The sequence below is a fragment of the Columba livia genome, chromosome 2 (genome assembly GCF_036013475.1).
Source record: "Columba livia isolate bColLiv1 breed racing homer chromosome 2, bColLiv1.pat.W.v2, whole genome shotgun sequence".
Lineage (NCBI taxonomy): Eukaryota > Metazoa > Chordata > Aves > Columbiformes > Columbidae > Columba > Columba livia.
In genome coordinates this window covers 45,283,101-45,339,479 of record NC_088603.1, presented here as the reverse complement: position 1 = coordinate 45,339,479, position 56,379 = coordinate 45,283,101, and the positions used below count along the sequence as shown (strand labels likewise).

The following is a 56,379-nucleotide window of genomic DNA, read 5'->3' as shown; positions in this document are numbered from 1 at the left end:
ATGATCTTTTGAGGTCCCTTCCAATCCCAAACATACTGTGATACTGTGATAACTCACAAAATGAAAACAGATCTTAAAGCACAGTAAATTATTTTATCCACTCCATCCTTTCTATCTTCCATCTGCTACTCCAGCCTTTTGCTCTTGGGGTGCAGTAAAATCTGATTTTAAACATGAAGCTGATACTGTAGTCTCATTCTCGAGCCAAAATATGAAAAAATTAAAAGCTACCATATACACACTTTATAACAGTAACATATAAATCTATCACAATAACCATTTTGACAGATAATAAAAAACAATAAAAATACTGAGGAGGTTTACAGCAGTTTAATGAAGGCTCTTGTACCAAATCTTGAACTCAAAGTTACAGTCAGAGTTATTGAAAAAAACAACGTACAATGAAAAAGCTGATGAGAACTGCCCACCTAGCCATGGAATTAACTGCGCTTTAACGCTGTGCTTAAATACTCACCACACAATCGAAACGAATTTAAATCACGACTAAGGTACACACAATTCACTTCCATTTTGTTTTCAATTACATGTATTCAGCATGTAATTTAACCTCTGGAAGTCACTCTGAAGAACACAGAGGTTTCTTTTTTTTTCTATTTTTTTAAAAATCACTCACTGGAAATAAATACCATTTGAAGAATACACACAGAGTGCAATAAAATGGACACTTAGGCACTGGTACAGTCTAGTCCTCTTCAGCCCTCTACAAACTACAGGACAAGAAGTTTTAAACCACAGATGGAGTGGAGAGCAGGGCAGAGCTGTACAGGCAGCGCAACAGGTTATGTACTACACAAGAGCACATCTGCAAAAGGTCCCAGGAGATTTTTGTTGAAGATGCAGCGTATCCACACCAGGTATATTGTGAAGGGCTTTATGTTTTCTGAGAAGGTGTGATTCTGATGGGACAAGATATAAGGCATGTAAGTGTTTTCCCCTTGCTCTTGTATCCACACCTCATATTTCACTTCTCTGACCTTGAGATACTTCAGGTTCCAGGGGATCTGCCAGGACACTGCAAGTTTAGCTTCACTCGTGCCCTGGACAGAGGCTTGACACTTGGCATCCCTCACTTTGCCAGGGTAGATGCTACCAGACCACTTCTGTTTCTTGGGTCCTGGCTTAGACTTCACAGTCTGTCTGATGACATGGATGAGCGAAGGGATGTTCACCTTCGTGTCCTGGTAGGCACGGAACAGCCACTCGGGGTTGCGGCAGCAGAGGTGCCGTGGCACCTCCGTGCTCTTAATGATGCGCTCTTGCTCAGCTTTGTCCAGGTGAGCAATCCCACCCTGATCCCAAGGTCTGTCTGGGTAGGTAACGGTGTCTTCCCGGTCGGTGTTCTGCCAAGCAATGTACTGCAGGTCCATGCCAGGAAGGGTTGCCAGGGTTTTGTAAGGGGTATAGTGTTCAGGGTTGATAGCATAAGGAAAGAGCTCCACCACCGTAGCACCTCTTGGCAGGAAGAGAGACATGACTAACTGGGCCCCATGCATGCTGACCAGCATTGATGCATTGCTGAGCAACCGGACGATGTCAGAAAACGAATGCTCCTCTAAAGAGACGGTAATGGTTTTCATCTGAAACTCCTGAGCGAGAGCCAGGATTAGTTCTGCCTCATTTAGAATAAGTCTGTTGATTGTTCGACTGAACACTACGATGTACTCCTCACTGGAGCTTTCCTCCAAGCTGACGTTCAGCTTTTTCATCATGAATTTGGTGAACTGCCTGATCTCGTTACCAGAAACCAAGATGTTAGCCTTCGGCCCTTGTGGCTGGACAAATCCGTACTGGTACCAGGTGGTGATTTTGGACAGCCCCACATAAGATTTGGTAAAGCAGAGGAGCCTGCCCAGGGTTTTAAGCTGCTCCCTGAGGAGCGGCTGCTTGTTACTCAGTAACTTGTAGAGATCAAAGTGAACACCTTCACTCCACCCTTCCATGAAGAAGAGCCGTGCCTCCAGATCTAAATCGGAGAACTGCTGCATGGTGTAATAAATGGGGAGAAGGTCATCGTGAAACACATGCATCAGGTTGTCTGGGTTGAACCTGTTAGCGATCAGCGCCACATCAGGCACGAAGACCGGCTTTGGCATAAATTTCAGCGCAGTGGCTGGCAGCTCCACAAAGTTGAAGTACTGGGTGTTGTGATCTTCCACCGAGGAGAGGTCAAGCAGAGCCGGCTGGAACCTCCGGGAGCCCAGGTTGGGCAGCATGACCGAGGAGTTGCTGTGGAAGTAGACAAACTCCTCAGCCTCCGTAGAGTAGCAGAGGGATTCGAAGCGGCAGATGCGGTCGGTGTGCATCCTGCCAGTGCACACCATCCTGGTACCGTCCTCCACCAGCGCCTGGAGAGCTGCATGGTAGTCAATCTGAACCTGAGAGAGTTCCTGAGACTGACGCATGAGGACCAGCTCCTCTTCGACCGTGAAGGCATGCTCTCGCAGTTTGAAGTATTTCCACAGCACAGCAGCGAGGACAGACACGAGCAGGGCATTAAACACAGCTGCTATGTTCATTCTGTAGTTAGATCCTAGCAAGACGACAGGTGGGGAATGCAATGGAGAGGGAACACATCATTAACACTCCTTGACATGGTGAGGGCAAAGACCTGTGGAAAATAAAACAAGAAAGGAACCATTTAAACATCAGGTTTACAGCTCTGCCATGAATCACATTTTATGGACTACTCAAGACAGTTCAGGCTTTTTTTTCCAGCAATTTTTCCCCCTTCCAGGGCATGAGGGAAAAGAAGAAAAGTGTCAAAGCACTACCAAAAACTGTAAAAAAAATAAAGCAAACAGAACTGGGAGCTGCACTACAGGAAGGCTTCCTCTCTCATTTTTGCGTCTATCCTTCTGGAGAAGAAAAAGAAAAAAGAGTTTGAGGACCAGCCCTATGAAGCTTTCTCAGAAAAATGGTAGGTTTCCTGGGACATTGGATCACTCTGCTTTCTGCAGACCGCTCCAGCAGTGAGAGGAAAGACAACACTGCCAGCACCGGGGCACTGGCACAGGGCTTGGAAGATGTAGCACCTTCTCTTGATCTGCCATAGGCCTTTCACATGGCTGCGAGTACCCAGCTCTGCCTCTCGCTTTTACTGTGCGGATAATAATAGCACAAGGAGTATTGCCAAGTATTGATTTTGCTACACTCCATTCCAATATGAAATGTGAACTGGTGAATATAACATTCAATTTAATTTTTTGGGGGGCAGGGGGAGGACTTGCAGGTCTATGGACTGCTGTGGGGAGACTCCCATGTCACTCAGTCATTTCTTTGGCTGCAATTCGGGATTAAAGCGTAGGAGCCGACATTGCCTTCCATAAGAAATACTGGCATGGGAGAGAGGAGAGCTCTGTTCTTCATGCGAAGAACTGATGCTTCATTAAAGCAATCAAACCTACATTTAGTGAGAGTCTGACTTGCATCCTTATACAAATGGAAAGGTAATACATTTGAACTGTTTCCAGTGTTGGTGTTTTCCCATTCCAACCTGAGAATCTCTTCTGTGCTGCTCCAAGGCCCTGTGTTTCCTTTTGTGTTACAGCAGAGATGTCGCCACTGTTTTCTTTCTATGTAGAAACACTACTGGCTTCTGTCAGAGTATTGATTATATTTTCAGCTGTGAACTTCAATCGAGATATTGATTCACCTATAGTATTTATGGGCTCCAATATTCATTATGCATCAAGGTTTGCTGCTAGTCAGGCTGTAAATAATGATGTAGCCATGACTCACGTGGAACTTTAGGAAGGGAAATTTCTGATTGGTATGTGCCTGATCAGACTGTTTCTAACTGCAGTTTTTAAAGGCAGCAATTTAAAATCCCTTTGTTGCAAGTTTGCAGGTAGGGAAAAAAAAGCAATGTCTCAAGCATATGCTCTGTCATCCCAAGCAATAGTCCCTTAACATTTTAACCCAGAGATGCTTGTTCTTATTTGGCAGAGTGGAAGAAGGCAGCAAGGCATATTTAGGACCAGTGCAAACACCTTTTCTACCACCAAGGGAGTTCTTCTGAAAAGAGATATTGCAGCCTAAAAGCCTGATCCTGCAATATGATTCATGCAGCTTGGAAATGAATGGAGAATCAGTCATGGAATTCAATGAAGTTACAAGGGATCCCTACAGCTTGTGAGATACCAACAGGGATCCCTGTCTTAGGAAGAACTGAATGTGCGTGGGAGACTGAATAATGCCAAAGAAACGGCTGCTAGCTGCAAGCCACACAGATTCAAGAGATGGTCTCTGGGGATCTAAGCAACAAATTATTTTCAATTACAGAGCAGCTATAGCTACTAAAACGGAACAGAAACGAAGTCTACCTCCTTCAGCAAGTGGTCTGAAAAACTGCCTCATTTAGCGACTCCCTGAAAGCAGGCAGCAAATTAAAAAGGGGTTGTTTTGATTTCAACCATGTAAAAGGAAATGGGAAGGGACCCAGAGTGGTCATCTAATTACCAGGGCAGGATCAGCTCTCCCTAAACCACGCACCAAAAATCTCATTCTTAATACTTATTCCCATCTTAAGCCAGTCTCTAGCAATAAAGGCATAAAGGACTATGATAAGCTCTTTCTCAACACTTAGCCTTTGTTTCCATCGCAGCAATTTAAACCTGATCTTGTCCCAGGTGCCACAGATATCCTGTACAGATGAACGACGGCTGTCACATCACCTCTCAATCTTTCCTTCTCTGTAACAGTGGATGACTGCTGCTATTCAGAGCTTTGCGACTCTGAACTATGGCTGTTCCATGGACAACCTTGAACGGAAACCTACTGGGGACACTGGCATATCACTCAGTTAGGTTCTGCTAATGCCATCAAACTAGTTTTCAGGAAAATAAAACCACTAATAGAGATAGATCTTAAGCTATTTTGTTGGCACCATCTAACTCCCCACATAACCTCTCCACTACAGGCCTTTGATCCTGTGAGCACAGCTTTAGATGACTTCAGCAGCATCAGCAAGGAAAGGACAGAGCCCAAGCAGCCATATGCAAAGCCACTAGTAGTGAGTATGTGAAGGAGACCTTTAACAATCAAGTCCTCTACCACAGTACACATTTCAAACAAATGCCAGGCTGCAGGCATTGTGAAACTTCACTACTGCAGGTCAGAAGAACAAAGCAACTACAAGTTCAAAGGAGTCAATGCTGAGTTGCAAGAACTAGGCAGAGGGGGGAAAACCACATGGCCTCTTTATTATTCTGGTAGGGTGAGGAGAGTGCGCATGTGTGGGTGCTTCAAAGGAATCAGAAGCCAGCAGTCCATAAAAACACCACTGATACCACCTGCATTTCACGGGCATGTCAGTGGTGGAAGAGCTCCACCAACCATTACAAACCCCTTGAGCCTCACAGGCCTCTGTGAAAACAGCCAGCCTCTGCTAATGTTTCACCCGTGACTGATTTGTTCTTTCCCTTCCTGCCCCAAGGGAAGGGTGTAGGAGGCACTTCAGAGATGCAGCCTGATGGATATGGCCAATGTTTGGAGGTTAGCAGTTTTCAGCTCAGGCTCTGCTACAGCAATACCCACTAAATGGCTACAAATGAACAACTCAGCTTTTTAATAAAAATCACCTGCAAGGTCCTTCTCCATCTCTTCCCTCACTGCAGCTCTTTCACTTCCCTGCACTTAGCTGAAGTGAACATATGCACTTTAGCCAACAAGGTGTCAGGACTGAATGTTAAAAGCCAGCAGTGCTAAAGGAATCCATCCCATTCCTATTCCTCATTGCCAATTCATAATTCCCAGTCCATGCTGCTTGGCTGAAAGCTGCTTTTGATGGAAAGCAGGGAACGTGGACAGGAAAGAGTGTCACAGGCAGAACTGAAAGGAGAGTTTCTCAGGTAGGCAGGGAACAGTCTTGATTCTTTGCCTGTTTTCCCCACATTGTATCATCTGCCTTTTTTTTTTTTTTTTCTTTAATCCTATGCTTTCAGTGAACATAGACCCTAGAGAACTAAAATCTTTGGTCTTTCGGGCAGTGACAGAAGATAAATAGTAGCAAACCATCCCGCTGTTTGCTTTTACAAACCCAGGAGAGGCTGCACCAAGGGGTAATGGCAAGCAATCACTCTTCAGGTCCCCTGGTGCCTCAGTCCCCCAAGCTGAGGTCAGTCATTAAGTCCTGCCAGCAGCAGTAGTCCTGGGATGGGAAACTTTCCTAGGAGGTAGCAGCTAACTCTGAATTAGGTAAAAACATTAAGTCTTCTACCTGAAGAGAGATGCTTCACAAGAAAATAAACTTTCATTACTAAATCTCCCTCACAAAATGGAGGGACAATCCCATCCCACAGCACCATCAGAGAACACCTTATGAACTCAAAAGCACTTGCAGAAGTGGCAGGCCAGGCACACAGCTACTTGCCTCAGGAGCACAGTCTTCTGTGCTGTTTCTTTCAACATGTAGGTCAGCATCTAGGTCATTCACACCCCCAGTTACACAGAGGCTATTCACCCCCATTTGTACCACACTCATCCACCCTCTCACCTCCCAGTGACACTGGGATAACCACAGCGTTGCTCCATGTGAGCAATGTGCCCCAGTTACCACAGGAATCGCATGGACTGACATTTTTTTTTACTCTCTGCTTTGAAATGCTAAAGCACCATCCTTCAGCAAGAGAAGACGTGACAGCTGATACGCCAGAGACTAGCCAGAAGAGACGTGCACGTAAAATCAGCACAGAGCTTCTCGCTGCAAAGCTGGCAGAGGGCAATGATGACCCATGGGAGGGGACAAGATGTGACCTTGAGGACTCCAGACAGGGGTGGGCAGCAGGGCAGGAGCGACACGGGGAGATAGAAGTGGCAGATTTCCCTGGCATCAGCGCAGACAGGGCAGCTGACTTGCAGGGCCGCATGGTCAAAGATGGGGAGCTCAACAAACTCACCAGTACAGGGCCCGCTCAAGACTTTGCAAAGGAAATAAGAGCGTGTCCTGAAGCTTGCAGCTCAGCCACCATGGATGCCGCTCCGCAGGCTAAGAGGCTGTGGGAGGGACTCCATTTTTGGTCAGCTCATCTTTGCTATTTCCAAAAGAGATCACAGGCATGAAGAGCTTACCCCATTCTCTTCTTCCACCATGGCTCACTTGGCAAAGGGGTCACAGCTTCATCCTCTAAGCCCAGCTACCGCTACTCTGACTGGCACTGACTACTGGTGAGCAGGTCAAGCCTTCAGGAGCATGTCTGGTGTGTTCAGCAGGCACCTCTGGCAGAGACCTCGAGTATCCTGCAGGTCCATAGTACTCTATTGGAAGTTTGGACACAGTGGAACCTTCTCCCTGTCAGCTGCTGGTCATCTGATGGTATAAACACCCTCAGGAAGGGGGAAAGCAACAGGAAACATAGATGAGGAATCACAGAATCACAGAATGTTAGTGACTGGAAGGGACCTCAAAAGATCATCTTGTCCAATCCCCCTGCCAGAGCAGGAACACCTGGATGAGGTTACACAGGAAGGCATCCAGGCGGGTTTTGAATGTCTCCAGAGTAGGAGACTCCACAACCTCCCTGGGCAGCCTGTTCCAGTGCTCTGGCACCCTCACTGTGAAGAAGTTTCTTCTCATATTTGAGCGGAACATCTTGTGTTCCAGTTTGAACCCATTACCCCTTGTCATATCATTGGTTGTCACCAAGAAGAGGCTGGCTCCATCCTCGTGACACTCACCCCTCATATATTTGTAAACATTAATAAGGTCACCCCTCAGTCTCCTCCAAACTAAAGAGACCCAGCTCCCTCAGCCTTTCCTCATAAGGGAGATGCTCCACTCCCTTCATCATTTTTGTTGCTCTGTGCTGGACTCTTTCAAGCAGTTCCTTTAATGTGTAGAGGAGACCAGAGTGGGTGGGATGGGAGAGATGAATTTCTACTAATAGGCAGCTGGCATAAAGAGCTGTTTGGATTCATTTAAGAGACGAGTTCTGTTGTTCTTTTTTTAATTATGAAGCTAGGGTAGGATGAATCACTACTTTAAAGCTATTAATATGATGGACAATGTTTTAAACCTCTTCTCCATTTTAAAAATCACAATCTAGGTAAGAGATTGGGAGAAATGCTACAAAGCCCACACAATAAAAGACAACAACAACAAGACACAAACATACGCTACCAACACCCCCAGATGAACAAAACAAGAGCTTGATGAGAGAGAACAAGGGTCATTGGGACAAACAGCATGTCTGAAGGGGAATCATCTAGTTTTGCAGGTATTAAACAGAATGAGAATTGCTGGTTTTGCCTACTTAGGCCTTGCCAAGCTTTTGTTATCAACTGACCAAGCACTTTCCAAGCCAATGCTCAGTTTCCCAGAACCACAGCAGGTTAAAAAAACCCCACTAAATGGGAAAAAAAAGGCATGAAATATACACATTTCCAGAGAGCGTCACCACTCTGTGCACAGAGAGAAATGCCGCTATACAGAGGCCAACTTGGTTTTGGCCCAGCTGACCCACTCCCCGCAGGGCCTGCCAGCTGTGGCAGCAGTGTCCAAGCAGAACCGTCTCCACAGTTCCCAGAAATGTGGCACAACTGCAAGCGGACTGGGGCTTCTCCTGCCACAGAACGGGAAGGAACTGGTGCTGAGCGCCATGGGCAGGAAACAGGCAGGGGACCCTGACCCTTCTTCTTGTGATGGTAACTCGGTAGGATGGGTGGGAGCAGATATTCATTCCCTCCTTGAGGACATCTTCCCCATGAGCATTCCCTGCCCCCAGATCCACTTCTCCCTAGGCTGGCTTTCCAGGAGCAGTCCAGGAGAAGTGAAGCGTGCAAACATGGCATTTCACACTGCTCCAGCAAAATGTCTTCTGTTCTTTCTCCCATCCCTGATGCAAGAGGCTTAGCTAAGGATGCAGCATATGTAATACATGTAGTTTTAAATACCTACTTCATTCATTCTCAAAGCAGAAGTTGCTAGAAGGCAACTTTCCCCATTGGAAGGAGGGGGAGTTAGGATTTGGCAGCCAAGAACTGGCTTTTGTTCTCATCTCTGTCACAGATTCCCACAGAACTACAAGCAAGTCAATCCCCACAGCCCAAAAGGCTGTTATCATCTTATTCACTGTGTTTGTTTAATGGGATACACACATCTTTCACAGTACATACCACGTTAAAGAAAGCATGTGGCACACTGAATGATTGATATACTGGAACATTTTCTTTGTAAAAAGCAGCCAAGTGTAGAAGTGCTGACTTTTTAAACAGGAAAAGAGTAAATTCTCAAAGGGAGCAAAACCCAGCAGCCAAAAATACAAATATCATTAATGAAGCCTGATACAAAAGGGGGATATGAAAAATAAGAATACCTTAGCTCTGCAGTCTCAAGTGGAATTTTAAATATAGAACTTTATTCAGAAAAAAATAAAATAAAAATGTAACAGTATTTTTTTTAAAACCCAACTGTCTCACAAAAAGTTTGAGTATCTGTAGACAGTTGTAATCAAAATGAGGTTTCTCTTCAGTTTTTAGGATTTAGCATAAATCAGGAATAGAAAGCAAAACTTAAGTCCTTTTATACAAGACTGCAAACCAAGGAAACTGAGGTTCTGTGCAGTGGTCCCTACTGCAAACATACCTTCAAAATTAACAGGAGAATACTGGTGACTACTAGACACCTTCCAGTTGTGCTCATGGATGAAAAATGTAAGTTTTCTTCCATTTAATTTCAGAGGCTGTGAGGGCTGGGAAAGGACGAGATTCAACCTCACTTTCAGGCTGACTAGCAGCCATTGATTTAATATTTGTTGATACTGCTGTCTTGATCTACAAAAGAACAGGTAAAATGCAACACTAAGCAGTCAATGCATATGAGAAAACCACAAAACTGAGCTAAAAGTATGAAACTAAAGAGAATACTTCTTGAGCTTTTAAGGTCCACATTTCTAAGATCTCTATCCAGAATGACATGAAGTCTGAAATCCTTTTTTCCTAAGTATTTCTCTCAGCCCTCAAGTCTTCACCTTCTGACAATACCAACTCTAAAGATGAAAAAACTCAAGGTACTCAAAATGACCACAGCTATGCAGAGGGGAAAGCCTGACCAAAAGAGTCCACTCCAGCCACTTTGCTCACCCCAGTATCTCACTGAAACCTATCAGGCTATATAGGCATTAACAGCACTGCCATACGAGTAAAAAGCCTCTCCTTTTGCCTGGTACCTTGCTGTTAATCTGTAAGCAAGATACCTTTGTCAGAAATAAAAACGTGTCAGAGAGCAGCAGGTTTATCTTACTTCAGTGGTCTACCTAAAGCAAAGACAGCATGGGGGTGGCTGAAGGGAAAATTTACTAATGCTGCAAAAGTGAATTTAACAGAATATGATGTGGAATCCCAAAGCACTTGAGCAAGATGAGCTTCAGCTACTCCAACTATGCCTTTGGGCTTTAGCTGCCATTTGTTATTCTCTGTATTTTATCTATCCTTTCTTTCTCCTCCGATGGGAAGAGTACCTGTGTTATTTGGATACTGGGACTGCTGCTTAGCAGCATTTATAGCCTGAGCTCTCCCCGCTTCCCAGCAGCATGGTGTCTGAGACCGCTCCTATGTGCTGCAAATTCTAAGCAGGAGCTGAAATTGTTCGGAGCACAGCACAGCCAATAAGAACAGCAAAAATCCCTCCTTGGTTACCACAAGCTCTACATTAGTATGTTTTTAGGGGCGGGTAAAAAAAAAAAAAAAAAAAAGTAATCCCAAAGCAGCACCTTTCCAGTAAGAAATACGTTTCTGAAAACCTACAGAATTTAGTCTAGATAAAAGATGTTTTTCCCTGTGAGACTTTTCTTTAAAAATGATAAAACAAACCACCAGTCAAACAAAGAGGGACTACAAAGACCTGGGATCACAAATGAACTACTGACCTCCTTCCCACACATGCACAGCCATAGAGGAGAGGTTCAGTGCAAATTGCAGGGGGGAAGCAAATAGACAGCATCAAAAAACATGCTAACCAACCGTGTCCCCCCCCCAAGTACACTGCAGCCAGGAGTGCCAACAAAACTGAATTCAGAGCCGTATGTGATCAGCACAGCAAACAGAGCACAGTTACAATAACACCCAGCAAAGAAACACAGTAATTCAGAGCATCTGCAGCCTTTTTAATCTTGGAAGTACTGTCACTCGTAGATTAGTGTTTCAGCACATGCACGCATACCTGGTGTTGCTAAATAAAAGGAAATGCTATCCAGTGCCCCTCTTTCATAGAAGAAAAAAAAGAAGACACCTTAAAGCTATGCTTTGCAGGGGAACAAACACTCTCCGGTCCTCTTCTTTCCCCACCACCATAAAGAAAAAAATCGTATCCAAGAGCCCTGAGCACCGTAACCCGTGCACCATCTGCAGACTGAACTACCTTTCTCCCCCAGGTCTGAGCATGCTCTGTCTGTCAGTACTGTCCTGTCGCTCCAGCTGGCTCACCTCAATTTGTTAGCCTCCCAGAGGTCAGCCTTGCATGCAAGATGATTTGCTGCAGTGTTCCTGCAAATCCCCAAAGGGCGGCCACGCTGGAACAAACACCATCGCTCCCTTTCACAAAGGTGAGTATGTCTTGGGAGACAGAGGGCAAACCGGTTTGAGGAGGGGAATAACATTTAGAAATACTGGGTTTGAATACCATTAATACCACTACTACTCCAAACACTTCACACAAAAGAACAAAACAATAGGAGAGAAAGTCAAAAATGCCCCTTGTTAGAGGATGTGAAAGCCATTCAGCATGCTTTCTAGCAATTCCCTTGGCACCAGGGAAGTGATTTCCCAGCTGTGATGGTCAGCAAATGGCTTAGTGTTGAACAAAGCTGTGAGTGCCCTCCTTCAGAGATCCAGAGAACTGTATTTTCAAAATGAAGTTTTTTTTTACAGTGGAAGCAAGTAATTCCTAAATATAAAGGCACAAAAATGAGCCAGTACCTTATAAGAGAGTCTCTCATGACATACAAGCTGAAGGTCATGGAGGCAAAAGTGTTTTACATCAATCTTCCCAGCAGAGCTTGAACTTGTGGGGACTGAGCAGCTTCTTAAAGACAGCAAACTAAGCAGTGCTGGCTGGGAACACTTCACATTCTAATCCCACCTATCTACATGGAGGATCAGAAGAGCAGCCTGGTTCTGCCCACGGCACTCACCAAAAAGCTCATGGCAGGAAGCCATGGCACTGAACAGTTACTAGGAGCGAGACCCCAGCCCCGTAGGGACATACAGATCACAAGGAAACATATGAGGCTTGCTGCAAATGTGCTGTCTGTATATTTGCAGAATACATCTTGTTGATTATTTGAGAGGCTTTTTCCCTTTTAGTGAGACCTAACAGGTGAAATAAGAACGATGAAAAAGAGGAAAAGTTCTTTAACACCCATGTGTACACACATATCTATACAGACACTGTCAGATAAGAGGAACCATTTTACATACGGAAAAAGACAAAATCATCCCTAGGTTTTTGCTCATGACAGGAATTATCCTCACTGCCAAAATGAAGAAGCTCAAATGGCTCTGCATCTTCTGTTTCCACGCAAGAAGGCAAAGCAGCCCTGCCAAATTAACCTGCGGTATGTGACAGGCTGAAGTATTTGCGGGACAGCAAGGGGTGATACACTTCAAATCGCAGTAGCAATAGAGCATGATATTAAGTACTGCAAAACTCTGCAACTTGTGGGTTGAGGATCCAACAGTTGTTACAGGTAATAGGTCTCACTCACCATCAAGTACCCCGACATTACTGAAGCCAGGACTGTCCCCTGGGGAAGGCCAATGCATGGACAACTTGCAATCTAGCATGGCACTTGGGTATCTCCTCCTCCCTCCCAGGACACTGATCCTCCACCTCAAAACAAGCATGTCCCTCATCCAGTTTCTCCTGCCAGCTGCATCAAAGGCAGTGCTTTCTCCAATAGAAGATGAAAACAGAGTGGTCCTGAGGCAGAGATCTGGCAGAAATGGGACGCAAAAAGCAGCCCCAGGAAGACCACAGCTTGTCTTGGGCAGGACCCAAGGTCTTAGCCTGAATACAGCCACCATCAGAGCTGAGAAATGCAGGTGTCATTCAGCATCACACATGCTTAGAAACACAGTAATATCACAGAATTTATAACCTTAGGTTTCTGACTGCCAGTTGAAAGTCAAATATAGAAGAAAAATAAGCTGAAAGAATAAACCCAAATAACGTTCCACAAAATCAACAAACTGTTCTTGACAGAGCTAGACCTTCAAAAATAAGCCTACCAACATGACAAATAAATACAACTGCTGTACTTACTAAACTACAGAATCACAGAAGTAAAACACTGGAGTCCCACTTTTACACTTTTGCCTTCTTAGTACAGAACAAATAACTTGGTTCTGGCCCACCTGGAAACATTAAAAACCATCAGGACTGACAGGACAAAGTGCCAACTATCCCAGCACCCATTGTCCACAGGATGTCCTGTCAGGGCTAAGGACATCTACAGCCACCCTTCTCTTTTCAGCTCATCTCATTGCCCTCTGGTCCCTCTGAGTACAAAGGTGCTGCCTCATGTGGAACAAGTCAGATGGTTCTCCTCTGGATTTTGAAAGTTGAGAAGTGAAGTTGGATTTGTATCTGATTTCACTTGGGAAAACCCATCTTGACTTTGTGTTTTCTGCACTTTGAAAAGCTCCACTGCATGACCTAGTTGCCACTGATGCTAACAGCAGCCTTTCCACTGACTCCATAGACTTTCAGTTCCAGTTAGGGACCACTGGGACCCCTGATAACCCAGAGACACCATGCTGGGCTCCTTATCTTGGTCAAGCTTTGATTACAATGGAAAATAAAGCAGAGCATCTACAGACTGGTCTTCTCTTTATGAACAAGCTTCTTCTCTACCCCTGGAATGACATATAGACAGATTTCACAGGTACAACTTATCACATCACATGGAGGTGGCAGTTTAATCTCAGTCCTGAAGAGGGCCCTACTGTCAATCTGCCACATCACAAAGTCACTGAATAAAACTACATCATTAAAGAGGGGAAAAAAACATAATCAAATCCAACAACTCTGAAGAAATAACTGTCTATTCCTACTGCACCATAAAGCACCAAGTGTGGCAGCTCCAAGCTCTTCTCAAATAGTCAGCACCACCACCCTACTGCAAGTCAGTGAGGTGTGAATAAGTTGTCTTGGTGCAGAGTAAGAGTTTGAAAAATATTCAATACTCTCCATAAAGCTGCAGCCCCAAAAACAGTGCCACAAGAGAAAAACAGTTAATGTTTTTGGAACTCCTAAAAAGCAGTACAGCACAAAACTCATCAAGCTAGCAAAGAAGTCTGAATAGACCCCCTCTTGGTTTAGGACTGATGAAGAGCAGGTAAATCATGATGTACTGAATCTTTGCCTTGCACGTGTGTGTTGCAGGTGTGCCTGCATCACCCCGAGTAACAGCCTTTATTATTTATAGTCCCAGAAATAGACTCTATAAGAAATTGTTTTTCCTGAAGTGCTTTTCAACCAAAAGGCATCTCAGTTTGAGAGCACAAAAAAACTTCATGCTTGAACTGACCAAAAAAAAGAGTCCTTTTAATGACAAATACACAAGGAGACAAAGGAAGCGTTTGGTTTCTGGACACCAAGATTGGGACCACACACACAGAGGATGGCATTTTGATTCTGTGGAAGCTAAAATTAAAACTGATATCAAAAGGACCAGGACTTCAGCCAAATATTGAAAATTCCCAAGCAAGAATATACTTCATTTGGGAAAAAGGTATTTTTTGAAGAGGATTGCAATGGCCAAACCCCACTTTGCTCAACTGCTTCAAGCATCAAGGAGATGTAGGATGCAAGTTTTACATAAATATTAGGTTTACTAATGTGTAAGTATGATCAAACACATTTTACACACACATACACTTAGGTTAGATGTCTCTACATCAACCTGACAAATTCACAGGTATTTATTCTCCTCCACAGATATGTGCATATTTTATACATATAAAATATATATTTGTTATGGAAAAGGCAGATTAGCTATCTGAATTTGTCATATTCCAAACTATTCACTCTAACAATTCCTCCATCCCCATTAGGAACCACCCTAGCAGTACTGCATGGACATACTGGCCTGCTCCTACAGGTATACACAATGTGTGTTCAGATGAATGGCATGGGAGAGTTGCCTGCTAGCTCCTACGGCAGGAGATGGCTTCGGTAGCCGTTCTGATCCAAGCTAGATGTCACTTGTGCTCTTTCAGGTCCCCATTTTGTTATCAGTAATGACAGCTCAGCAGGGTGACACAGATAAACCAATACCCTCTCCTACAGCTATGCCACTGTGTACCTGCAAATGTCATTAGTACCAATATGTCTGTAAAGGAAGCAGCGATAATTCATGCCTGTAAGAGCAGCTTGGTAAGTAAATGATGCTCACCTAGACTGACATGAGAAACCAAGGGTAAAACATTTTCTGAGAGACCCTCTGGGTACTGATCATGGCCTCCCCACGGTGCTTCCCACAGCCCACTACTTGGTAAGTGTTTTTGCCGAGGCAGCAGCAGGATCATCTGCCCTCTCTCAGATGACACTTTAATATTAGGCCTTTATCACCACAACATCACCTGAAGAAATGTATCTTCCATTTTACAGGTGACAAGATTGAAACTGTCAAAGGGATCTGGCTAGGGCACACACCACCAGCCACACATTATGGTAGCAGCTTCCTGCGAAAAACACATCAGCAATCAAACCCTCTTGTGTACCCCAAGGTTATATTCATCTCCACAGGTTCCAGGGCTGAAGATAGGAAACAGGGCCTCCAAGATCGCAGGTGACAGTTTAAACATTATAAAGGACAGGGAGGGTAAAGTTATCAGCTCTGTCACTGTTCCTTTGAAAGAGCTGTTGTCAGAGCCACGATAAGCCTGACATGCTCTGCTCCCGGCATGTGTTCCTCCCATCTTCTATCCCCATCCACACTTGCTGTGCAGAGAGCTGTGGGGCCACCTGCATGGCTGGGAGACCCCCTGCAGCCACAATTTAGCCCAAAGTTGGAGGCCCTGTCAGCATGAAATTGACCTGAGAAGTGTGGAGGAAAAGGGAGGGAGTCCTTTTTTGCTGTCTGTTGAGACAAACAAGGTGGTCGTAACCAGCAAGTAACCACAACATCTTAGGAAATTAAGATGCTAATACCAAAATAAAATACAGCTGTTGAAAGGAAGAACATCCTTGAATGTGAAGATCATAGGGGCATCCAGGTATGTAAAAGAAGAGAAGTAACAGAAATACAAAACTTGCATTTTAGGCTAAACTACATATCAGGCACTGTGACAGATCTGTAGGGGTGAATGGCTAGCAAGTGTGCAGAAGTATCCTAAGGACAGGGCTGAAGATGTCCAGCCATTTGACTGCCTTCACTGGATTATGCACCCATTTGCAAGTGGGCTAAAATTTTTCCAGAACTGATGAGAACATCTCAGTTCACAAGCAGGATTACAGCAGAACTGTTCCTTACAGCTGCCTCGGCCCTTAGCTTTCACTTTGTGCTTTCCTAAAAGGCACAGAGAACCAAAATCTACAAACCAATGTCCTAGTATTTAATGGAAAGAACTCCACAAGGAGGCAGCATCATCATCTACAGTCTCGATCAAAACAGCCGTTTTGATCCAAGCTGGAGTGAGTGCTTCAATTAGCTGGTCTCTGACAAACGCCCAGAGGTGCTCAGCACAGCAGCATGACAGGAACTTAGTTCAGAGCCAAGGTAAAGGAGAATCTAAATCAAATCAGGGGAAATAAAAAGGTTTACTGCCATTTTGAGTCCCAAAATCACAAACAGATTGTTTTACCTCCAATGCCCCCTTCAGCCACACCTGTACACCACAGTCTGGCATCTTACAGGGATGCAGCCAGCATATAACCCAACCCTATTCACATGATAGTACTGTAATATTAACAACTGACAGGAGCACAGTATTACGCATATAATATATGTGTATGTAGTATAGATACATCCCAGCTTCCTGAGGGAACTGGCTGTTGTAGTTGCCAAGCCACTCTTCATGATATGGTGACTAGAAAAAGGGAAATACTGCACCCATTTTTAAAAAGGGTAGAAAGGAGGGCCTCAGGAACTACTGACCTGTCAGCCTCACCTCTGTTCCTGAGATCATGGAACAGACCCTCCTAGAAGCTATGCTAAGGCACATGGAGGACAGGGAGGTGACTCCACACAGCCAGCACCGCTTCACCAAGGGCAAGTCCTACCTGACCAACCTACTGGTATTCTACGATGGAGTAACTACATCAGTGGACAAGGGAAGAGCTATAATGTCATCTGTCTGGACTTCTGTAAGGCCTTTGACACGGTCCCTTACAAAATTCTTCACTGTAAATTGGAGAGATATGGATTTGATGGATAGACTGTTCAGTGGATGAGGAATTGGTTGGATGGTCACATCCAGAGGGCAATAGTCAGTGGCTCAACATCCAGACGGAGACCAGTGACAAGCAGTGTCCCTCAGGGGCCTGTACTGGGACTAGTACTGTTTAACATCTTCATCAGTGACATAGACAGTGGAATCAAGTGCACTCTCAGCAAATTTGCAGGCAACACCAAGCTGAGTGATGCAGCTGACACACCCAAAGGACACGGTGCCATTCAGAGGGACCTGGACAAGCTCAAGAGTGGGCCCATGTGAACCTCATGAGGTTCAACAAGGCCAAGTGCAAGGTCCTGCAGCTGGGCTGGGGCAACCCTCAATATCAATACAGGCTGGGGGCTGAAGGGATTGAGAGCAGCCCTGCTGAGAAGGACTTGGGGGTACTGGTGGATGAAAAGCAGAGCATGAGCCATCAATGTGTGCTTGCAGCCCAGAAGACCAATCGTATTTTGGGCTGCATCAAAAGAAGCAAGACAGGCCACTCTACTCTGCCCTGGTGAGACCCCACCTGGAATTCTGTGTCCAGCTCTGGGGTCCGGAGAGCACAGGAAAGACATGGACCTGTTGGAGAGGGTCCAGAGGAGGCCACAAAAATGATCAGAGAGACTTTAGAGCAGGGTCTGTTGCAACAGGACAAAGGGTACTGGCTTTAAATTAAAGCAGGGGAGATTGAGGCTAGAGATGAGGAAGAAATTTTTTACGAGGGTGGTGAAACACTGGCACGAGTTGCTCAAAGAGGTGGTAGATGCCCCATGTCTACAGATAGACATTCAAGGCCAGGCTGGATGGGACTCTGAGCAACCTGATATAGTTGAAGATGTCCCTGCTCACTGCAGGGGCGTTGGACCAGATGAGCTTTGAAGGTCCCTTCCAACTCAAACCATTTATGATTCTATATGGTTTTTGAGGGTGAGTTTGGGATATAAGTAATGGGAAATAACAGTAGCGTGCATTGCTCTGACTCCATTGAAGTCACTATCACACTTGATAAGTCCCATCCTTTAGGGAACTGTATTACCAAACAACCTGCAGCTCCCACTCCAACACCCCATGTGTGCCAACTGGCAAATGCTCCATTTGGTCCTTCTTCCTCCTTGGACATGTTGGTAAGCAGCCCTCCCGCTGCAACTGGCTGCTCCTTGCACTTTAGCTAATTAAAACAAGATATGAAACTGCAGCCAGAGGAAATCCTCGTGGATGATCCACCTCTGTAAGCATGGCCAAGCCCGGCAGCAGCGAGTTCAAGACCATATGAGCTCTGAAGGTCCCTTCCAACCCAAACTACTTTGTGATTCTATGATCACTGGATACTCCTGCTTCTAGTGTAACCACTTAGACTGATGCTAAGGGAACACAAAACATCTATGTTCTGCGTTGGCAGCATATCCCAGGGGTGCTAATATTCACATGAAAATTCAGAACAAAGCATAACGTCTTATGAATCATCTAAAATAACTCATACTGGAGCAGTATTTCCTGACAGCATAGGCCTTAGGACTGAAAAATATCTGCTGGCCAATTTAAACACCTCCTTAAAATTGTTTTTCTATTAGTATTTAAATACCCTAGTCCAATTTTCCCTGTGGAAAAGAATAACTCTTACCTTGTCTCTCATCGGATTACAGTATCATCAGAGGACCCAGCAGAGCAGCAGTAACACATGGCTGTGGGCCAGGCACTTACTGCTTCAAATGTTGCTCTGAGGGCTACTGCTGCTACTGACGGGGGGAAGAGAAGAAAGCAACATGAATCATCTTTCTCAGCTTCAACATGAACCACCGCACACAACAGGGAAAGTGTGATGAACACTGAGTTACTTGTACAAAACCATTCCAACTCCTCCAGGTGTTACATGCAACAATTCACAGTTCAATAGCTAGGAAGAACTTCTTCACGCCCTTGGCAGCTTGAAAATTCATAGAGGACTATTGAAACTAGGCATATTTATCAAGGGCACAGAAGCTAGAGGAAGAGGTTCAAGCCTGATGTGAGGTGGGGTTTTTTTGTTTGGTTTGGGGGTTTTTTTGTTGTTTTGGGGTTTTTTTTTTGGTTGTTGGTTTGGGCTTTTTTAAGACTTGCTGTTATATTTATTTGAATAGTAATAAAAATAAGGTGGTTAATTTTTGTCCCATAAATCCCACAAATAAATCGATTCATTATTTCCTACAGCCCTTCTTCTCACCCCACCTCCATGGAGGTTATGACAGCCTCATAAATAGTTGATTAAGACATTTAACACACACCAGAGAGTGAAAGTTTCAGAGAAAAGCAGAAAGTATTTGTTGGGAAGGGAGCATCTGCAAACCTACTGACAGAGTTGCTATTCACTGGTGGCCCTTCAATGATAGGAAATTCCTTACCCAACCCTGCCACAGCAGCTCATTTCTGTTGCTTTCCACTCGCAAAAGCTGCTGCTTCTATTGAGTCAAATGCTGAGTCAAGTATTTGGCGGTAAGAGTCTCTCCAAATAACTGAAGTGTAACCTGACTGTCACTGAGAGAAGAGCAACATCAGCCTGATAAAACGACTGCTGTTCAAAACAGCTGCTACTAAAAACATCTGCCCCTGCTCATTATGTACAGCTCTGGATCCATGAACATATATTTGCAAAGCCAAGAAGAGAGTGGTCTTTCAGCCACTTCACACAGTATTTCAAGACATCAAGGGCACTGCAGGCAGCATCCCACATCAGGATGTGTTTCATCACCTCTAGCCTTCTGCTAGCATTGCTGCTGATGCAGCCGTTCCTCACAGAAGCCAGCTAGCCATTCTGAAAGCTCTGCAGCATTACCCAAGCACAGGGAGGGCTGGAACAGGTCTGAACCCTCTCACTTGCAAAGGATCCCCAAGACGACCCATAGTAAAAATATAAGTACTGTCCTTGTGACCTTGGAGAAAAGACAAGACTAAATATACACATATACTGGCCATAGGCTGTGAAAGCCATCCTGAGTCTAGAGGGGCAAGAGGGAAAAGACACACACCACCTCAGGCAGAACTTTCCTGCCTTGGCTTACCCAGCTTCACCCTCTCCATGGCAGAATGAGGTGCTTATGTGTCCTGGAGGCTGACAGGAACAGATTGCTGAGGTAGCCAACCTTTCTTCCTAGGCCAAGGGATTAAAGCTGAAGCCAGAAAAAGTATCTCTTGCAACTACAAAGAACCAAATCTGCACCTGTATCAACACAGAAAGTATTTGAACAGAGAAAGCACCTGACTCAGAGTCTGAGGAATGATTAGAAAACAATCATCTCGCCAAGGAACTAAAGTTGCACAAAATAACCACCATTTTTTTTACCATCAAGGTGACGAAATATACTAAAATAAAAACTAAAATATGAGAAAATAAACCCCCTCTTCTCTAATTTGCTTGAATACATTCAACGCTTAAAGAGAAGCACATACCTAAGAGCCCTGTGTTCCAATAGGACAAAGACATGCACATAAATTAAGCAAGGACTAGAGAACTTGACTTTGTGACCTCTGTGCTAAATATATATCTAGGTAAATAATATGTATATATGACTACTAAACAATTCATATAAAAGATTACAATTAATATATAGCCTATATATTGCTCTTAAGTTCATACCTAGATTAAAATATGATTAATCAGTGGCTTTATAAATCTAAAGAAATTAATTTCAATAAGCTGCTAGCTTCCCAGCTTTCGTTTTGTACCTTTGACACAATCATAACACAGTCAGAAGCCAAGAAGCTGCAAAGCCATTTATAAATGCATGTGAAGCTGTCCCAAATAACATTACAGGAGAAGGGGAGAGCAACTCCAATCTTCATTTTCTATTAACTCTAAGGTCTCTGCATGAAAATGAGTAATAACCTAAGTGGTAAAGAACAAATAAACAGAAGCAAGGAGCAGGGGTAAGAACAAATCATTATAAAGTGATAAGCACGAAGGGTCCTAACTTAGCTAAAGGCAGTAAAAATGCACACGCACAGGAAACTACCTCCTGTCTCCTCAAAATTAATCTGGTCATATAGTTTTAGTGCTAAGGAAGTGATTGCCTCAGCACGACACCCGAGTGTCTGTTAGAAAGGACAGTATTTCATCTATGTGCTTAGAGGCCGGATAACTGATTTTCCCGGGTGTGTCTCTCCCTCCTTCTAAAAGAAGAAATTACATAGCAAATTAATCTTTGTGCAGCTTTTTATTTCCATCCCTCCTCCTCTTCCCTCCCTCCACTCCTCCCATACACTCTGAAAGATAAGCAGGAAAATGTGGATGGTTCACAACAAAACTGAAATAAATTCACATAGCAGGAACAGCCTAAGTCTGGTTTGGCTCATGCAAGTGAGCTTAGGATATGGTGATTCAGTGCAAAAAAAGAGGTCATGAAACTGGTGCCATACACCTTTCTGGAGAGGGCTTTTTGTCCACATATGTATGGGTGAAAGGCTCATCTGCCCAGGGAGCAAACACTGGAAACCAATCTTGCCAGTAAAAAGGAATTTCAATTCACAAACTGTCAACAGCCCACTCAATTTATATTACAGGTGGACAGCTGGGAGATGAGAAACCAGCAGCAATCTAAGACAAGCCCCTACACCCAAAATAAGGAAGGCTTTTTCTGGGATGAAAGAAGGGACGGAAGCCAGATGGCCTCAGATTCCTTCAAGGCATTTACAATTCCCAAGATATTTTACACAGACTGTGCTTAGATGTGTCATTAGTCACCAGTGATCACAAATTCACACACAGCTTAAAGCTACTCATGGGTTTCTGAGCTCAAAGGAATAAGGCTCTAAACTCTCAGATGGGTACCACTCTTAGAAAAAGACACATTCACAATAGAATACCACTGAAGGGAACCAAATTGTCACAAACAACTGTTATTCAGAGAACAGTACGCAAAAGTGGGCCCTAAAACATAATGGGTGAAATTTTAGCTCCAAAAGCCATGAAAAACTGATAGCATGGCTTTGAGAAGGATGTAGCAGAAACACTCCAAATGGGCTGGTTTTGGAGATGGGAAGCTCTAAGAAGGGAAAGTAAAGCTTATTTTTTCAAGCCACAAGACTTCAAAATTGGGAAAAAATTCTTCCCAGAAAGGGCTGTCTGGGATTGGAGCAGGCTGTCCAGGGCAGTGGCAGAGTCACCATCCCTGAATGGGTTTAAAAGATGCGGAGATGAGGTTTTCAGGGACATGGGTTAGTGCCAGAGGTAGGTTATGGGTGGACTCAATGATCTTAAGGGTCTCTTCCAACCAAATTATTCTATGATTCTATAAAGGAATATTTTAATAACTATATGCTCCACTGATTACTGTATCAGAGAGCATAACTAGATGAATAAGAAAGATCTGTGTGTAAGCCCACTTCACACAAGAGGTGCACAGACCACAACTGGGGAACCCATTAAAATTCCTTGGCTTCATGCAAGCATCAACCTAGCATCTACACAGCTCTAAGCTGAAAAGAGAGATGGTTCTCTGAAACAGAAGTAGCCTATGCCAAATTCGCACAAGGGCCTGCAATCAAGGACCCAAATCCAGAATTCAGCTCCTCTTTGCTCCTTGAGAAACAAAGCAGCAGGCAGATCAGACATTAGAGACATCTTTGCCTGCTAATTACATGTTAAAAGTTTAAAACAGAGACTGTATCACACCCAGTCTCTCAAGAGCAAAAATACATGTGTAATCCTTTTGTTAAGGTAAACCAGTAAAAAGACGAAAAAGAAATTAATACCATATACAAAGAAATATTTGCAACCAAAAAAGAAACAATTTTTATTGAGAATTACATTTTTCTCAGTTGAATTTTTAGAAAGTAAGCTGGTTGTTACAAAAACCACTTTTTCACAAATACAAAAAAAAAACCCCTTCTTAGCAAATAAAATCTTATTCCTCTCATCTTTAATCCCAATCTCCTTGCTTTAACATCAAAATGTCCCTTAGCCCCTTTTTACACACGTGTGGTCTTCAGAACAACTAGCAGCTGAAGAAGGAGCTCCTGGATCCAACTGTGCAGAGGGGTCTGGCTGCCAATAATTACATGCATCTCTGCTTCAGTTTTATAAGACAGAGTTAATGGCCAGGAGAGAGGACACTTGCATGTGTGTTTTGAAAGGAAAAGGCAAAATATTTTACAATGGAAGAGGGAAATATCATTTGGTCCAGATGCAAGAATTGTGCAGCACAGCCTCTTGTAGGTATGACAAAGCAAGCTGTCTGGTACAGGAGACAGTCAAATGGCAATGAAAGCTGCAGGCAGGAAGGGAAATGTCAGTGAAACTTTTCAGCTGTCAGTGGATAACGCTTTAAAAGCTGATGGGGCAAACTATTAAACCTTTCACTTACAAAACATTTCTAAGGATAACTTCCAAGGCAAGCCCAAATAGCCAACTATACCTAAACTCAGACCTGTCTCTTACCAAACATAAACAAAGCAAACCAAAAGAATACAGAAGGCATAGGATTGAAATAAAAGAAAGGAAGAAAAGAAAAAAGTAGGAAGGGAAGAGAGAACAAAAAGAAGACACACTTGGACAAAGGATATACATCACAAGAATGAGAAACCTTCAAAGACAGCTCCAGAGAAAAAAAGGCCAGACTGGGAGATTATTTTTTTGATCTGCGTTTATCAGTAAAGCACCAAGGAATTTCCAATCATGAGTCCAACACTTCATTGCACTGTATGAATTAAGTAAAATCACTTAAAACACGGGAGATGGATGTGAGAATCACAGTGCCAGCTCAACACTGTGGGACCAGTTGGAGGTAATACAGTGGAAACAAGCGATGCTATAAAAATCAGTGCATCAGGAAAACTCACCCCCATCTCTCTTTTAGAGTCTCAAGGATGCAAGAGGGATATCTAATTCAGTGCTAAAAACAAACAAACAAAAACACAAAACCCACAACAATAAAAACATTTCCATCTGCACACAAAAATGACATCTCCCCTTCAGTTAGAATGCAAACTCAAATCCAGCAAGAAGGGGATAATGACCAGGAGCATGCAGACAGCACCCAGAGCAGAGAGTGCACTGCATCCTCAGAAAGCACATGTGCCATCACATTTAAAGGAACAAGAAAACATGGCATTAGAATTAACTAAAGTGAAGAAAAGAAAACAGAGCCAAGAAGAGTGCTTCTACTAAAGGACAACCAGAATAAGAACCAGATGAAGAAAGGATCTAGACCACTCTGCCATCAGCAGCCAGAAGAAAAACAACCCTCCTTTAACCACTTTTCCAAAAGGTTTTTCTCAGGCTGGCAGAGAATAAGCCAGTGTACAGAGCTTAGATCCAAAGCCTTTATGCTAGGCAGGAGGAAAAAAGGTTGAATTGTATATTATCAAAAACGTCTGAATATTTCCCTGTTTGCAAGGGAGGAAAACTTGTGCATTTCTCCCCTAAGTCTCTTCTAACGTTTCAGCCCTTGTAGGCAGAGGCACCACAGTACAGTACTGCCTACTACAAACAAGGTGTTGTTCTGCTCATGGTTAGCAGACACGGGCAGAGCGCGAAAACTGAGGAGAGGAACTGGATGCATGCATGGTAAGGTAGTCAACGCCAAACGATTAGGGTTTCCATCTACATCCATTCACACTGTAGAGTCAAGGACAGTAACACAGAAGACTAACACCTGTACTACTCACAGACGGCTCTTCCAGATGACTGGAAAAGGCTCATTTCCTTTTCCTTCTTCATGCCACTAAGCCAAATCAATCCTCCTTTCATAGCAGGAGCTTTGCTTACCCCACAAAGTGTGGTGCCAGGTAGATACACCCAATGGAAACAACGCTTATGCTTGGATTTAAGCACATGCTTAACTCTTGGCTGGATCAGCACTTCCAACCACACGTCCTGTGGGCCAGGGATTCGCATTCTTACACATCTTTAAACTTTCCAGCATGTGTAATTTATCATCCTGCCTGTGACAAAGGATGGCAACACCCCGCTCGTTTCTCTTGCTCTCAGTACGCTGCAGAAAATAAATACATATATTTCTCAACAGTGAGGTGGAGGACACTGATATCCCATTTCCCCCTCTGATAATCTAGCTATAGCATATCATCACCAGGCTTGAATCAGCAAAAGGGAAAAAAGACTCCAAGGGAAGAAGAAAAAAAGTGGGGGAAAAGATACTTACTGCAATAGAAACAAAAAAATCCATTTGCAGATCACATATGAAAAGAACACCTATATTAAAAGTGATCTCAGAAGAACTGACCAGGATAAATCCATGTGCAGTTCCAGTTATTTCAGCATGAATATGGAAAATACACATTACTCTGAGTTTATGAAGGACTTAGTTTTATCAATTCTATTTATACACACTTTCTTGGTTCATTTTAGACATATCACTCATACCGTACACACAATATAAATACAAACTGCATAGCAGTGCATTTATGTGCCACAGAAACAAGATTTTAAACCAAGAGACTTGAGTGCTCACTGATTCTAAAAGACAACAGCTCCCTATTTTTTAACACGTTTCTAAATTATATATGGGCTGTGTATCCCTTCAGACAAATGAACACTGATAAATTACATTCTGTCGCTAGCCAGGCACTTCAAGTAATCTCCACCCTCCCACCTCCTCGTCACATGAAATAAAGATGAAGCACCGCACAACATCAGTCACATTGCAGATCCATTCAGCAGCTGCCTCTATTTGAAGCAACAGAATAGATGTGTTAAGATCTTCATCAGTTTCCACGATCAGGAGTTGAAATTTTTGCTGCAATGGACTCGGGCAACCTCAGAGGCGGCACTCACTAGTACATGCCCTACACAGCCAGCATTATGCTAGATGGCATTGAGCGCCTCTCAGAAGTTTCTCCTGATGGGATTGCTCTCCTTCCTAACCGATCTCATCTTTTATGCCTGGCCAAATGATTTTGGCTGCATCTGTGGACTGGGACATGTTTAACGAACAGCACAGTGTGCTCCATGACCTGGCTGCTCCCCAGCCACATGCCTGTCGGAACGCTGCCAGAAGTATTGAGCCTTCTGCATGTGCTTGAGCACACACATCCCATTTCCGACCTGCTTCATTACCCTTTTCCCAGCAAGCTGGCCTAGAGTTAATTTAATGTGTTAAGGACCGAAGACCAGCCTTGCCTCCCTGCAGTGCTATCAAATATGTTACAGGCAGAGAATACGGCCATACTCCATCTATGGGGTTTCCTCCAAAGTTCACTTCTTCTGACAATAGCAGGGCTGATGTTTGATCAGTACAAGAACAGTGCTCCATGCAACACAACCCACCACCATCACAGAGAGCTGCTGTACCCTCACACTGACCCTTGCAAATCCCAAGCCCTCCCCTACAACAGCACAGGAGCTGGATCAGTTCCAGGTCTCCTTATCTGATTATCACAAAGTATGGCATTGCAGAAGATCAGAGTACAAACAGTGGTTACTTTTTCCTATATCTACCACAGAAGGACACTCGCAGCCCTCAGGTCAGGATGTAGCACCAAGGAGACACAGGACTAAGTAGAGACAAGTAAAAGCTTTTGAGCTTCTTCCTTAGTAAACTGTAACAAGAGTCCCCTGAACTTGAGTACTGTCATCTGCAGATTCAGACCCCCAGGGAAAGGAGGTTTTTTCCTTTCCGAGGGTGACTTTTGCACCAGTACAGGTTGGGGGATGACCTGCTGGAAAGCAGCATTGTGCAGAAGGACCTGGGAGTTCTGGTTTACAACAGGTTGACCATTAGCCAGCAATGTGCCCTCGTGGCCAAGAAGGCCAACGGTATCCTGGGGGGCATTAGGAAGAGTACGACCAGCAGGCTGAGGGAGGTTGTCCCCCTCCTCTACTCTGCTCTGGTGAGGTCTCATTTAGACTGATGTTTCCAGTTCTGGGCTCCCTAGTTTAAGAAGCACAAGGAACTATTGGAAGAGTCCAGCAGCTGGCAACAAAGATGATTAGGGGGCTGGAGCATCTTTCTTATGAGGAGCAACTGAGAGAGTTCAGTCTGTTTAGCCTGGAGAAGAGAAGGCCGAGAGGGGATCTCATCAACATTTATAAATATCTCAAGGGTGGGTGTCAAGAAGATGGGACCAGACTCCTTTCAGTGGTGCCCAACGATAGGATGAGGGGCAATGGGCAAAGACTGAAGCATAGGAGGTTCCATCTATACATGAAGAGAAACTTCTTGACTTTGAGGGTGCCAGAGCACTGGAACCGGCTGCCCAAAGAGACTACGGAGTCTCCTTCTCTGGAGACATTCAAAACCTGCCCAGACACATTCCTGTGCGATCTGCTCTGGGTGAACTTGCTTTAGCAGATGTGTTGGACTAGATGATCTACAAAGGTCCCTTCCAACCCCAACGATTCTGTGATTCTGTGACTTCCCACTTAATCAACATTTCAGCAGGACCTAAAGAGCAGAAGGCCCAGTATAACCACCATGGCTTTGAGAGGGAGAGTGGGGAGAGCCTCTGTTCAGAACCACACCTGGACATGCCTTTGCAGTGCAATCCCACCTCTGCTTACAAACAGGCTTCCTTCCAACCATTTCGCAGCATGGGGAATAAGCAGGAGGAGTTAGAATCCTATGTTCGGTCGGGAGATTATGATCTGGTGGCAATTACGGAAACATGGTGGGACAGTTCACATGACTGGAATGTGGTCATGGATGGCTATGCCCTTTTCAGGAAAGACAGGCCAGCCAGGCATGGTGGTGGAGTTGCTCTCTATGTGAGAGAGCAGCTACAATGTACTAAATTCTGCCCAGGAGGGGATGACGAGCGAGTTGAGAGTGTATGGGTGAGGATCAAGGGGCAGGCTGGCAGGGGTGACACTGTTGTGGGCGTCTGTTACAGGCCACCAGATCAGGCTGAGGAAGTTGATGAGGCCTTCTATGGGCAGTTGAGAGTGGCCTCACAGTCACAGGCCCTGGTTGTTGTGGGGGATTTTAACTTTCCTGATGTTTGCTGGAAGGACCATTCAGCCAGCCAGCCACAGTCCAGGAGGTTCCTCCAGTGCATTGATGACAACTTCCTCATGCAGATGGCGGAGGAGCCGACTAGGAGAGGTGCACTGCTGGATCTCATCCTCACTAACAAGGAGGGTCTGGTCGAAGCAGTAAAGGTTGAGGGCTGCCTGGGTTGCAGTGACCACGAGATGGTGGAGTTCAGCATCTTGGGTGGCAGGAACAGAATAGCAAGTAGAATTGCAACCCTGGACTTTAGCAGGGCTAACTTTGGCCTTTTCAAGCAATTGCTGGGGGAAATCCCATGGGCAAGACTGCTTGAAGGAAAAGGGGCCCAAGATAGCTGGATTGCATTCAGAGATTGCTTCTTCCACGCTCAGGATCAGAGCATCCCCACACATAGAAAGTCAAGGAAGGGAGCCAGGAGGCCTGCGTGGTTGAATAGGGATCTGTTGGGTATGCTCAAGCAGAAGAGGAGAGTTTACAGGTCGTGGAAGCAGGGGCTGGCCACTTGGGAAGAATATAAGGCTGCTGTTAGAGGATGTAGGAAGGCAGCTAGGATAGCCAAGGCCTCCTTAGAATTACAGCTGGCGAGAGGGGTCAAGGACAGCAAAAAGAACTTTTTCAAATACATAGCAGATAAAACTAATACCAGAGGCAATGTAGGCCCACTGATGAACGGGGTGGGTGCCCTGGTGGCAGAAGATACAGAGAAGGCAGAATTACTGAATGCCTTCTTTGTCTCTGTCTACTCTGCCAGAGGCTGTCCTGGGGAGCCCTGTACCCCTGAGACCCCGGATGAAGGCAGGTCAATGGAGGAGTTTGCTTTAGTCAATGAGGACTGGGTTAGGGAGCAATTAAATAGTCTGGACATCCATAAATCCATGGGTCCAGATGGGATGCATCCGCGGGTGCTGAGGGAGCTGGCTGAAGTCATTGCTGGACCGCTGTCCATCATCTTTGCCAAGTCTTGGGAAACGGGGGAGGTGCCCGAGGATTGGAAGAAAGCAAATGTCACTCCAGTCTTCAAAAAGGGCAAGAAGGAGGACCCGGGTAATTATAGACCGGTCAGCCTCACCTCTGTCCCTGGGAAAGTAATGGAACAGCTTATCCTTGGTGCCATCTCAAGGCATATCAAGGATAAGAGGGTTATTAGGGGCAGTCAGCATGGCTTTACCAAGGGTAAGTCATGCTTGACCAACCTCATAGCCTTTTATGAGAATGTAACAAGGTGGATGGATGATGGCAGAGCGGTGGATGTGGTCTACCTTGACTTCAGTAAAGCTTTGACACAGTCTCCCACAGCATCCTCAGAGCTAAGTTGAGGAGGTGTGGTGTAGACAATAGAGTAGTGAGGTGGGTTGCAAACTGGCTTAAGGAGAGAAGCCAGAGAGTGGTAGTCAATGGTGCAGAGTCTAGTTGGAGGCCAGTATCTAGTGGAGTGCCTCAGGGGAATAACCTAATGAAATTTAACAAGAGAAAGTATAGAGTCCTGCATCTGGGCAGGAACACCCCCAGGTTCCAGTACAGGTTGGGAAATTACATATTAGAGAGCAGTGTAGGGGAAAGGGACCTGGGGGTCCTGGTGGACAACAGGATGACCATGAGCCAGCACTGTGCCCTTGTGGCCAGGAAGGTCAATGGCATCCTGGGGTGTATTAGAAGGGGGGTGGCTAGTAGATCGAGAGAGGTCCTCCTTCCCCTCTACTCCGCCCTGGTGAGACCACGTCTGGAATATTGTGTCCAGTTCTGGGCCCCTCAGTTCCAGAAGGACAGGGAACTGCTGGAGAGGGTCCAGCGTAGGGCAATGAAGATGATTAAGGGAGTGGAGCATCTCCCTTATGAAGAAAGGCTGAGGGAGCTGGGTCTCTTTAGCTTGGAGAAGAGGAGACTAAGGGGGGACCTCATTAATGTTTATAAATATATAAAGGGTGAGTTCCATGAGGATGGAGCCAGGCTATTCTTGGTGGCAAACAATGATAGGACAAGGGGTAATGGGATCAAGCTGGAACACAAGAGGTTCCGCTTAAATTTGAGAAAAAACTTCTTCTCAGTGAGGGTGCCAGAGCACTGGAACAGGCTGCCCAGGGAGGTTGTGGAGTCTCCTTCTCTGGAGACATTCAAAACCCGCCTGGACATGTTCCTGTGCGACCTCACCTAGGTGTTCCTGCTCCAGCAGGGGGATTGGACTAGATGATCTTTTGAGGTCCCTTCCAATCCCAAACATACTGTGATCTGTACTACGCTTTCTCCCAGTAATACACAAACTAAGAACCTTTAAAGTTCAAACACAAATCACTTCTTTACTGATCTAGCCAATTAAAAATGAAGAATGATAACAAGTTGTGAAATTTTTCTTGTCACCAGCCTAATTGCTACTCAGGGCTTCAAATTGTGGCAGAAAAAATGAGGAAAAAAACTGAGCTGTTTATAGATTGTTTGGATTCTGCTTTACAAAGTACAGCATTATCTTTGTCAATGTGTGAGGAAATGCAATTGCACTGTGGACCTCTACATCAAAAAAACCCACTTTACTTAATTACTTCAGTATTAAAACAGCAAGAAAATAATTACTGTAGTTATTTCAGAGTTGCTTATTGCTTTCATACATATGATCTGTCTGCAAAGGTTAATACTGATTAGCCAAAACTCTTAGTTCATTTTCCTACAGAATTATTAGGATTTAGGATTAGGATACTGAGATACTACGATTATTAGGATACCTCATGGTATCCTAATAAAAACAGAAGCACCTTGAGATCTTTTCAAGGAGAGACTGGGGAAGGAATAAGGAGTAAAAGAAGAAAGAAAGGCCACAATCTAAATAAGTGAGAGAGTGTCTACAGATGGGCAGTTAAGAACAGAGAAAGATTAGTTGAGGAACCCAGTGTCAAAGAGATAAAAAAATTCAACAATAAAATTTAGAGTGGACTATAAACCTTCCAAGTTTAACTACAGTACCTCAGGTGCATTTAGATGCACTTGGTTTAAAGTTCACTCATTTACCTTTCTTTACTAAAGAATGGAACCACAGGTAGCAGAAATGAAATCCCACCAATCAAGAACAATCAAGGTTACATTTTTAAAGCTAACTCTGCCCCTCTCTTCCTTCTCCCAGGGTTCCAACTTCCCATTTCAGGGCTGTCAGCAGTTGTCAGCACATCATATGAGAAACTCATCTGAACATACAATATAACTTGACAGGCAATACATCAGAAAACCTAGATGTGACAACAGCAAATTTCACCAGATGGTCCTGGATCATATCCATCCATTAAAACACACATCAAAAAAAAAAAAAAAAAGAAGAAGAAAAAAATTAAAGAAGGAAAAAAAAAATACACAGAGAAAAGTGGAACTTCTGAAGAAGTGGAAAAAATGTGGTATATGCACCATTTCACCCTTTGCCCTACCCATGCAGGAAAATGAGATGCACAGTAGCTCCGCCTCTTGCACTCACCTGCTGGTCCTGTCATTAATATCAATATATGTATTTCATCCTTATACCCTAAGCAAAGGCTTCTAAAGATGCCACTTCCATAAAAGGCAGTATATAGTAGTGATAATGGTGCTTTCCAGTTGCGAAAACTTTCTCAATGACTCTGGAGCCTGGTCCTGCTACAGCATCAACATGGTCTCCAGGTACACCAAACCCAAGAGGTCATCCCTGGGAGTAGCTGCAAACTTGGAGCACTTCCAACGCTCCCTGTCTGCCACCCTTCCCATCTCCCTGTTGCTCTTGTAGGCTGCACAGATTCTGTTTGGGTTCAGGCTGCCTACAAACTTCATTGGCCTTTGCAATGACCCTTTTGGGACAGACCTTGGTTTGCCGTGTCCACTGCCAGCCACACAATCCTGTGAAGGCAGCTGAGACCTGCGGTTAAACGCTGACTGTCCAGGCCTTACCTCAATGCAAGTAAAATGCCTTTGATACACACAAAGCTCAAACCACATTCCAATATGTAGAGAGCACAACCTGCTCCTGATTCTGGTTTCAAGCCCACACAAAACATGGTGCTGAGCCAGGCACAGGGTCAGGACTCTGTACCACCCTCTGGGAGCTCAGCACAGCCCCATGGCACAAAGCACCAGGTTGAGAGGCAGCTCTTGGGGTTAATTCACTGTCAAGGAAGCACTGATGCTGTCACTGGTCTTCAGGTAAGCAGCACCAGCCTGGCCACAGCAGCAGCTTGGCTGGGACAAAAGTGACAGGCCTATGAAACATAAATCAAATCTGCACAGGCTGTCACTGCTCAAGCGAGACCCTCAGGGACACCCACCATTCCTTGCTCCTGTTCTGCTCCTACCTTCAACAGCTGTGTGCAGATGTCCAAGTTTTGCTCTGCGTAAAGTAATTGTGTGTAACTGTAAAAAAATACTGCCTATCCTTGTCCTCCCAATTACACGTGCTCTGAAGTAAAAGGTGTTTTAGCCAAATATAATTGAAATTCTTAAAGCAAGTAGATATGAATCTGAATGCACAGAGGGAACACAGACAGTGAAAAACATGGTGTTATTTTACCAGACATTTAACAGGACAGGATAGTGCTTTAAAGATGTTTGGAAATCTGAGAGTTTCCTTGAATACAAAGTCGTGACCGTGGTATTAGAGAGAGCAGATCTATTCCCTATCAGTGCCCAAGCTGCACTCCACAGCAAAATCAGTTTCCACCAAGAAACTAGACTAAGCCCTTAACAAAGGAGTATTCCTGTACATTATAAATACGTTCTTCCCCTAAGGAAAGTTCCTTCCATTACAAGTTCTTCTTTGCTGTTAAACAAAGTGCACCCATTTTCTGAGTGAGAAACGTCTGCAAGTGGGACTACTCCAATGCACCGGTGTGGAACTGGGCTGCAGTCACGCTTCAGAAACTGCAAGTGAGTGGACTGGGTGACACAGATTGCTAATGAAAAGTGTTTTTAGCAATGGCTGATGGCTACTTGCTGACTTCTGAAGAAGCAATTTATTGTCTCCATCCAATCCATTTCACAATTATCACCTTTAGCAGGGAGAGGAAGTTACTTTTACATCATGAAGCTGAGAACACGAGGCTTACAAAAAGTCAATTCTCCCCTCCTCCTCAAACTTCAACAAGGAATATCTGATTTTTTTACTCTACCTTTGTCATTTTAGCATAATAGTCAGTGACATTTTCGAGTTTTGCTATTATGCTCTGGTGGGGTTTCAAACACTGCAGAGGAACATAATTACATTTACAGACACTTGTGACTGGAACTTAAATGTTGTGACGGCACATAATAGTCTCTTACAGAAAAGTATGCATTTAGCTCAAAATGTATGTTCTGATTAAACTTAAAATGGACACCATCTTTTTAGTGGAGTGCCTTTTGGCATCTAAATGTTTTTTCCATAAATACTAGACTAAGATTTTTCAAAACATTAACTTTCTAATAGAGAAAGAACAAACTTATTATTTAATTGTTTTCAGCAGAAATACTGTAAAACAGAAGGCATAAGAATAATACACATTTAATAAAACTGGTAAAATATAACTTCCTCCCATTTTGATATTTAATTATATCTCATTAGTACTGCAAATTGAAGCCAAAGAGTCAGCTGTTTACTTTATTTATTTATAGGCATTTATATAGCACTCATTACCATAGCAACCAGGAACCTTTTTTCCTCTTGTTCAAAGCAAGAGTTGTAATTTTGAAATGTGATCCTTTGATGATGCAAATAGGTACTTACATCCTATGCTGCAAACATTTAGGCAAGCGCTTAAAGTACACTAATAGACCTGAGTCAAAGGCATAGTGAAAGAGACAGAAACAGAGAAAGGAAAAAGAAAAGGAACTGAGAAGCAAATAACAAAGAGGGAAAGGGGGAAAGAACAAAGGGCTTTCCTATGAAAATTCACAGTGCACTGGGTCCTACATCCATGACATGCCCAGTGCAAGAACAAAGGGCTTTCCTGTGATAATCCACAGTGCACCGGGTCCTACATCCACGACAACCCCAGTGCTTTTTTCCTGTAATAGTATGTAGCTCGTTCATGAAGCACAGCTCAATTAATCAAGAGCGATCAACAAGCTCCCAAGTTCTGTTGAAGACACCAGTGAATATTCTTGAGCAAGGATTTCTAAGATTGTAGCTTACAAAAGATGCTGCAGAGGGCTGCCTCTCTTTTGCAAGCAGAGATGCCAGGAGCTTCAACTGCTACTCTCTTCCAATCCCCCAGCAACTAGTCATTACCAAATTCCCACAGAATTAACAGACCTTTTTAAAAAGGCCATCCCCTCACAAAACATCAAAGAAATTGCTAAATTCAAACATTGCTCCTGCATACACCATTGTAGAATGAATTACTAGGTAAGTCACGCAACTGCAGCTTGCCTATGACACTCCTTGTGTGCACAAGCACAAACTACTTTTCAGATCCTCAAACGAGATTGAAATTGCTTTTTAAACTATTTAATCTGGTTGCTTTCCAATGCCCTATAGATTATGGACATACATGCACAATGTAGTACTTCAGATCCCTTTTAAAAGCTAATGAATTTCTCATTGAGACTGAAAGAAAAAAGGAAATCTCTTGCCTGTTGTCATTTTGTTATATAAGAGATCTTACGATAAAGATATCCTGAAGAAGCCTTCAACTCTGCATTTATGTTAATCCTATATTCTTCATAAACCAATACTGTCCAGAGTAGTTAAATAAGGAGTGTTCCGTTGTTCCTAAACCAAACACATAAACCTTTACACAAGACTGATGGTTACTTTGTAGTCTTTTTTTAAGCTTTATTCTAAATAGGGCAGAAGCTGCATGTATGACAGGAGGAAAAGTGACAAGTTCCTTATCTGGAAAAGCACCAGCAGGCACTGTTATCAGAGCAGACCAGCTCTTTTAAAGTGGACTGATGAAGCTATTTTTAAAAATACCTAATAACATCACAGAAGAGAATCTGATCTCTGCAAAGGTGAGCTGTGCAGCTCGATATGGCTGGGAGGCAGCTAATGAAACTGAAGCTTGTCAGACACAGATTGCATCCAGTAATTGGCTTTGAAAACTTGCAGTTTAAATTTCGCCATGCTGAGTTCAATGCCCCACTCATAGCTTGCTCCAAGCACAGGCAGAGCTGAGGGCTGTCTAGTGTGACCGAATGTGAGTGGCCACCTTTCCACGGCCTGTGCTGCCAGGCCCAGTCTGCATGCTTGGAGGGCAAACAAAGAAACCTACTTTCTTCCAGCACCTACCAGTTGACTGCCAGGACAGGGAGAGACAGTTGTGGGGGGGAGGAAGGCAGAATGGTGTTGGAGCAGGTGGCGTGCTGATGGAGGAGGAGGGAACACGTCCTACCACAGAAGGAGAAGGAAAGGGGTGAAGACCTAAAAGGAGAAGGAAGAGGGTCCCATGTCATGCATTCATCCAGCACAGCAGAACCACTGACCAACACCAACCCTCAGCGTTCTGTGCCAACTGTGCAAGGTCTGTCAGGAACAGTCACTGGTTTTCCCAGGAAGGCAACCAGCAAAACAAGGAAAGTGTCCCTCTTTTTTGCCCATTTTGCCCAAAACTCCACTTACCCTTCCTAGCCCACTTCTCCCTGAGCTTTGTGGACCCATAGACCCATCCTGCTTCTCAATCTGAACCACAAAACTGAATTTTGTGACCATCATGGATAACAACTGAATAAATTGTTGTCCCACAGTGTGAGAAGGCAAAATTTTGTCTGTACAGCTGAGAACCTCTGATATGGTTCTAGCTCTGTGGTTTAATGCTCTCCTTTGTGCCACTTTCATTTTCGTGATTCCTCCTGCCTCCCACCACTTCCTAGGAAAATCTGCTCCTTCACAGCCGAGACACGCTCTGGTTGGAAAAGCCATTTTAAATAAAAAGCAGGTTATTTTGCTGGGACGAGTCATCTATGTATCTGTTTATTTGAATAAAACTATAGCTTTACTAGTGGAAGATCTCTAAGTCTCTATGTTTTAAAACACCTCCTAAAGACCTTGCTGTGTTAGAACACAGGCCAGATACAAATCTCTTAAAAACTCTGGGGAACAGTAACTGAATGTGACCTGCTCTCATAGGGAACACAAAATTGAGACTCCAAGTAAAACTGTCACCTTGCAATCATAAACCGATCAAAATGCACTCTTGCAGAAAAGCAGACTGGAAAGCTGGTTTTCTGTATCTAGTTCATGCATTTGGTACCCACCACATTTTTGAAAATGATACTGCAAAATAAACACCCTGTCTTACAGTTGATGAGTTTAGCATATGTCAGATTTGTTTGGGGGAGAAGATTCTCCCAGAGAATAAGAGCTCTTCTGGTTCTCAGCTAAGTCAAGACTTGAGCTAACAAGCCAATCTATCAGTTCAAGTGTTTTGAGATTGCTATTAAAAGAGCCATTACTGTTTTATTACCAAAGTCAACATATTCTCCTGAATCAGCAGTCATCGTTTAAAAGTCAGCATTTGTCAATAGTTATCCAACTATGGTACTGGTGTGAAAACACCAATATGTTCCCTTCCCTTTACCAGTTGTTCAGATACAGTCATTATTCTTATTACTTGAGAAGAGCATGCCTCTTCCCTTTTTTTTCTTTTTCTTCAAAGCAGCAGCCATTATCTTAATAACCCATTAAAACATTGGGTTAATTGAGAGGGGCTGTAAGGAAGCTGGAGGACACAAGCAGAGTGGGTAAGCCTGACCTGAGAGCATGCATGTGCAACGCACCCTGAGCTGACATATGCAAGATAAACTTTTCCACCATGCTTAGTCAGCACACAATAATTGAAAGGGGCAGGATGCAATAAATTCAGCACCCGTATCCACTGGGGCCAAATTCACAAGGACTGCTAAGCTTTCAAAGCTGAAGACAGGTGTCTGGGGGGGTTCCCAAGGCGCTCAACCATCAAGGAAAACTGTCAGGAGAACATAATTACATCTTTACCTGACCTGGTAGGCTTTAAACCTGCAGCGTCTTTGACCTCTAGGGAGGTTATTTGAGTTTTAATTGAACCGCGTTTCAGCGGTGCAGGCAAGAACCAACCCTCACAGCCCCGCCTGCCCCTGCTGCCGGATCGCTATCACTCCCCGGCTCTGGAGCAGAAAGCTTTCCACGTCCAAGGGGTCAGCTCCGCTCTGGGCACCCCTGGGGGGAGCTCTGGGGGAAAACCCCGGCTTGTTCCCACCTCCACCCCGTGCCTCCCCACTGTGGAGTCGCCGCCGATCACCAGAGACACCGCCGCGGCCCCACTTTCCCCTCAGGAAAGAGGCGGCAACCGCCACCGGCCCCCGCGAACCGCCCTTCGCTGGTGCCCGGCCCGGGCCGCCGCCGCCCCACGGCCGCCCTGCGCCGCCCTGCGCCGCCCCGCGCCGCCCCACGGCCGCCCTGCGCCGCCTCACCTGCCGCCCGCGGCGCCAACGGCAGCAACCGCCCCCTCGGCTCGGCCCGGCCCCTACCGCCTTCTCACGGCCTCCCCGCCCGCGGCGGGCGGCGCCGCCACCTCCTCGCAGGCGGGTGCTGTCCGCGGAGAGGGGCCGTGGCGGCGGCGGGGCGGGCCGGAGCGGCACCGCCTCCCCAGCGCTCTCGGCGGCGGTGGGGAGGGGGGCGGGCGGCCCCTCGCCCGCCGCACTCGGCAGAGAGGCGGCTGCCGCGCATGCTCAGTGCCGGGCGCTGCGAAAGGCGTTATGGGAGGTGTAGTTCGGGGCTGCCTGTGCCATGTCCCCTCAGGATGGGCTCCCTGGCGCGGTTTTTGGTACAGACCCTCTAGCTCGTCCCAATCATCCCTCAGCCCGGTGGTGGTTCCCCTCACTCCTTTCTCCCCAGGCTGCCCAGTCAGTTTCCTCAACCCCTTTGCTTCTCTCAGTCACCAGCATCACTCACTGCTCCTCATCTCCTCCCCAAATCTCCTTCAGCCTCTACCTCACCCTCCTGCAGTCCTCCCACCGCCTTCCCACACTGACCTTCCGCCGTCCCCCAGGGTTCCTCCCTGACCCTCAGTCTTCCTCTGCCCAAGAGCACCCCCACTTGCTGCCCACACTCCCTGGCCTCTTGGCTCCTTCCACTCAGAATGTATGTGCTAAAGCAGGGGGCAATCGTCCTTATTATGAGTACATGGCTTCAAATCTACCAGAAAAACCTGTCAGATAGCAGACACCTGCACCTTTCCCAGAGGAAGGTTCCTTCCCACCCATTGATCCCATCAGTGTTTATAAATATCTCAAGGGTGGCTGTCAAGAGGACTCTTTTCAGTGGTGCTCAGCAATAGGATGTGGGGCAATGGGCACAGACTGAAGTACAGGTGGTTCTGTCTGAATGTGAGAGGAAACTGCTTTGAGGGTGCCAGAGCACTGGAACAGGCTGCCCAGGGAGGTTGTGGAGTCTCCTTCTCTGGAGACATTCAAACCCCGCCTGGACACATTCCTGTGTGATCTGCTCTGGGTGAACCTGGTTTAGCAGGTGGGTTGGACTAGATGATCTCCAGAGGTCCCTTCTAACCCCAACCATTCTGTGACAGCCGCATCAGGTCACATTGACATGGTAGGGTTTGGTAAGTTCAGACTTCACCAAAGCAACCCTGAAATTATTACGGCTTGAATAGATCACCAAGAACATGCTGAGTCTCATCCAAGAGGTCAGATCGACCGAGCACTTGGATGTGTGTGCGTACAGCGCCTCTGCTTGATCCAGTATCTCCCAAAGTCAGTGGGGCTTTTTGTCATTGACTTCACCAAGGCTTTGGATTTCACAGGGGAGCTTTCTATTTCCACACCCACACGGTGCTTTCAGTCGATGAGAAGGACAGTTAGTGGTTTGGTAGCATCTTTCACGTTAGCTGGCATTTGTATGCGTAATTAAATGCTCCCAGAGTGATAGGATTGCTAAACATGAATGCAGGAAATGAATGTAAAACTTTAACCGTTTAAATGTTTGCCTCTGAGAAGCTGATAGTCACTTGGGGGAAATAAAATTTAGTTACTTAGTACTCCTTCCTCCAGCCTCTTTTTCTGTCTTGCAGATTTTGTAGCTAATGATCCAAAGCACTAACTTGTCTTATAAGAGATACACACGAGAACTGAGGTTTTTCAGAAATACTCATTGCTACTCTAAATTTAATTTTGTTATGGTCTCTGTGAATTTTAGTGCTGAGTTCACATACATTGATAAGGCAAATGCCAGGCTTCTGAGATTCGTTTTCCAGAGTTTGATCAAGAACTATGATGCTAATGAAATCCACTGCAAGAGATCCCATCTACTCTGTTTCTTGTTAGGTTTGTCAGTTATACTCCAGCCCTAGAGAAACTTTAGAATGCTTGATCCGCATCCTTATAACTAGAGCGACAGTGCAAAATAATCATAATTGTCATCATTTTCATTAAAATGTGTTGGAATAAAAGCTCACTATTTATTTCATTTCTATATATCTATTTCTTTTCAATTCTATTTAATTTCATTTCATTTGCAAGTAGAAATCTTGACTAAGATTTCACAAATACCTGCTTGCATATTCACATAAATGTCATCTGCAGTGCCACTTTTCCTCCTTGTTATGAAATATTTAATGAGCCAGTCAAAAATCCAGACATTACAGTAATTTGAATTAAGTGGCCAGTCACATATCACAGACAATGGATGGCCAAAGACAAAGACATAATCATTTGAGAAAAAAAAGAACACCCATAAGCTGAAATGTGTTCCTATGAAATATTCATAGGATTGTGGTGATTTATTGTCATGTCTGCTTCAGAATAACCTGCAACAGGAAAATAGCATAATCTGATACTTTTTATGCAAAATAGTTAATTTGTTTTGCCTGGAGTATCAAGTTTATAGACACATGTCTGTTTAAGCCTAACACCTCTAAGGGGTAGGGAAGTGTTTTCCTTAACACAAGGTTTGACAGGGGATACCCAGTGAAAGCAATGTGAATATGCTGGTGGAGGAGAAAGTCACTTCAGGTACCCAGATGTGGGTGCCTACTGCCATTTTAGACAGCTTGGATTGCCCAAGACATCTGCACAGGCCTGGTAGATATGACATGGGACCTATAAGACATTCTCAACTGCTCTAATGGCCCCTAGAGACCAACTTGAGTTTCAAGCATGGTATCACACACTTACATTGCCTGAATCACGTCTGAGGTGACTGCTTAGGAAATAAATCAGCTTTCAGAGACAGGGGCAGAGGATGGGCTCACAATTAGGACTTAGAACAGTTGAGCCACCTTTTATAGTCAAACAGACAGAGCTGTGTCTCCAGTCTAAAGCAAACATTGGAATGTTTCCACCTCACACATCCTCACCTCACCTTCTGCACTTGGCTTATAGCTCCCCTTGTATGTGCAACCTTTTTGAATGAGAAAATATCAGAAGGCCTGATCCCTGGAAGCTGCCCCCAGCCAGCACAAGCGCTGATGTGCCTGCTCATGAGTTTCAACATGCTGGACTGCAGCACTCCAAGCCTTGATCAGCTGAAGTCAACTAGATCCACCAGCTTCTTTGTTGTGTGTTTGTGTGCGATGTCGCCTCAGCTCTTTTGTCTCTTTACCTATCACCTCTGCCCTCCCTCAGTTTTCACGTCTGTGCTGCACAAATGAATATTTGGTGGGCAGTGGTGCTGTTAACTGTTATACACCAGGACAGATGGAAGCATCTACACAAGGTGTTGGCAGGATCTTGCTGGGATCCAGCTACCCAGATGTTTTTTTTTTTAAATGTCAGCTTTGTAAATTTGATTAGGTGGGGACAGGAGGACACACAGCCCAAGAGATGGGGCATGCTGCCTGTGGTGCAGTCACAGTTCAGCAGAGCTTGTGGGACAACCAGCCACTGTGTAAAACTGGTTGAGCACCAGGGGTTCAAGTCTTGTAAAAAGTAATAAGCAATGTCCATGGAGTGTGCTGCTATATGATCATCCTGCCAAGAGCACCGTTTCAGGTAAAAAGCGTCAGTGAAGCCATTCGGGACTAAAGGCATCATGTAACTCTCTGCACGTCGGCTCAGCATATTTTAAATGGGGGCAGTAGAGAGAGCTGAATGAGAGATTTTGGAAGTGCTACATGCCTCAAACCTCTCTCACAAATTCATGTAATTCACTAAAGAAATTATACATATTCATATCATTCTACCTCAGGTGTATGAATTTGTTTGGAGAGGATAGACACTTCATTGCCTCCGAAGAGCAAGATTTCATTAAACTGTCTCTCATTTGGAAAATGCAAGCCGTGACCCCACTCTCTGGAGTACCTGACAGCCAGTAATAGCTGTATAATCATCAGTACCTATCAATTTTTCACATACTGATGCAAGAGTAAAAAAAGAAATAAAAAAATCTGTCACTGAGCAACGCTGCCGCTGAAGTGATTTGTGTCTACATGCCAGTGAGGGCACTTGGTGTTCTGAAAGTGCTGCTCTGATCCTAGTGTTTTGCCCCTCCAGCCCAAGGTCTGGGTAGTTGCTGGTGTTGCCAAGGAAGGTTAAGCTTTTGTTTCTCGTGTTGCAAGTAAAACGAGGTGAAATGAGCAGACATGCTATTAAACAGGTAGGCAAACATAGAGTCATAGAACAGTTTGGGTTGGAAGGGACCTTCAAAGGTCACCTAGTCCAGCCCCCCTGCAATGAGCAGGGACATCTTCAACTAGATCAGGTTGCTCAGAGTCCTGTCCAGCCTGGCCTTGAATGTCTCCAGGGATGGGGCATCCACCACCTCTCTGGGCAGCTTGGGCCAGTGTTTCACCGCCCTCATTGTAAAAAATTTCTTCTTCACGTCTAATCTGAATCCTTTAGTTTAAAACCATTACTCCTTGATCTGCTGTAACAGGCCTTTCTAGAGTGTCTGTCCCCATCTTTCTTACAGGCCCCTTTTAAGTACTGAAAGGCTACAATAAGATCTTCCTGGAGCCTTCTCTTCTCCAGGCTGAACAACCCCAACTCTCAGCCTGTCCTCACAGCAGAGCTGTTCCAGTGCTCTGGTCATCTTTGTGGCCTCCTCAGGCCCCCTCTCCAACAGGTCCATGTCTTTCAAACCATGACTATTCTATAGAAAGAGGTACTGAAAGCACTTCTAAGAATATCAGTTAAAGCTATCTGGTAGTTTAATGGTGATGTCAAGAGAACAAAAAGAATTACCCGTCCCACTACCAGGGCACCAACCCCTGCTTTCTGCCACTAGCAATGGATCTCACTGACTGCAGAAGTGAGTGGCATGAGACAATCTGTGCTAGTGTGACAGCAAAGTGACAGAGGGTAGTTCTTCTCTAGCTCCTTGTAGAGTGGTGACAACTTCAGCTTGGTTTTGGAGTTGTCTGCTTAGTTTGGAATGCAGGCCAGATAAGCAAACACCTTAATTATTTAGCCATTCATTTATTTAACAACGTCATACAGGCAAGCTATTGAGGCACTTGAGAAAAAAGGAGTTTTCTCTCGTAGCAGGGTTGCGAAGAGATTCATATGTGGACTTCAAGTAGATGTTCTTAAATACAGAAAAAGGCTTGCACTAATCTAATACCACAGCTAAATACAAACCTCTACAATTCAAAGAAATAGGTAGTTACTAGTGACAATGAATAAAAAAGACAGGAAAATGGAGAAATTCAGTGGCAGTCAGCATCAACAGATGTGCCAAAAGATTGTGAAAACTCCCTTGTATGATAAAGTGACTGTCTCATGAAATATTAGCAACTATCCAGAACTGGGAAAGTGTGAAAATCTTGTTGCTGTATAAATTATCTGAGACACTCCTGCCAATTATAGACTTGCTGTGAGGAAGAGAGACATTGGTAATCATGACAGCAACTGTGTTCAAGTGTCATGTGAATATTCTCAAGCAATTATTCAAATCAATCATTTCTTGTCCGGGTAGGAAAGATTCATCACTCTTAGTACCTCGTGTCATTCAGCGACTGAACTGATGATGCTCTGCTATTTCTGGTGTTCTGCAATCTGTCCATTTAAAATGACAACACCGTGACACATTTAACTGCTGAGGTGGAGGAAAGCCGTCCAGCAGAAAATGGAAGAACTTTGGCCTAGATCGCACGAGAAGCATTATACAGGTCCTAAGAGATCAGTTCTCTTCTGCATTGAGCAATGTCCAACTCAGAGGTGGTTTTGGAAGCAGCAGGAATGATGCTGAACATTGCCACCAGTGGGGTGGGAGAGGGAGAATCCCTTGAGAGCATGGGGATGCACTTAATCACTCTTCCTCCATATGGGGTGGATATGAGACCCGCTAACCATGTCTTGTCATTACAAGTCTTCTAGTGTCAATGCCTGGTATCTCTGTCACTGAGAATGATGTTCCTGCCTCTCCATTGCCTGACTCAGTTTCCCCACTTGCGTGCCTACACTCTGATATCTGCTGTTCTGCATAAAGATGTGCTTCTAACACAACAACTTCTTTCATCCTCACATTCTTCCTTTAACACGGGCCTGTGTCCTGCTTCTGAGAGAATTACTGTTGGTAACAGACATTACTAAAAACACCAGACTGTTGCAACCCAAGCTGTGACTACTTAAATTTGGACATTTGATTTAGGCTGATACAGCTGATCTGACCTTCTTAGTCACATATCACAAAGTAAAATTTCACAATTCATGTAATTTTTAATATGCCCCATCCATTCCTTTTGACACAGCCTGTAAACTCTGCCTGATTCCAGTCTGTACACACAAGAGGATGAATTAAGATTGCAGAGCTGCCTTTAGCAAACCTTAAGCACCTGATTTTGCAAACTAAATGAAATACCACTTAGATGTTACTGCTTAAAGCACCAAGGTGATGTGTCACCTGGGTTTCAGTACCACAGGGCTTCATGCTACTGTTCAAGAAACAAAACATCAGCAAGTGGCAACTTGAAATGGCTTTTGTTCTTTAATAAAACAACAAAACAAAGTCTTCACAAAGGAGTGGTTTCCTTTTTCCTACATGTAACGGTTTGTAACACAATAAAAGAGCGGTTAACGCTTCAGGCTGGTGATAACAGATAAAGATGTGGTTCACTTCGGCTTTCACAGGCTCCCTCTCTCTTTCCAAAGAGCTTCTTTCCTTTATTCATGAGCTCTTCAGGGACAGGCTTCTCAACAGTCCTTTCTGCCAACTTGTGGTTAGCAGAAGGTTTGTTTTCCTTTTTTTTGTTTTTTTTTTTTTTTTTTTTTTGTTTTGTTTTGTTTTGTTTGTTGTTTTTTTTTTTTTTTGGTGTGTGTGTGGTTTTTTGTTTTGTTGTTGTTGGTTTGGTTTGGTTTGGTTTGTTTTTTTTTAATAAAATATTTATCCTGTGTTGTGGCTCTCAAGTGTCCATCTGCACCTCCCTGGAAATTATGCGGTAGCTTGTGGGTAGAATGTATTTTAGGATGCCTAATTTGAGCAAGTGACCATGTCACTGGTTAGCTCAGATGCTGAAGTTTAACCTGCTGACATCTGAAATTCACTGAGTTGAGCAATCGTTTGGCGAGTCTTCAGCCGTCTCTTCCAGGTCACCCATCTGAAATCCTGAGTGATTATTTACATTGATACTGTGCCGTCATACAGGAGAGAACTTTGATTTTATTTTAAGAGTATTTATCCTGCATGTCATCCGCACTCTCTGAATCCCTTCTACATCTCTAATGACCTATGATATCCTTCATTCATGTATGGTTTCGGGGGTGCATACCCTATTTTTAGAAAGTGGTTTTAGAGGTAAAGAAAGCAGTTTTATGTCTTATACCTCCATAACAAAGGTATGAGCTTTAGACATAGAAGATAACCATTCCTGCTTCACTTCATGGTTGAGCTGTGACAGCAGTCCAGCCTGTTGCTCTTTGTACCTGCTTTTGGTATGATGTGAGCTTTGTCCCAGTGTACAAGGCATAGCCTAACTTTTGTCACCTTTCTTTAATGAAACACGGTTATGAAAGTGAGGAGGCAGTATACCCCCTTCCAAGACTGCAGCTTTCCACTGTCTGCGGCTGAGAGCTGTGTCCATCCTGAAAAACAACGGAAAACATCAAACCTAATGCTAAGAAATCCCTGGGTTTCACCCTGGTCTCCCTTCTGACACATTAACTTCATCTTCAGAAATCTGTTAGTTGTTCTCACACAAGAACAAACGTTGTGGTTCCCAAAACTGAGTGGAGGTGAGCTACAGCTGATTCTTCTGCTCAGTGATGCCCGTTGCCCACCGCCTGGGGAAGTGCTGGTAGATCCATCCTTCTCCCACCTCTCCTCTGGCATGTCATGTCCACTCTCTTTGTCCCTTCTTTTAGATCGTGACTGAGATGGGAAACCAGCTCTTCTGCTTCTTTAGGATGCAGTCCAGCCAGAAGGAAAGCACGCCCACTGCCAGTCCTTGTGTAGCATTGCATTGAAATGGGAATGTTTATCCCCTCTGAACTTGCACACAACTTAGTAGAACCATACCCTTCCCTGTAGCAGCCCTAGGTATTGCAGAAGTTGAAGAGAACAGGGAATTGGGAGGGCTCTGGCCAGCTAACGCCAGTTTTGTTATTAAACCTGGCTCCCCTTATCGGATTCTGCCTGTCCCAGGAAGCATGTTGCTAGGAGCTCAACTTTTAAGTAATGCAGTAAAACAAATTAAAAGAAGACAAAGACTAAGGCTGTGTTCCACTGGGAATGCAGGACTTCAAGGTGGTTAACATGAATTCAGTACCTGTCTGTTCAACAGAGAATTTAGCTGGAGGATGGATGAAGAGTCTCCAGGGCGACAGCAACCTGCCCACTCTTTTTATTTTTTTCCCCTTTTTTCCTTTTTTCTTTTTCCCTTTACTTTTTTATTCCTTTTTTATTTCCCTTTTTCCCCTTGTCCTTTTTTATTTTCCCTTTTCCTTTTTTCTTTTTTCCTTTTTAATTTTCCCTTTCCCTTTTTCCTCTTTCCTTTTTTATTTTCCCATTTCCCTTTTTCCTATTTTCCCATTTCCTTTTTTCCTTTTTTCCTTTTCCCTTTTTTCCTTTTTCCTTTTTTATTTTTCTTTTTTTCCTTTTTCTTTTTCCTTTTTTCTTTTTTTATTCCTTGTTTTCTCTTTTCTTCTTTTTTCTTTTCCCCTTCTTCCTTTTCTCTTTTCTTCTTTCTTTTTCCTTCCTGTTCTTCCTTTTTTCTTTTTCCTTCTTTCTTTTTCTTTTCCCCTTCTTCCTTTTTCTTTCTTCTTTCTTCTTTTCCCCTTTTTTCCTTTTTTTTTTTTCCTTTTCTCTTTTATATCTTTTTTTCTTTTCCCTTGTGGAAAAAAAACATAACATTTACCTTTGTATTTTGGGCAGGGAATCTGGGTCCTTGCACACATCTCACAGAAAGGCAGAGCACCTCTCAGACAGCACCATTTTCCCTCTCTCTCAAAGCACGGCTGTCCGTGAGTGTGTCCCAGCTCTCCCTTCCTGCGCTTTGTGCTGACAGAAAAATCATCTCCGGCTGAAGCTGCTCCATCTCCCTGCAGCTACATCCCCCTGTGAACTGCAGCTGCCTTTCCCCTGCTCCATCACTTACAGATGACACATCCCATCTCATTTATATTATTAAAATGATTCCTGTGCGGTCAACTTCTGCTTCACACCTGAAATGATAAAGAAAATTAGACTCTTTCTTTTGTGCCATTTGGATTTAAATTGTAGATTTTAAACCCGTCCCTTCTCCTTGATGCTTTTGTTTTCCACAGGCAGCACCACTGCAGTGGCAACTCCTAGTGACTGCATTAGATGTTTAAAAAAAAAAAAAGAAATCACAGGCACATCAACTCGTAGGATGTTATGATGAGTGTGATGTATAATAACAAGCACGCAGTACTTCAGGCACCCACTGGGTCTCCTTCCATTTTCTTCACAGAAAACCTAAACAGCCTGCTGTGTAGGGTATTAAAAAGGTCACATCAAAAGAACATTTGCACATTAGCACTGTGATTAACTTGTAGAGGAGCACCCAGTGGTGAAAGTGCTTTAATCTTCTTTTTCACATGCAAAAGTGGTGTGTCATGTGAAGAGATGCTTACACTGAAGTCAAACCTGACAGCCGTGTGACCTCCTAAACATGTCATCAAAAAGAGTTCCTTGCAGATTAGTTTGGCAAAAGGAGTTTGAGTTGTTTAAGGTAAAGTGCTGGACTTCTTTAAGAAGTGTAATTGCAATTGCTGTGCTTCACAGGCAAGAATGCTGCCAGCAATTCTTGGTATAGGATGCATACAATTTAGTAAATATGCAAACCAATACTTTGGAAATTACTTCTTTCACTTGAGCTTGGTTGAAATCTGTGAATTGTTTGTAGCTTTCTAGTTTTCCCCAGTCTCTACCACTGGCTTTCTTTATTATTGGTCTGAAAGAAACTAGTGTCATATGGAGAACTGCAACAGTTGAGAGTTACATTCACCAGTAATGTGTTGGTCCTCGTTGTCCCAAACCAAATCTAACCTTTGTAGCAGCACTATTGGGTTTTCTTGCTTCATTTTCAAAGTTGGGTGGAGTTGGTCTCTCTCTTGGGAAGAGCACCAGGTGAGGTGGGGTTACTCCTGATGGCAATGCCTGTGCTACCCTAGAAGAGGCTGGTGTCCACAACTAAGTTCCAGTTTAAGGGACAGAACAATCATTTGCACTTCTTCATTGTGTGTGGTGCTGATCTGATGGGTCTCACCAGAGTACTGGAGCAGCAATGGAGAAAAGGAGGAGTCTTTGCTCAGTGAATAACTGAGTTGTTCCATAGAGAAGGTTATGCAATAAAATAATTCTAGCTCTTTCATATTGGCTAGTGGCTAAATACACAACTGTTAAAGAAACATCGGACCCATCTGTTCAGCCGTCCTTGCAGCATATTCTTCTACCCAGAGCAGAGACCCCAGAGTATGGCTGGGGAATGAGATGGGAAAGAGACTCTAGAAAGATGAAAGCTATTGGATTAGCATTTTTCTCCTGGGGCTGGAATAGAAAGCTTTAGTACATAAAGCCCAGGCATGAAAATCACATTTTAGCTCGAAGATGAAGTTCAATTTTGAGTTGAAATTCACCCCCTTTTACTGGTCTCAAGGGCAAAGTATGCAAAGAGACTCTGTAAGTCTTATTTTCAGGGTGTTAGTGGCACATAGATCTCTCTGCTAGTTCCTCTGAACATGAATGAATTGGATCCAAGGCACAAGCTCATTCCAGAGCACTGCTGGAGGTCATGTTTGAAGACAACTCCATTTGTTCCAAAGACAAAGATTGGTGAAAGAAGAAATTTTGAGGAAGAAATTTTTTACAATGAGGGTGGTAAAATACAAGAACAGGTTGCCCAGAGAGGTGGTAGATGCCCCATTCCTAGAGACATTCAAGGCCAGGCTGGACGGGGCTCTGAGCAACCTGATCTAGTTGAAGATGTCCCTGCTCGTTGCAGGGGGTTGGACTAGATGAGCTTTGAAGGTCCCTTCCAACCCAAACTGTTCTATGATTCTATGATCCTATGAAAATCAGACCAGAGGAGAGACACTAAGTGCTGACACATTGTGAAAATTTGGCGGTGAATGGGATCTGGGGTCTTTTAAAAATGTGAGTGTTATAAGAGTAAAATTGCAAAATACCACTCTTCTGCATGAAAACCTCAAGATATGTTCCCATCTTTGAATGGGAAGAAATATAGTCTATATATTTGCAGAATATAGTCTGCTTGCGGTAGACTGTATTCCTCTTCTCTTTCTTCTTATGAGACAGTGATATTTAATGTAGCAAAGAAGGTGCCCACAAAATTCAACTGAGCTATAAACATCTGATTCTACTGATGAGAGTATTATAGAAAAATTTATGCTACAGATCATTTATTCAAATAGATAGAGAGTATGATTGTTATGGTCCCAGCCTCTCAGATGTGGCTTTGTTACTAGCATCATTAACTTCTGGTAGGATTACCCACCAAAGTGAGCTTAGTTCTCTAGTTGCCACACAATCTTTTCATGGACAGGCTTCCTTAGAATAAAATAAGGAATCCCAGCGCTGCAAGACTAGGCAACCACAGACAATAATGCCCCCTACTGATATTTGAACAACTCAAGGGGAAAGCAATATCTCATTTAGCGTACGAGGCCAATACAAGCAGCAAGAATCTGCGTGAGAAGCACAGACGGGCAATCTGATAGTCCAGACAGTTAAATAACTGGGTAGCACAGAGGAAAGTAAGTGCTCATAAAAACTCAGATTTTGGGAAAAGACTGGTTCCAAGACCTTGTTTTTTAGGGTGAAGGAGGCCCAGTAGCCTGAAGTTAAATTTTCAGCACCTGTTTCAGCTGCCGCAGAAGCCCATGGATTGTCTTGTCCAGGTCAAGGGACACCACACAGCACAGTTCACACCTAAACACTTTCAGATTCATGTCACAGTAGATATTACAGTCCCTGGTCACCTGCTTCCAGGGAAATTGAGCCGAGACAGCAGCATGACATGACTAAGGTGTTATCACGTATGAGTAGGCAAATTACTCCCTTTCTAATCAGGGTTTATGTAATGCCTGAATCGTATTACCAGCCCAGCAGTTATAATCCTTTACAGCCAAATGCTGCCAGTAAATTTATTGCCTACAAACCAACATTTGTAACAGGTTTTCTGAAATCTGGTGTCTGAAACAAGTTGCTCTGTGTCATGATGCATTATTATCTATAGACCAGGTGTTTGCAGTGCTTCCAAGGAAAACTGTTCTACCGTTTATGCTGAGTATCCATAGCTTAGGAATCACAAACATATTTTGAAAACTAAGAAAGCTCAAATTTTTGAGGAAAAAAAGGCTGCTGTTTAGTTCCCTTCGCTTCCCAGAAACAAGGCCAGCTACCCAATGCGTCTGCTGAGAGCCAGCCTCATCTCAGAAGAGCACTCCTGCAAACCGCCAGCAAGATGCAATCAACCCCATGGCTCAGTGGAAGCTGCTGTACCTCCATCCACGCACCCGCAGCAAGCCTTAAATTGTAGCAAGGAGACACATCTGTGCAAGAAGTACAAGCACGAGGATGCAATTTGCTTGTCCCATTTGTATCCCTGCTCAAGGAGGGAGGAACAGCCTGCCCACTGCCACAGAAAAGCTGCTTGCTCTCTGGTGACTAGGACAAGGAAGGTGGGTCAATACAGTCCTGTGGACTGGGAGCCTCAGGGCCAGAGATAGGACCTAGCTCTTGGTCCTATCATTAGGTGAGTTATTTCTTGCTGTAGACACAGCCTGTGTTTCCAAACAACTTCTTCCTGCCTATAGACTTGCTTATAGAGTCAAGATATTGCCCACTAAGTTTGCTGCACCAACGCTTACGCATTAACTCAGGGCAGCCCTTCAGCACCAGATGAAGATACTGTTTGGAAAAATAGCAAGCCACCTTAAGAAATCTGGAAAGTCAGGCTGGATTTTACTACCGCTACTCTAAAACCATGTCTGTATATGTGTGCCCTTGGGAATGTATTCAGACAGTGAAATCCAGTTTCCTTATCATATGCAGTAAATATAGTGATGTTAAAACCCTCGGTGCTTTCTTATGCTTTTATTACTAGGATTTATGTCAGCAAAATAGAATTGAAAGTGTATTCGAGTGGTTATTATGCACACATCATTTCCACTCTGATCAGGCTGCATGGGTTTGTTTCTGATACCTTGTGTGTGAAGGAAATCTGATTTTGATGGAAACTAATGTTTGGTTAATTTGCTACATTAGCGTGTGATAATTAGTATGTAGGGTTTATGATGTATTACAACTCCATCTTAGTATACATGCACACAAATACACACATAATACATCAGTGTGTTAAATGCAGGCGTTTCTTGGACAGGAGGTGATACAAAGAAATCTAAGCAGAAGTTTTGGATGCCAAATGAGGACTGTATAGTGAGTACCTCAGTTTACAGTCCAATAACGTAATATCTATTCTTCTTCACACCCTGTATAGTGTGCATGTATTAAAATCTCTTATCTTATCTGACTACCTTTGTATGCCTGAACATATCAGGACTTTCTGGGGTTCTTTCTTTTTAAATTGCATAATTCAGGGTCAATTAAATAGCTACAGCTCGAAGATGCATGCTGTGGTCGTGGCAGAGCAGGATGTCTCATTGCTCTCAGTTTTGTGCATCTGTAACCATGGTGACTTTGTGGCTGCAGCTTCCTCCAGACTTCGTATAACCTGGGGTGGGTAAAGACATGTTTCTCTGTCTGGTGCGGATGTCACGTACAGGATCTCTTAGGATACATTTTTAATTACTATGTTCTCTTAATTACTGCTTTTGATTTCCCTGGTGAATTGCCTTCCTTGAGTTTCAGTGACTCATTGTGAAACCAAGCAAAATCTTCAGCGTCTTCAGCCAGTGTTCAGGAAAATTCATCCCAGACCTCTGTGCCTTCTCAAGGGCAACACCTGCCTGAAAAGCGATACATCTCAGTGCTTCGTGCTTGTGGCTCCAGACCAAACGTGGTGTTTTACAAGTGCAGATTTCCTTTTCTTGCCAGCCCCTGCTGGAGAGCATGGCCATGATGTCTGAAGTGGCCTCCAAGGGCAGACCTGCTGCAGCTGCAGGCAGGGTGCCCGCAAGGTGGGCTCTTCTGTAGTGTCTCATTGTGGGGATGTGAAAGGAACACGTTGGTGTCCCAAGCAAGAGCACAAAGGTGACTCATGTTGGGGTGCAAGTAGAAGGAAGGCTCTCAATGCTCTCTTGGCCATCTGATCCCCTCCATGGCTGTCAGGCACTTGTGGAGAGAGTCTCACCTGTCTGTGGGACGCAGTGCTGGAGAAAAGGTGTCCCAGATGTGCTCCAGGGGCAGCTGTGGGATGTCCAGCATATGCATCCCACTTGCTGGGGGTTGCAGGCAGCAATCTGTAAGTCTGTAAATCTCACCAGTCCCTGTTGAGAGGTGAATTAGCCAGGCAGTGTCCCCTGTAATGGCACTCTTCTTTTGATTGCTCTTAAGAGACTATGGCACAGTGTGCTGGGACCAAACAGCTCTGGATTTAGCTATTTATTTGATAGCTATGTTGCTAAGGGCTGTAATTTATCCCTTTAAAGGCAATTGCTTCTCCTGGTGTGTTAAAACCACCCCTGGGCAGAGGTCCAGATGGCACAAGCCCTGTGCTCCAGGCACGTGGGATGGACACCACCACCACAAACATGTTTTACAGCCACACTGCATGGGACTGACCAGCACCAGCTGGGGGGGCTGTGCCGGACTGGGAGGGCTGTCTTTCTGCCAGGATACCTTGAGGGGCTTGTCACAACTTGGCCTTCATGAAATGGGAGTTATCCTGCATGCCAGGTTAATCAGCATTTAAAGAGTGCCTGTGTATTCTTCTACTTAAACTGCACCAAGCACACGTGGTAACAGCACTGTTTCTTTTATTTACCTGGGCAGCAATATGTCTTCTTTTCATTAAGTCATCCTTAGGTTAGCCGTCACCGTAAACAGCTGAGCAGTTGAGGTGTGTTATTAATCGCCATCAGATGTTTAGCACATGCAATAGCGCAGTGGAAAGCAATTGGATCACCTCCTCGCCTTTATGAGTGAGATTGGATGTGATGAGTGGGATTTATGGTTAAAAGCAGCCCCACGGAAAGAAACTTCATACTTGTTAAATAAGGACAAGCAATTTAAGACCAGTACTGCTGCATTTCTGACAGAGGGCAGCATTGAGTTTTTTATCGTGCCAAAAAAAAAAAAGGCAAACCAAAACAAAAACAATCAACCACTTCTTTGCCTTGGTGATTACGCAGTTCGGAAAGACGATGAAAAGAAAATGCAGTTTTCAGTCAGGACCAAAGCAACACATTGCTGTTTGTTCCCAGTGATGCCCAAAGTGTGCTAGGGGTAGATGACCCCAAAGCAGGGCTACCGCTATAGTTAGAGGAGTATTTACATACAAAGCACAAGTCAATGGACATTGCTTAGTTGCAAAAAATGTGCTTTCTGCAAAAACTGGGCAACCCCTTGCTATTTGACGCTCAGACTTGCAGAGTTAATATGAGAACTGGTTTGCAAGAGAGCGAGCATTTCCTGCCCACACTGCCTGCACTGCCCCAGCCCACTGCTGTGCTCCTGCAGCCTCCTCTGCCTCTGCTTGGAGCCAGAAGAGTCAGTCACATTTACACTCACAGCCAGCCTCGCACTTAGAGCAGATGTGGCAGCAGCAAGTGTTTGGATGAGAGAAGTGGCACAACTGGCTGTTAGGAGCATCTGAGTGCACAGCCACCCTGGCAGAGCCGCCTCTGTCCTCCCCCAGGGTCCCTTGCTGGCCCTCCCTCCCCCAGCAGCTCTTTTACCCCTCTTCTAACAGCGTCCCAACCTCTTGCACCAATGGCTGGCAAGCTTCTGTGCTGTTCTTCACGGCTCCTAATATCTTCCCCCCTCGCAGCAGACCAGCTCATTGCTGCCTGCTTACCGGCCCCTTCGCGCAGCCACCTCCTGCCCATCACAACCTCAGACCCTATGTGTGTGTGGTATCCGTGTCACTGCGTGCTGCAGACATAGCATTGCCTGAATGGGGTGGGCTTTGCTACCACTTCCGTCCCTTCTGTCCCACTGTGGCTGTCAGGACATGGCTGTGCAGAGCTTTGTGCTGATGAGCCCTTGCAGAGCCCTCCTGGCAGCTACCCTGCCCCTGTGCCTGACGAGGGGAGAGCAGACTGAGAAGAAATTAAACCAGAAGCCAAGTATGTTTATGCTTCTTGATCAGAAAGACCTGTTTTTACCATCAGAAATTACCATGGGAAATGTTTTTTTTCCATTGCAAGAAACGCTCGTGATGCTTGAAAACTGTTTACTCCACTGTGAGCCATTTCTTTGCAGTGAAAAGCCTAGTACTCGTATTTTCCGAAAAGTGTGTAATTAACTAGCTTTTAAATAAAATTTCCTTTTAAATATGGGTATTTTTGTGAATATTTTGGCAGGGAGAGGGCAAGGTTGGGTTTCTTCGCTCACAGCTTCACAGAAAATGCTGCTTTCTGGTCTGCCCCTCAATGGGTCCATGTCGTTCTTCCTTTATTGAGGTTGTGAAAGCCCCCAGACCTGGGTAACTCCTGGTCAGCCTTGTAAGGAAAACATATCATGTAATTCCCAGCCATTTTTCCTCTATTTTGGGGGACTATGGAAAGGAGGACAGCCAGGGGGGACATACCTAGGGAGTCACCAGCTTGTGCTATAGAAACTGGTCTTGTGCCCCAGCTTCAGGCTTGAGTCCTCATCTCACAAAAACACTCTGTTCCCTCCTGGTTTTTAATAAAACTGGAGAGCTGTGAGAGCATCCCCATGACTGCAGAAGGGGGGACACTGCCAAAAGGGACCCTGGGCAAATGGCTGGGCTCAGATGGAGGGCAAGCGGAAAGCTATGAAAGGAGGATGTAGCTGGCCTGATGTTTATGATGGGATAGACAATGTCTCACCCTCTGTTTCTGCCCTCCCTTAGAAACATCTCTTTCTTTTCCCTGCCAGCAAGGAATCAATTCCTGTAATAGCTGAGTAATGTATTTTATAATTAGAAACGGTCCTTGATTTGGGAGTTCACAGCAAAGCCTGGGTCTAACTTGCTAGTGTTCCCAGCCTGCTGCATCCCTGGGCTCCAGCTGCGCCTCTGTAACAGAAAGGACGCAATCACAACATAAAATTGCTAGAAGAGTGTGTGCACCGTGAACCTGAATGGACATTACCAAACTTGCCCACATAGGAGATGTTTTTCAAAAATGGCATGTGTGGGTCTTATCAGCTGCAACGCCACCTCCCTGGAGGCATTTTCATTATAACTTTGGGAAAGAACTGCTGCATATTCCATCTTTGCCTTGTCTCATTGATATTCATTCATTCATTCTCTAGTGGGCTTAATGCTGCTGTCCACACAGGGGAAAAATTAAAATAACAAGACAAGGAAATAATAGAAAGAGATTATTATTTTTAAACCTTTCTTGGGAGTGAAGATGAAGATTCATTTGTCCCGAGCCTTTGTTCAGGGAGCCCTCGGCACAGCAGGCATCGGAGCAGGTAGCAGGAATGAGGTAGCTGGCTGGAGATATTCAAATATCTTGAAATATATGATCTATAAATCATGTCACCACTTTTCTCTGCAGGGGCTGAAGAAGAGGAGGAAAGTGGGGTCAGAACAGCAAATAGATCAAACAAGCAACCTTCAGAGGAGGCCACACTGATCTTTGGCGTGATGTGAGCATCTTTCAGGGTCCCTGTAGGTACTTTTATTTGTCTAAAACAGGGCTGGCCATACCCAAATATTTATATGCCTCTTGAGTAGCTTTAAAAATATTTAAAGCCCTTCGCTCACGCAGATTGAAAGCTTTCAAAGGAGCACAAGTCCTGTTGACTTGCAAGATGATAAGAGCACCTATGTCACCCATCTGCTTTTGGAAATACTCCCTGCAGCACGGCCAAGGCAGGCTGATGGATATTGTCCAGCTGTCCTGGCAGGCAGGCGTTATGCAGCCCCTCCACAGCAAAGGATATTTGGACAATGGAAGGGAAATGAGGATATTCCTGCCTCACCCAGCCCCTCCTTGCCTTAGGAAGGATGCAAGTGTCTGCACAGCTTTACCTGGAAGTCAAATTAAACCTGACCAGTCTAGGGTCCACAAATGGAACTTCAGCTAAGCTGGCAGGTCTTGTACACTGAGGATGGGGGTCCTGGGGCTACCGTAGGCTGGATCCAGGCAGCGTGGTTACTCCTTCAACCCTGGTACCCCGTGTTCTTTGTGCAGCTGGATGGACCGATGTGGGCACTGCCTACTGTCCATGGCTCTGGTGACCTGTCACCACGGGGGAAGAAGCTGCTGTGTGTGACAGGTTTTATGGATCTGGAGATGGGCTTTTGACTGCCTCATTTGTGCCTTCACTTCCCCTGCCTGCACTCTTTTAAATGCAGATCTGACCCATGAAGTCAAAGCTGGTTGAAGATAATGCTGGCCACACCATCCAGCTAGGCTTTGGCTGACTTAAGACAGCTTAAATTTGAACCTGCTCACATTTGTCCCCAGGATGGGAGCAGATCAGCCACTTTTACTCTTTGGATACCATGCAGGAACAGGGAGATCAGAGTCACCAACAGCTCAACCATGCATGAAACTGTGTCAATGGCACTACCATGCTGCTGAGTATTGGGTTCACAAGGACTGAGTTTTG

At 44.5% G+C, this 56,379-nt stretch overlaps 1 protein-coding gene across 10 annotated transcripts; it reads right to left on the bottom strand.

The window, feature by feature from the left end:
- Positions 1-315: 315 nt before the first annotated feature.
- POMGNT2 (protein O-linked mannose N-acetylglucosaminyltransferase 2 (beta 1,4-)) lies at positions 316-37,907 on the bottom strand. 10 transcript variants are annotated; one of them, XM_065051635.1, is made up of 3 exons: positions 37,704-37,865; positions 9,602-9,789; positions 316-2,629 (listed from the first exon to the last, which is right to left on the bottom strand). In XM_065051635.1, exon 3 carries the CDS (start codon positions 2,535-2,537, stop codon positions 801-803), a length of 1,737 nt encoding a protein of 578 aa, XP_064907707.1. In that variant the 5' UTR covers positions 2,538-2,629; positions 9,602-9,789; positions 37,704-37,865; the 3' UTR covers positions 316-800. The 10 variants fall into 10 exon arrangements, with proteins under 10 accessions (XP_064907707.1, XP_064907705.1, XP_064907706.1 ...); XM_065051633.1 differs by lacking the exon at positions 9,602-9,789 and adding an exon at positions 35,545-35,676 and having other exon boundaries at positions 37,704-37,854; XM_065051634.1 differs by lacking the exon at positions 37,704-37,865 and adding an exon at positions 11,177-11,423.
- Positions 37,908-56,379: the final 18,472 nt, after the last annotated feature.

What these genes read in the sequence shown, in the direction of transcription:
- POMGNT2 (XM_065051632.1), bottom strand. Translation starts at nt 2,537, where the DNA reads ATGAACATAGCAGCTGTGTTTAATGCCCTGCTCGTGTCTGTCCTCGCT.